Raw genomic sequence first — 70317 nt, forward strand, 5'->3', positions numbered from 1 at the left:
GTAAAGCTAGTAAAAAAACCCAGACGGGCCAGGCTCCATGGCTCCATACACTAAACAGGCCGCCTACATTACACATGGCATCTATTCCTCACACGCATTTACGGTCAACATTAGACCACACAGAACAGAACACACTTGGCCAATACCACCTATCATCGCATGATCTTCCCCTGGATAGAGAGGCATCTGTAAGGCTTAACCCCCAGTGACCTTGACACTGAAGAGTACACAAGGAGCACTTTCCTTAAATATCTCTCTCTGCCGAAGGTGTGGGGCCTCCGTCAACCCTGCCCAATCGGTTTTCCCCAGTCCTCTGTATCCGGGCAGATTTTCTCTGGGTTCATATGTGAGAAATAATAATAGCAGAGCCAAACAGATAGCTGGTGTGGAGGGACGAAGGGAAGCTGAGTCATAGAGGACATCCTTTTATGGAACACGGTGAGCGCTGCCACTTCCTGCTCAGAGTCAGCTGTGCGTGTGCGTGTGTGCGTGTGTGTTTGAAAGTGAGTATGTGTGCGTGTGTGTGTATGTGAGAGAGAGAGAGAGTGTTAAACCTGTCTCAACTACTTTGTCGAAAGTTTTTTTAAGAAGATCAGTTCAAATTAGCATAATCATCTAATCATTAGGTCCTAAAATAATGACTCCATTTGATTCATTGCACTGTGCATGGTCATTCATTGACATCCCAAGTATGTGACAGTATTTGAGGACAGTATTTGAGGACAGTATTTGAGGACAGTATTTGAGGACAGTGTTTGGCGATGGTCTGCTTGTAAAGCGCAGAAAAACGTTTGCGTGGACTTGTTCATGTATGCGTGTGAAGAGCCTGAGTGTGTGTGCGTGTGTGTGTGCCTAGCGAGTGTTTTGTTTGGCGTGCATAGACCTAGGATACTCTGCTGGGTAGAGGGGACTTGCTAACATCAGCAATTCTGGAAACGTGGAATCACACGCCAAAACACAAATATCTTCCGAGGGAAGATCTCCATCAAATGGCTGGTAAAGAGAGGTCGGACCTTACCCCAACTCTGCCCACACAGAACGTTCTGGGGCTAGAACTCTCTAAATCTAAAACTCTCTGGGCCTAGAGCACCAAAGGGTTCTCATGCAAAAGCGGGAGAACTTTAGAAACGACTGAAGTGCTTTGTAGCCTCCTGTATACGTTCCCAAACCTAATGTTTGTTTACGGACCCCTGGTCTCTTATAGTCCCCACCCACCACAGTCCTCAGCATTCCGGCATCATCCGGAACCATGGAGGCCAACTACGACCATCCTGGCACCAACGTCACGAGGGGGGGGGGGGGGGGGGGGGGTTAAGGACTCGTCGGTCTGGGTCTTCTCTGACTTCCAGAGACATCGCTTCTCCTTTCCCCTACTGAGGAAGACATCCTCTCCAGTCCTCTGTCAGCGGTGACAGCTGAATGTGCTGACCATATGGAGCCCCCCTGGTCCACGCCGAACATTAAAACCCCGATCCTACGGAGACTCGCTCGAGCCAGAACGGAGATGCAGTCGCAGAGAAAACACGCGGTCACGGTGACATCTGTCTCCCCCCTCCGTCGACCGGAGAACCCGTCGCTCTTTTGATTAAAGCTTCTCTCGGGGACTCGTCCGAGTCGAAGCAAGACGTGGGTTGTGGGGGTGGGTGGGGGATGAGGATGGAAAGGACCAGAAAGTAGAAGGACGCTGGACTTACTGGATTGTGGATGTGTGTGCGCGTGTGGGGAGGGGGGAGGCGGGAGGGGGGGGAAAGGTTCTTCATACACCTCTCGTCCTCCGCGTCCTCCTCACCTCCCCCCTTATGTCGGCCTGGATTCCTCGGCGTCCCATAAAAGACAATCTCTCTGTCTGCAAAATATGAATCATCCACATGGAACTTTTCACAGAAGTCAGTGAAATGGTGGTCGGCTGCCACAGAGAGACAAGGAGGGAGAAAGAGAGGGAAATCCGCACAGCAGTCCGCACTGCCCCCCAGTGGGCAGATCCAGAACTTCACCCAGGAGAAATCCCGACAGCACGCAGCCGAACCATCTGACGAGATGAAGGCTAATTTGCAGACTGTCGCTCAGTTTGATGTCCAAGCCCTAATCCACACAAGCTGTTAGATAAGCCGTCTTATCACATAAATACCAGCTTTTAGCTCCAATATGGAGCGAGTACAGAGAAAACTCCAAATATCCACCAAAGGTCCAGTCAATCTAACAAACATTTATTCTTAGAGATGAGTTATCAGAGATCGTCGTGACACTATGAAGGAACTGAGGTTGCGACACTAGAAAAGGGCGACAGTGCAGATGACCTTGTCCTGAGGTAAAGTTATCTCAGGGGACACACGCATACGTCCTGAAGGCCTTCACGTCACGCATTTACACAGGCTGGCATTTCTCGACTTTCCTCACACACATACACCAACACACACACACACACGCAAACACACACTCACGTGCGACGGGTCCCTTAAGAGAAGATACCAAGTTTCACTGTCAGCCGTGCTAGCTCTGACTGACGCAAAGCTCATCCTTCAGAGGAACTCGAAATAGATGCTTCTGTCAGAGTTCGGTTGACGACAGCTAGGCTAATCGAGCTTGTTGTCCATAATGTGACTACAACACGAGCACTAGCAGTCTCCCTCTTTCTCACATACACACACACACAAACCTTACAGTCTGCAGTGAATCATTGTCATTAAATTGTGCGGTCACCCGGCATCCAGCATCCAGATTATTACTCACTGTATCTATTTTAACATCCATTCCAACTGTTTCCACTATTTTCCCGTAGCATCACTTATGTGGAGTTGAAGGGGAAGTTCATATCTAACACTTGAAACAACACCCAATCGCAGTGAATCAGAAAGATCATCTACTTTGCTACACCGAGAGGAAATACACAAACGGAAGGGTTTTTCTTTCTACAAAATTCATTACAAATAAGCTAGGTGAGCAGACAGTTTCGCAGACACACACACACACACACACACACACACACACACAGGAACACCACTTAATGGGTTGGCCCAACCTTCAGTCTACTGCCCCTCTACAGCAAACAAGACCCAGAATCACTGCTTCTAGACAGAACAGAGACGGCTACCTTGAAAGTCCTAAAGTTCAAGCAGAGAGAGACAGAAAGAGAGAGAGAGAGGTGGGGGAGAACGTTCTTTCACAACAAAAAGTCCTGGAAGTGAGGAGAAACTGAAGTTAGTGGGACTCTTACCGGCTATTCTGTCTCGCTCCATAATGTGGACGTTGCTTCAAAGAGCCACATGTAACTTCTCCTCTCTCTTCACTCTCCTCTCCCTCTCTCAGCTTGGTTTCCCTCCCAAAGACTTCCCCTTTCTCTCCGTCTCTCCCTGACTTAGTCACCGGGTCCCCCTCCCACTGGCCTCCCCCTCTCCTTGCTCACGCTCTCCTCCTCTCCTCTCCCAGCTCTCGCAGTAATGTCTTCAGTCTGTCATGATGACGAGTGGACGCGGCGTTAACGGCCATGTGCTGGTCATGTGGAGGTCTCTCTCTTTCTCTCTCTCTCTGTTGTTTTACTGTCTCTCTCTCTCTATTGTTTTTCTTTCTTTCTCTCTTCCTGTTCTCCTCTGTTTCTCTCTGTCTCTCTCTCTCTCCAGACACTGAGGCTGCTTTGTGTCTTTGAAATGAAACCTACGACCATGTGACTCCAAGTTCTGGAAAATAACCCACTGGTCAGGTCTGGAGGGTCGAACAACACAACACACACCCACACACAACCGCACTCACACACACCAACACTGTCAGAGCAAAGACCTTAAATGACCATGACCTATAAGTGAGAAATTGAAGAGAACAGGAGAGAAGTTCAGTGACTTAAGGAGACTCATGTAGTGTGTTTTAATCAATGAAAACAAACACTGGAGTCACTTAACAGGTTTAGAACATTCCACACCCTCCCCTGGTCCTGCAGGGTAGGGGGACTTTGACCCTCCCACCTTACACTTCGACAGGGTCAAGGGCCACTTAGCAAGCCGCCGTCTGGGCGAGAAATGCCCAAACCAACACACAAGTGTTTGTGTGTGTAAGTGTGAGTGAGTGTGTGTGTGCATATGGAAAGATAGCATAGGGGTCCATGTTACAACACCCAACGTCTTCTCTTGTCTCATGAGGACCTCCCATTCCTCCGCACATCCTGCAGAGCTAGCTAACATCGCTGAGCTAACCGCTAGCTGACAAACGCTAGCAGGCTAACAGGCTAATATAGGCTAAACACTATGCAGTATAGAACTTTAGATAGGATGTGACCTGGGCTGGTTTGGTTTAGGGTGAGAGTGGGGGTGAGGACAGGGATGGGGACAACGCGATACGCCCTGGTGTTTGTCTTGGCTGGTCCGATGACAGACGCCTCTCACTATCTGGGCTGCTCTGATATTGCTTATGACAGGACCGGGTTGGGAGTGAGTGAATGCGTGTGTTTGTGTAAGTGATTGAGCTGGGAGCTTTTTTTTTCTACAACATCCTCCAACCAAAGCCACTTTCAGCTGTGTGGTGGTTCCGTTATTGCTGCACAATAACAGAATAATAATAAGCTCAACCTTACTTTTGCAATTTGGGTTTTTCCACCCTCTTGCCTTGGTATCTTCCTCTTTTGAAATGGCTGTGTTGCGACATGGGAGGAAAAGTGAGTCAACAGAAGGTGTTCATGTTTAGCACACCATTTGAAAGAAATGAAGCATTCGTCCCCCCCCCCCCCCCCACACACACACACAGTCCCACCACTCCCCCACATGCCCAGGGGCCCGCATGACGTCATTGGTGGAGGAATGAAGAGAAGCAGAGGCAGGGCACACACACACACACACGGCGTGTGCAGGAGGGGCACACAGATACCAGATAACAAGTTTATTTTCAAAGGGATCTGAGGGTGCAGATAACCCCTACTGCTCAGTCATGAGTGAGATTTCCACAAGGATGCAAAAGAGTGTGTGTGTGTGTGTGTGAGAGTGTGTGTAAATAATTGTGTATGCGACATGTGTATCAATAAAGAATAAAGGTATTAAAAGTCACTGACGTGGATGACCGTGCACCTGTTTGATGCAGAGTTCAGCGGTATGGAAGCGGGATGTTTGTTACCCAACGATGCTTTAAGAATAGAGGCCAGTGGTCTGCACCCCTGGCTAAAACAGCCTCGCACTCAGTCTCCAGACGTTTGTGACGTCGGTAACAGGGTCAAGTCAAACACAAACGCAAAACACATACTCACAAGCGACACACGCCAAAACATGCGCACGCACACACACACCAACATCATTTTAATGTCAAAAAGATGATTTAAAATCCAGTTCCTGCTCTTCTCAAGTTTTAATTAACTTTTTGGGAAGTGGGGACCAAATGTCAGGGAAAAACCCTGGAGGTCTACCCAGCAACTCAGTACAGCTCAGCTGCCCGGACCAGAAAAAACCCTTTGGCCTGAGTCCAAATTACTTACTCACACACACACACACACACACACACACACACACATGAGCGCACACACACAAAAAATAATATCACTGTGCTTGAACTGACTTCTTCCAATTCCACTTGATGACTAACAGGACAGCCATGTAAGATCCTAAATGGGAGCGTGCTGTTTTAGGCTAGTTCCTGTTTCCCTCTGTGCTTCAGGCAGCTCTTCCTCCACACACCATGACAGCATGTTAGTGGCAGCATGGATACAAGCATCGCAGCTCCGCCTGTCTCTCTCTCTCTCTGCTCACAGTGGAGCTGCCTCGCTCATACCTTTCACCACCTCCCCTCCATCATCCCTGCTGGATACACTCCGGTCCTCCCACCACACACACACACACACACACACACACATTCACACACACACACTTTTGTCTGCGTTACCCAGGCAGATTCTTATCGCATGACCGTACATCCTGTAAGCACACACACACTCAGCTGTGCACAAACACACACGCACGTGCGTACACACGTACACACGTACACACAACCATGCTGCTGTGCGGACGGCCAGATGGGCATTAGCGGCAGACATACACGTGTACATGTGTGCTCAAGCACAAGAATCAGACACACACAAACACACACAAACGCACACACACACAAACACACACAGCCTTAAAAAAGCAGTCTACATTCAGTGATGAACGTTGAGCCTTTCGAGGTAGGGAGGGGGGAGGGGGCATAATGTAAGCTGTCTCTTTCGGACATGACCTATGGCCGGACGTGTGACTCAAACATGCTACACTTGGTTGCATAACGGCCTCGAGGCTGTGCCACCACGCGTGCCCTCTCTAAAGACATGCCTAGGGCCCGGCCACGCACAAAGGAGGAGAGGGCGAACAGAGAGGAAAGATAAAAGCAGAGGGACGGGGAGAGGGGAGAAGGTAAGGGGAAGATGGGTGGGTGTGTGTGTGTGTGGGTGTGTGGAGGAGGAGGGGCAGAGATAACAGTCGAAGGGAGGAGGAGGAGGGGCAGAGATAACAGTCGAAGGGAGGAGGAGGAAAGGAGGGATCTGGCCTCTGCACATCTGGGGGAGGGGCCTCGGGGGACTGGGATGCACGCGCACGCACGCTCGTACATCATCACGGGTACACGCCGGCACGCTCCTGCGGAACACGTTGGCCCATCTACACGCAAGCATGTCTGCCTCTCCCAGGCACATACACAGACCTGTGATGCACATACACAGACCTGTGATGCACATACACAGACCTGTGATGCACATACACAGACCTGTGATGCACATACACAGACCTGTGATGCACATACACAGACCTGTGATGCACATACACAGACCTGTGATGCACATACACAGACCTGTGATGCACATACACAGACCTGTGATGCACATACACAGACCTGTGATGCACATACACACACTCTCTCTCTTCTCTGCCAAACACACCTCCTCCAACAGTAACACGGACGGTGCAGGAGGAACTCCATTGGTCTCTCCTAATCCTCGCCCTCTCAGTGGCCTCTGTCAGACCAGGGGGGGGGAGTACTCTGGACTACATTTCCCAAGTTCAAATATCAACTACAGGGAGGAAGGTTGACGTCTCGCTTTTTTTGTTGTTGCAAACCAACCTACTTTGGGCTCAAATCCACCTACAAAACACCACGGGAGGAACGTTAGCCTAATGGCAGGATAACGCGGCCTTGATTTGATCCAGTCGTCCTAGCTCCGGTTCTCCTGATGGCGGCCACATGGTCCGCAGGATCGACCCCACTGAGGGTGACCTACTCCAGGGGCGCAGAGGAGAGGGGATGGGGGGGAGGACTATATTGTGGAGCTCCAGCACTGTGAGCGGCACAGTTAACTGTGGAGATGCGTCCTGGTATCCAACTTTGACATTTATGAATGAACATTGATAGACTGGTAGAAAGGAAGCAGTGGGGTTGCAACTGACTCCAACCCTGTCTTTTAAGTCTAGTGAGGGATTACTTCAAGGAAGGGCGGAGGGAAGGATACGGTTTAAGGGTGTTGGAGCAGAGCCTCTGCTTGGTTCTCACTCATTCCCTTGGCATTTCCTGCCAAGGGTGAGGAAGGTAATTGACCTAGGGTGCAGACTTTGGAATTCAGGAATGCTTTGGTTCACGGACAGTCAAGTATGAGAGACTTGTTTTGATTCCCCACGTAAATATAGCAACACATTCAGAACGTCCAAAACATGCTACTCGTCTGATATTTTTCTGGCACCAGGAATTCTCTTTTACCTCAAATGATTGAGGAATTTAAACAGTGTATGAAAGTACTCCTCTGAGCTCATAAATTCGCTTGTCCAAATAAAGTTTGAAATTCACAGCCTCTTGTAGCTGAGTGAGCATTAGCACCAGTCTTCCCTCTGGCCTCGAACACTCCCTCAAACTGATTTAACAGACTCACACCATAAACACAAACAAACACAGCCCCACCTGAAACCACAATGCAGACCGGACAGCAACAACAAACAAGGTGACCTGGCTAACATCTCCAACCAAATCCAAAAACCCCATTCTCTCAGCTTCAACTGACAACCAATCCGCCCAAAATATCTGAAATAAAGAAAATATGTTTGGGGATTAAAGGTTTGATTTTTTGATCTTTCTTTCAGACGCCATCGTATGTGAAGCTGTAAAAGTGCTGTGTCTGTCCGAAGCCAGGCTGTGGTTGTTCAGCTGGATGTCTCCCTACCATAAGGTAGTCATTAGAGTGGGGGCAGGAAGCTGGCAGCCAGTGCGCTCCAATGGGATATCCTCACAGTCTCCAGGCTCCACTGCAGCTGAGGGAGACTTAGTCTCTCTGTCTCTCTCTCTCTCTCCATCTGAGTCTCTCCGTCTCTCTCTCTCCATCTTAGTCTTTCTGTCTCTCTCTCCGTCTTAGTCTCTCTGTCTCTCTCTCTCCAGCTTAGTCTCTCTGTCTCTCTCTCTTCAGCTTAGTCTCTCTGTCTCTCTCTCCATCTTAGTCTCTTTGTCTGTCTCACCATCTTATTATCTGCCTGTCTGTCTCTCTTGCTCTTTCTCTGTCTCTCCCTGTCTCACTCCCTTATTGTCTCAATGTGTCTCTCTTTTTCTTTATTCATATATTCGGTCCAGAAGGCCTGTCTGATTTCAAACACAGGCCCCAGGTCAGTGGTCCCTGGTCAGGGACACCTCCGTCCCGGCACGCTGGACTGCATCGAGTCACAATAAGAGATGGAAGGACGGCAAAATACTTTTTGTTTACTTTCAAAAATGTATATTTATTTGGGCAGAAACAGCCAGTTATCCCCCCAGTTACATCACAACAAACATTTTGGATCCTGCATACTCATGGGATGGTAAAAGAGGGAGAGAGAGAGAGATAGGCCGAGAATTAGACCAAGAAAATAAAAAGAGAGAAGCACAGAAAGGGAGAAAACGAGGGAGTGGAAGAGATACAGTTTACACAAAACTCAGAGGCAGAAACAGAGACAGGGCAGAGAGAGAGGAGGGGGGGGGGAGAGAGAGAGAGAGACAGAGAAAGAGAGGAGAGAGAGAGAGAGAGAGAGAGAGAGAGAGAGAGAGAGAGAGAGAGAGAGAGAGAGAGAGAGAGAGAGGGAAAAGAGAGTTCCTGTGGTTCTCTGTGGCTTTGAGCCCCTGTAATCAGCATGCCGGGCTCCTGATGTCTAAATCTGCACCGGTGACCCAGACAGTCCACACATACACACACAGAGAGAGAGAGAGAGACAGAGAGAAAAGGAGAGAGAAAGAGAGAGAGAGAGAGAGAGAGAGAGAGAGAGAGAGAGAGAGAGAGAGAGAGAGAGAGAGAGAGAGAGAGAGAGAGAGAGAGAGAGAGAGAGAGAAAAGAGAGAGAGATGGCCCTTGACACATGAGCTCTGTGACGATCTCTAGATGTAGTTCTCCCAGATCAACAAATGAGCAGGGAGAGTGAAGTGTTCTATCCGTGGCTCATGACCGGGATAACACGCAACTATTAATTGACAAGACTAATGATACGTTAGAACACATTCCGCCGTTTCGATGACTCAACAAAACTTAACACGAAACACGTGTGCGTTGATGTTCATAAGCTCATTTTCTGGACAACAACGACCCCGTTAAATAAGGCATGCCGTGGGTATCTGCTGGGAACATCAGGTGTTATTTTAACGAAGGCAGGGAATCATTATTGCTAGAAGGCTCCACATCACAGTAAGTCCATGTGACACGGCCCGCTCTCTTCTGTATGTTGGGGGGGGGGAAGGGGGGGATGGGGGGAGTGTTAGTTCAACAGTGACGTCATCCGCCCCAAAACGCATCGCGGCACACTATTTATATCTGAACTCTGACACACTACGATGATGTCATTCTAGCAAGCGGCGTTCAGGCAGTACGTTGTTCGTTTTTTTTATTCTGACGAAGTCGAATTCTTAGCCACGGGCGGCAAGCCTAATCTGATAGGATCTGGGACCGGGACGAGAGGCAAATTGAGCATAATAAATCAGAAGTCACTTCCTCTTTGTGGGAAGCTGAAAATGAGGCCAGTGAGAAAGCAGTCTCGCATACTTTCAGGGAAGTTTCAGAGCAAATTCAGAGAACCTGACTTAAGTCTCTTCACAAATCCGTCAAAACTAAGCAGGGAGCTTTTGTGCAGTGCTCTTAATATGCGGAAACCAAAAGGTGAGAGATACTCGCTTTCAGGGGAGGATAAATCTATTCGCTGGAACGATGAGTTTAAGAGCAGGGAACAGGGGTAAAAACTTAAGCTGATACTCATCTGGAGCAAATGCTAATTTGGTATCTGTAGAGGGAGGGTTAGCACCAGAGGGTTTTACTGAATGCGGGCCAAACGCTGTATGATTCACACCCGGAGAATCTGGACGAGCTGTGAGGAACCATTGTTGCAGAGAAATAAAGAGAAGTATTGACTCTCCTCATCTGTTGGCTGACTATGGGGACCTGTCTCTGTGGGAGAGAAGGAGGATGAATGATAGCCTGCACGCTGTTAATAACCTTGTGTGAGGCCGTCTAATCCAAAGTCTAGAGACCCCTAGTGACATGTTCATGCTAGGACAATTGTGTTGCATTTCCAAAAGGAATGGAACTTGACATCCCATGTGTCATCTATGGGATTATAGGGGCAGGTCAGATGTAGTCCGACAGTGTCCCCCCAGCCGAACCCAGTCAGGGGGGGGCTCTGGGCACTATGATGTCAAATTCAGTTACTTCTTCCTATTGGCTGTGCTGAGTGTGTTCCCTCTGGTGTCTACTAAACCCTCACGTTCACCAACAAGACTTGACAATACCCTTTAAGAAAACACACAGATACTATGATGAGTGGAACAAGTCGTTGATAACACACAATTTAGGTTGGGCGCCATTTTCAACCACAGTAGAAACTGAATATGAAACTAAAGGAAATCAATTGTTGCGATAAGAGTCAAATAGACCCTACAATCTCTTATTCGACCTCTTCAAAAGTACGAAATATCCGTTTCAACTGAATTTCGAGAAACTTGCATTCCAAAAGCACCACTGTCCGCTCCAGAGTGCGACGTCAACATTGAATTGAGGTCACTATCAAAGTTGGAAAGGGTAACAAATTCAGAACTGCCTCGAGAGCGACGTGATTGGCCACAAAAGAGCCTATTCAGCGTGAGGACAAGACGTGTTTTAAAGCGACCACAGCATTAAGAGGAGAGTGCAGTGCAGTGTTGACTGGGTTTCCTCATGCGTGGGGAAAAGAGAGACATAAATGGGAGGGGGGGGGGGAGTGCGGTTCAGAGAAAGGGAGAGAGAAAGAGAGAAGGGGAGAGAGAGAGCTGAAGAGGGAAAGAGAGAGGAACATAAAGATAGTGAGAGAGACAGAGAGAGAGAGAAGCACTCTGGGCTTCATCTCATGCAGGGTTGTTACTCGAAAATACCCAGCATGCACCCCTCTAGTCTATTAGAGACCATGGGAGCCACCAAAAAAACGGACGTCCTTCTGCTTTGTGGACATTCCTAAAGGACAGAATATCGCTGGAGATGGAGTACAAGACAGCCATAGATCTTTTGCAATAACCTAGGGGCCTAACTAGATCTCTGTCGGGAGAGGAGGTCAAAGGTGTCTTCCCACCCCTAGTGCAGCACGCACATCCATATCTAACACACCTTTTAGGCACAAGTGACACTTCCCATTCCATTTTAAGACCCATTGCACTCAAAGGAGATAGTGAGGTAAGGAGAGAGAGGGAAGGAGAGAGAGAGAGGCTGACAAACAGTGACAACTCCTGAGAAGGACGACCCTGTAGACAGACGCAGCCACAAGGAGGTGGGAAAGACCAAAAGGCCATCTCCCTAATGGGTCATGAGACATGACTGAACTTGCAAGAGGTATGTGGCTGGGTGTGTGTGTGTGTGTGTGTGTGTATGAGACTGTGTGTGTGATACTGTGTGTGTGTGTGTGTGTGGGGGGGGGGGGTTGTTGGTGTGTGTTTGTGGGATGGTGTGGCCGTGTCAGCGTATGCCTGTGAGTAGGCTAAAGTGATTATTGAGAAATGATTGGGCTTTTGGATGATTATCAAGCCTGTATCCCAAACACTAATGAGGAGTAAGAGGCCTCAGCTTGTGTCCAATTCAGAATGTCCTGTGATCCACCGTGCTCCCTCGCCCAGGGAGAGGGGGCTGGAGCAGGGAGAGCAGATGGGTTCTGGGCCATGCCAGGGGTGGTCATATGCACACACACACACACACACGTACATGCGTGCAAAACGCATCCGAGGGCGCATATGTACGGAAATATACACACACACACAAACACACTTTAGCACAAGCATACACACACCCACACAAACTGTGTGTACGGTGTGTATTAATAGATCTAGCCTGGGGGTGCCAGCACATCCACATAGAGGATAGAAGGGACAGACGATAATGCATAACGAGATTGCCCTTAATGGATACAAAAACTTGGGGCTTTCCCCAAGGACACTACACACTTGCACAATTAAGTTTAGATTTAAAAAAGGAAACTAATTTACAGAATAAACTGATTTTAAGAGACCTTTCTACGCCAGTACAAATTAATTATTGTATCTAGTTCTATAGGTATATTTAACGTAAGAGAAACATGTGGAGAAAGGTTGATAATAGTCATGGAGAGTAGCCTAATAGGAAGAAAGCACCAAATACGCCGATACATATCAAGTGAGGATATCAAAATTTAAAATAAAAAACTATAAAAAATAAAACCGTTAATGTTTTTTAATAATAATAATACGGACATACCTGAATTTGCCGTCTTCTTCATGCTCAGTCAGTGATGATTAGCTAGAGACCTGGACAAATTATTGAAGTTTGAAAAAGATCCCTTCTCCGATATGTCTGTTGAGATAATACTGGCTCCCGATGCGTCTCCTCAGTTGGTGAGTCCGTGCGCTTGTGCGTTGCCGCTCGATGGACCACACACTTACTACAAGTATTTTAGGTCGTGTCTCTTGATATATTGCTAGGAGCCTGATGTACACTTCGTGGGAACGCTTCAAAAGATACCACACGAGCGTGTACAGGGAATCTCGAGCGCACGAGTGAAAGGGGCGACGTTAGCGCCTTTTACGCACGTCCCATTAGATATTTAGCGTGCTGTATTCCTTGCATGAACTCCCCCCCCCCCCCCCCCCCCCCCTTCCCAATGCGTATTCACACGGTGACAGTTAAAGTGGGTTTTTATTTGAACATAAGGCATCATTGATGAGCACTGACATGTGAAGCACGCACGTTAAATGGGTTGCCAGTAGCCTGCATGCTCGTTCTTAACACCGAACTTGACAGCTTGAAGCTAATTGTTTTATGCATTATGAATTCCCTTTATTTCCAACAAAGAGATCGCTCTTAAATAGACATGCTCGCCAGCCAACATGCACTGTTCTGGACACTTATTCTGAGCACATTGATCTGTCCAGTAAGAGAATAAACATCCCATAAATGTATTGTTTGCAGTGGGACATTGCAATAGGCCACTTGTGAAGAGCTGAAGCCATCTCGGTACCAACAATGAAGCAAAGATCACATAGCTACAAAGTAACTTAATGTAACTTAAATGTCACAATGGGTTACAACAAACAAGACTTCGTTAATTGAGTCATGACCTACACATGCTACCTTCCTTTACGAACCTTCTCGCCGCTGGCCCATTACAGTAATGCAGCTGCACCTGCAACTGGCTTATTAAGGTCATGACTGAGTCTCTGCTGCGCCCTATTGGTCATAACGGTCATTATTATGAAGACCACTACAACCGCACTTATGTGTTGTGTGGCAGTGGCGCTTGTCTAACATCTAACACTTGGTTATGTAAAAAAACACAAAAACAGCAATGGCAGATTCTTCCAAAACATTGAGAACCATTGAAAAATGTATATTCTTCACAAATTGTCACTGTATAGAAAAATCCATGCTGCAGACTTACCAATGGGATACCAAATCTGAAATGCAATACCATCAAGATCCACAATGGTCTTTGCTTCAAGCCAAGGAGTGAAGGGTGGGGCCTTGGCCAGCCCACCTATTCCAGAAAGCCTTGCATCTTTGTGCGTCAGGGCGTGGCCTGTAGCACCACCTATGGGTAATGGTGGGCCATTTGTGGTGTGGTAGTTACTCATTGTCTATACCAGGGGTGGCATTCCTGTTTGGTTGCTTTGTTGGTAAATTATAATATATTATATTGTATATGGTATGATAAATATTGAATGCATATTTAGTAATACTCACAGTTCATTATTAGACAGACAGATAAGATAGAGAGATAGGGATTGACAGATTAGAGAGAGAGAGAGCAATAGACAGAGAGAGAGAGAGAGACAGAGAGAGAGAGAGAGAGAGAGAGAGAGAGAGAGAGAGAGAGACAGAGAGAGTGAGAGAGAGAGAGCTAGAGAGAGAGAGCGAGAGATTGAGAGAGATATGGTTTCCTTTGTCAAATTAGCATGTGGACCATTAGAATCAACCAAACATGGTCCACTAAACCAATCACCATGACGATGGTACCCATTTACGGCCACATGTATAAGAATTAGTACATGCATGCAATCATGACATCATACAAGGACTCCAGGATTTAATCATAAACAGCAAGTCAAGGTACTTAGAAAAAGGTATGACTCAAAATGTATGGCTACCATTATGTTGCTTTTCTTCTTACAGAAACCTGCATCTTGAATTTAGCACACCAAAAAATGATCAAACAAATCTTGACTGTTGTATAAACATTTTTTTAATCTTTAATTTGAAAGAGAGTGCCTTCTTGCAAGGCCGTAGCCATGGAGTCTACATTGGGGGGGACGAATATATATTTTTTATGATAGTTTCGGACAGTGTGCGTGGTTGCCTGTCGTAGCGTAGCACATTTATAATTTTATATCAACATATTGGAGGGAACATTTTGACCAGATTTGAATATTGGGGGGGGGGGATGTGTCCCCCCCAATATGTATTATGATTACGGCCTTGCCTTCTTGTACATTGCAGCTCACTAAAGAGAGCATGAACAATTTGTTTTGGAGATGTTTGTGTGTTTTTGGAAATAAATGATGCTGGCTTGTGTGCCACTTCCCCCTCACTGACCGAGCGGTAGAGCCTAACTGGTCTACATGTATATTTAATGCTGCTCATGTCATTAGCACCTTTATTTCAAGCTGTGCACATATGCCCACTTCCCCCTCCCAAATACGTACAGATATGGAAGTGTGCAAGCAAGCGGATCCTTTCTAAATCTGACACTGCTATGCCAGTTGAACAAGTTGTGTCTGAGATTCTTGCAAATACATTCTGCACCTACTAAATTGTTTTGCACTGTGGGTGTTTGTGTGCTGCACTATCCTTATAGAATTGTTTAAATTTAGTTGCGATGATATTCATGCACTGTGTCTGGTAAAATACAAACAGTTCCTTGGCTAAAATACTGTTAAATTGTGCACATCTGGGGATGTTAATTATCTGCTTTACTAAATGCACTGTTTGTGTGCTGCTTTGGATAAAACATTTGCTAAATTAATCAAATGGAAATGCATAGTAGAGTGCAACTTCCAAGTCTACTGAAATACAAATATTGTCAGAATTATTGGTGTTTATTTTGGTGAAGAATATTGGGGAAGAAAAAAATATTTGGACAATTCAGCTTTATGATGGAAACTTTATTGACCAGAGACAGTAACAAAAGACATCTAGCACTTGCTGCACAGCCAATCAACCAAGCTTATAAACAGTAGAACAAGGCACTCTTATCCAGAGCGACTTACAGTAAGTACAGGGACATTCCCCCCGAGGCAAGTAGGGTGAAGTGCCTTTCCCAAGGACACAACGTCATTTGTCACGGTGAAAATCGAACCGGCAACCTTCTGATTAATAGCCTGATTCCATAACCGCTCAACCATCTGACCCATCATATTCTATAGAATTTTTTTTAAAGAAAGCTTCATAGCCACAAGAGGATTTACTCTTTATGGTGGTAAAGCTTAAGGTGAAAGAGAGGGATTGTGCGGCGCAAAGTGGAAGACCGCAGTTTTACATTGATCATATCATTCATTTAGAAAATGACTCAGGGATAAATCCGCTTGGTGTCATACTGTGGGAATGATGTGCACTGCAGTCATTGTTCATCCTTTGGTTTCCAAGTTGGAGTTTTTAACATTGTCTGCTCCTCATGATTTTCTATTGTTTGACTTATATTCGCCAGATACATTATTGCTAGCAAAGGTTATAAACGTTTTATTAAATATTTGTTGGTATCACATATACTACTATGTTATACGATGATTTTATTATCATCACTATTATTATTATTATATGTACCATTGGATGAAGTAATTACACATTTTCCTAAATAGATTTTTCATGAACACATAATGCATTCCATCCATCTGAGCAAGCCAATACCATTCAATATTACTAAAAAGGCTTGACTATCCACACAACTTTGACCAATCGAGCAACCTGTAGTAGGTTCCAAAGACACAAATGAAAGACAGTTGGTAGAAAGATCATACTGACCCGTGCTGACAGAGACACAGAGCAACAGAAGACACCACTACAGTGACATGGCCATTTTACTACAGTCTGTGAGGCTGGGGTCTGACTGTGGCATTTAAAGGAAAGACAGACATGGTCACTGTAGCTGGGTGTGGCCATATGTATGAATATGCTTTAATAATGCAGATTCATCAAGTGTCAATTTAACGGAGCACCTACTTAATTTTACTTTATTGTAAATGAAGGAAAATTATGTAATTGTTCAATTGCGATAATCAGAGGGATTCTTTTTTTTTTTACCAAATGGTTTAAACTAATATTTACAAAAGGAAATGTAAGGTAAATATGAAATCAGATAACATGAACTAGGTAGACTATGAATTTTAAATGGGACATTTAGTTTCAATTAAAATAATCAAGTCCAAGTCAAAAAAAAAAAGAAAATAGTTGTTTAGTTCAACTGAGTTTTGAGTCTAGGACTGAAATTCCTATCCGAATGCTTTATATTCTTGTGGTAAAGGTTTAGTCTTTGAGAAATAAAGTCTAACAACTGTGCTCAGACTGAGTAATGCTGGGGACACACTATACGATTTTTTAAATCTTATAAGATTTTCAAACTGTGAGAGACCACAAACATGAGGACAAAAAATCCTCGATTTAGCCGTTTTGCTCCTACAGTGTGTGGTCACTCTTAACACACCTCACACCAAGGGAACATCTGATAAAATATGCGGAACCATCAAGATAATCGGGACATATGTTACCTAGGATTGTCGGAAGGGCCTAAATCGGCCCGATTATCCTGTGGTGTCCCCCCAGCATAAGGAGATCTGTCAAGTTCTGTGTTAAGATAGAAGATAAGAAAGCAATATAATGTAAAGTGGAAGAGGAGGGGAACCAGAAAGCAGGTCAAGTAACAATACTGTCAATTCTCATTCTTAATCTCTGACTAATTCACTTGACATGTGATGAGTGCCTTATGTGAGTTTATAATATTTACATACATTTTTATGTATACTCTTTGCTTACGGTTAAATAGTAAAAGGTGAAGCTCATCAAGAACAGAATGAAGTAGAAATAATCAAATAACGACTAATCAAGGGATATATTTATATTATTTTATTAATAATCATTCTTTGCAGCCACGCTTTGTAAAATAATTACATTTACAATGTGAAAAAAACATTAATTTATAAGCAATAAAATGCCATCTTGTCATCAGATTATTGTTTGCAAATATTAAACATGTTGTGTTCTTGGGCAAGGCACTTCACCCTACTTGCCTCGGGGGGAATGTCCCTGTACCTACTGTAAGTCGCTCTGGATAAGAGCGTCTGCTAAATGACTAAATGTAAATGTAAATAAAAACTGGAGTTACTCCTTGTCTTGACTCATGTTGATTAAAAAACATGGGGAGGACGCCACCTACTGGACAGTTTTGCTGTTTTTGGTATTTAGCCTCGGTATGCACCATTTTTCTTTTCACCTCACCGCCGAACTATGAAAGACTTCTACTTTACTTTTTTTTGTGCTTCACCTATTATGTCATGGTGATAGGGTTGTAGCTGGAAGGGCAAAACCTTCTTAAAACGCGAGCTGATAAGGTGTAATTATCCACTACACCTGATTTAGGCATACTGACAATGTGGTACAGACACATAATTCCTGTTATCAATGTAAAGTACAGAGGGAAGACTGGCCATCACGTTGTGAAAGTTATTCCAATCAATGTAAAGATTTAATTAATATACATGTTTGTAATTGACATTTAATGTATCCATGAGGGGAAATCCAATGCATCAATAATACAAAAATAAAAAATCATCACACATTAATGGTACAAAACATGGACACAACAGATTGATAACAATGTAGAATGAAGAGCTGAGTCTATTAGAAAAGTTGGTTGTTTGTGTTGCTGCAGTGGATATAAGCCACACAGTGAAGGAACAGAAACTGGCGTTCTGTGAACTATATTCCCAGCAGCAGTTTCCTCTTAAACTGACAGAAGTGAAAAACGATCATGCTCAGCCAGTGTAACATTCCTATATACAAATACATGATGTTTGCAGCTACATTAGATCACAGTGGGACAGCAGTTCTGATTACAATGACTGACTTTACATTTACAGTGCAACATAAAAGTAGATCTTTGTTCCGTTCCTCATTCTTCAGCCATTCACGAATAATTGAAATCCAAAGTGAGTGAGAGAGAGAGAGAGAGAGAGAGAGAGAGAGAGAGAGAGAGAGAGAGAGAGCGAGAGAGAGAGAGAGAATACCGTTATATCAAGCTCTATAAAATGCATCAAGAAACAGACTGACTTTAGTCTGATGAAAGATGAAATGATCAGTCTCTCTTCAGGGTAAATAGCACATGGTAAACATGACATCAATCGTCAGTACCTGGAGCCTAAGGGACCACATCTTCTTCTGTTGTCACTGTATGGTGTCCGTCACCTACAATGAGACAAAATATCAATTGACAATACTGATGAGTTTGTGAAACTGTCCCACACAGGATGCCAACACCTCTGAAGGATTGAACTGTGTTAGTGCAGACACTGACGAGATCAGCTGTTTGAGAAGAGGTCCCTGAGCCATTTATGCTCAGGTACCACAGTGAGTGTACCACAGTGAGTGTACCACAGTTAGTGTACCACAGTTAGTGTACCTCAGTGAGTGTACCTCAGTGAGTGTACCACAGTGAGTGTACCTCAGTGAGTGCAGACACTGACGAGATCAGCTGTTTGAGAAGAGGTCCCTGAGCCATTTATGCTTATGCCCACAGTATAGTTAGGAGCTGGATTGAATAAATAGGGATTTGAGAGCAGGTTTGAGGTTGAGGAGAGAACAGATGGGGAAGGTCAGTGGTCTTGGTTCCACTTTCACTATTTCAAGTGGCTATTTCAAATGATATAACTGAAAACAGGGGATAAAGGATGAGGGCTTTTCAAACAAGTCTTCCTGTGTGTGATTTTGAAGTGGTTTTAATTTTTCTAATGCAAATGTGTGTTGTCATTTGTGAAATGGTCTGTGGAACAAGAGCCTAAGAAAAACCAAAGAAGTAGAAGTGTAATAGTAAGAAAAGTCATAAATGTTTTTAACACTATTAGAATATTCAAAGAGCATACTCATTAAGGGTGCTGCGGAGGGCCGACGAGCCTCTGTCAGAAAAAACAACAGACCTATTATAATCCATTTTTTTAACTGAGACCAAAAAAATCTAAGTTTATAGAATCTATGTGAAAGTTTATGTGAAATCACATGACAGATACATGTGAGCTAAAGTTGTTATGAAACTAGTTGTGCTGGTAATTCCCCACTGCTCAGCCATATGGCAGACTACCAAAAATGAAGTGGCTGACTGCCAACATAGCGTTGGTCAACCAGTTTAACAACCTCCTGCTGTGCTGAACTTTGAACATAAGCTTTCAAGTAAATCATAACCAGTCAAGCTTAAATTGTGGTTTGTGTAAGAAGTAACCAACGTTAATTTACTGTCTCCTATCTGGATCTGCAGGGTTAAGTAGGACTACTGACTGTACTTACTCTGAGAGCGTCTTCTACATATCAGGAGTGCAAACAGCAGTCCGGCGATCAGTGATCCAATGATCACGAGCGGTGCTACGTATCTGGCATGAACGTCTCCCGAGTTCCGATTATCTCTGCCACCTGCAAAATCAGACGTAATCGGTTTAATTATTATATTCTTTTAAAGATGTTGTTCCTATCACATCAGTAAGTGAATTACATTCAGTTATCATCCGTGATTGTAGGTATCATGTCACTATCAGCTTAGCTGTGGTGCTGCATACAAAAGAACACAACATCATTACAGAACTCGGCAGCAAATTGCCCTTTGATTTACAACCCTTCATGTTTTGACCTTGTGAAAGTCCATCCTCGCTCAAGGAAACAGCGGAGTTAGTTAGGAGAATATGGTTATAATATCATTCATGACGTCATTCTAGTTTGGTAACCTTTCCTCCAAAGGTAAAACGTGAACCTGCTCTAGAAGCAGTAAGTCTATGTTGTACCTTAATAAGAGGAACAATAACAGCCCAGGCAATGAGACTAAAAGCAGAAGTGGCTGACAGGTTTTTGATAGTCAGACAACGTAGCAAATACCAAAGCAGGTAAACAGATTCCACATCCTGGTTTGATAAACCACAGACTGTATTCATCACTATCACCTGTCATGATAAGAAAATGTATTCACTTTTCTTTTTTTCTTTTTTTTTTTATCAGATGAGATGTTAAACTGAAACTAGGTTTGCTCAATACTTACAATGACACAAATATGCAATAACTCAACATGCAGTCGTGCAAATCTGCAGGAGTCAGACTGGTCTTGATGCACAGTTAACGACCATTTAAAGACTCAAAGAAGTTTCAGGTCAAGGAAAGGACATTTTGGAAAGGACATCTTAAAAGAGATTAGCCTACATTGCATTTGTTTTAGTCTGCTGATGCCTGGTGAGCACTGGCAGATTGCAGTCCTAAAGCCAGCTCAGCAGATAAAACAACTCAGATTGACTACCAAGAGGGAAACAACAAGATTCTCAATCAACATGCCTTTGGTTTAATCTGAACCTTCATACCAGAAAGCATGCCAAGACATGATGAAGGTTTTTAGCTAGTCCTATCTCAGTCAGATCTTAAGTCAGGATGTTGACGAAGATCTGCAGTCCGATACAATATGATTTTGTTGCCATAACTAAGACCAAGACAGAACTGGTTGTCTCTGTATTTCCTACTGCAACAGTGCTACGCTAACTTTTATTGGGTCGAGATTGTACTGTTATTTGCATGACCTGAAAGAAGACAACACAATGATTACATGTGATTATGCCAATCACACTGGCAGTAAAACTGAAATGTTGGTAGACGTTATTGACAGTAGCTGGGTAGAGGCTCAGCATAAGGACAGTCTGCAGAAACAGTAGTGCACTTAAAAGAACCAGCAACAGTACCCAGAAATAAATAGATAACTTACTCATACTCATTAACTGTAGATTGAGACTGGCTTTTCCTTCCTGAACACCTCTGGCGTTGAACACCAAACATGTGTAATTAGATGAAGGGGCCTTCAAAACCAAACGACTGGAGAGGTTGAACAGTCCATTTTCGTTCTTACTGCTGACCAGCTCTGAGTTTTGAGTCCAGTTTGTACCAAATTCATCAAACCACTGAATATAACCTTTTTGGTCTCCCCCCGTTGCGTTACAGAACAGGGTGACATCCGTGTTGTCCTTGATGTTCTGGCCCTGGATGGAGTTCATGGTCGGGGTTTGATATTTAGCTACAAAGAAACCAACAAATACAGACATAAAACATCTGTTCTATGAAGCACTCATCACAAACATGGGGTCACTTTACTATCTGCTTATGCCATATTGGAACATCAACAAATGATTGACCTCCATCTACAATCAAACACAGTAAACCATTTTGGAATAACACCTAATACTGAAACCAAAAGGTAACAAATTGAAAATAACCTTAATCTAAAAAACCCTGAACATGCAATAAGTAAACAATTCTGATTTCAGCAATACTTTACATGTCAAAGATCTCCAATGTTTAAGAATAGTGAAGGTTTTAGGATTCTCACCTGTGACACTGAGGTCGGTTTTGGCTGTTTGATGCCCAATGGTTGTGTACACCATGCATTCATACTCTCCTATGTCAGACATCTTGGTGTTTGTCAACAACAGGCTTGCGTTCAAATTTACTTTCCAGTCTGGATCAGCAAATTGAAAGCCATCTATATTGTGTGTTAAATCTCCGTCATGGACCATCAATAATTTTGTATCCCCTTTCTTCCATGTAACATGTTTGATAGTGACATTTTCCTTCCCATTTGTTTTGGCTATGCACTTCATCAGTGACCTCTGGCCATAAACTCCATGGTTTTCAATAGGGCAATCCAGAGAGAGGAATGCTGGAATCGTATTTCACAACACAATTAAGAGAGGTTCAACTGTATTAAGGGAACAAGATTACACCTATGAGGAATAGTGACAATCGACAGTTACCTTTGTCAGAATTGGAAGAAGAAATCAAGCAAGTCAACAGCAAGCAGTAGACAACTGAAGCCATGATCTCATTCCTGTGAGATTAAATAAAAATGACAAGTTTATTACAAGATAAAACAAAATCAGAATCAGAATCAGAATTGGTGTTTATTTGCCATGAAAGTTTTCACAGACAAGGAATTTGCTTTTGCAGGAGAGCCTACCTAGGCTGCCATTTTCGGCGCCAACAAGAAAAGTTACAGCATAACATGAGGAGAGAGGAGGAGAGAAAAAGGCAACCCCCAGACAATGCTCCTAGAGGAGTACAGTATGGGAACAGGCAAAAACCTCATCACATAAGCCCAACATTTACACAGACACTTGCAACGGGGAGTGGGGGGGGTAAACAAGCAGCATCTGGACCTGCAGCCATGGTAGGCGCTGGACACAGACCCACCAGCCACCCAGGGGAACAAGCAGTCGAAGGCGTTGGATGGGGGTGGGGGGGTGGTGGTATCTGTAGTAGGTGAAAGTTAGTGTGTGAGTAGGTCTGGGTTGGCGCCCTCGACCTCGAAATCATGAACAAATCTACAGAACACAGAAAGCTATGGCTTTAAATGATGGTGCATTAATTATGTCAATTCAACGCCGGCCCTGCATGAAGTCGAACACACATTTTAGCTGTGTTCGACTTCATGCAGCGCTGGCGGCACCGACAGCCGGCTGCACCGACAGCCGGCTGCCTTGAAGCTGAGAATGCCATTGGCTGCTTCAAGTCAGCCGGGCAGCAGGCGGCTGCAGGCGACGCCGGCGCTGCATGAAGTCAAACGCACCTTTTGTTTATTAGCACAAGCTCGGATCATGTGACTTCCCCATGACAGAGTGGTCACCATGAGTAAAGAACATGTCTTTGTTATACTGGCTAGACAGTTCAAATATAGTGACCACAAAACATGCCCTTAAACAGCACAAACTTCACTAATGACGCACCTTGGAAATGGCACACAGGTGATTCAGTGGTAACTCATTGTTTTGTACTATTCTCTGCATCTTGCTCTTTCCAGAGGTTAAACAGAGCACATTCCAATATCTATATTGTCAGAGGCCCACTGCGTGACCTCTTGACCACGGCAAGGGACAGTCTCGCATGTACAAAAACTCTGCACAGTACCGGTCCTAGCAAATTTGGTGCCCTAGGCAAGATTTATGACCAGCAACCCCCACCCCCGCAAATCGGGGTGCCGCCCCCCAACCACAACATGGACATATGACATGGCGCGGTTAACTCCCTCTGCTGGTTGTGCAGGAGGGTTAATTAATGGAGGCACTTGGGAAAATGCCGCCCCCCTCTTCATGCCGACCTGGGCGGCTATGTCGCCTATAGGAAGAACCGGCCCTGACCGCATATCAATAAATAAATCATAAATAAATAAACTAAAAATATTTATGAGAGAGACAGCTGCAACACTGTGTGGGTTCTGTAGCCAAACTCTAGGTCTGTTGTGAATAACCATTTCATATGAAACTGTCTGGTTCAGAAGTCATGGCAATGGCATTTAGAAAAGAGACTTTCCATTACTAAACTGATAAACAAATAACAAATTTGAATGCATCATCTGGTATGACTCTTTCATCAGATAGTCACTTTTTCATGTTGTTGATGAAGTTTTGCAAAGAAAAGCAATGCAATAACATTACAACATAGGCTACTACTCACTATAAATGCAACCGCAAAGTCAGAGAATTGAATGAAAGCATTTGAGATAGCATAAGGTCCAAGGGCATAACCATGGTTTAGACATTGGGGGGGTCCAAATGAATAGGCTACCCTTCCCCATATTTTGACATGACAACGCAGAACGACGCAAGGTGGATTCAAACGAAACCACACAAGCGTACAAATAGGAGGGGGGATTCAAACACTTATGTTTTTCTTAACAAACAGAAATAAATTGAAAATAAATAAGACATAACAAGAGACTGATCCATTTACAGGGTTCATAAAAGGAGAACATATATATAACATATTTTCTGCTGTATATTGGGGGGGGGGGGGGGGGGGGCAGATAGGTATTTTCTCAATATTGGGGGGGACACGACCCCTCCACAGAATGCGTGGTTATGCCCTTATTAAGGAAAGCATGCAGAAAATGTTTGCATTCATGCAATGTAGACTGTCAAGTAGAAAAGTAGACTCAAATCGTGTCCCCAAACAGAATATCTGCCTACGTGTTGATTCGTTTTATTAGTGACCAGTTTCGCACATCGGAGCTTGGGCAAATTGGTCACATTGCTGAAACGTATTTATTTTCGCTACCAATGGTATGAGTTGTGTATTAATCTCACTGCTTTTGATAAAACTTGACGACCCTGTGCTAACACCAAGAACATAATAATCAATACTACCCTAAATATAAAACATATACATTATTAGTTATATAAATGACAAAGGCCTATCGTATACGATTGCCACCTTCATCGGGAAGTAGGCTAATATCAGCAAGTCAGAAGTGGAAAGTTCACTGACAAAAGTGGGTTCAAGGAAAACAAACGGTGAGATTGAATACAAATAACTTACAAGCAGTAGACTTCAGCTCTTCGGGTGGATTGCTGTAACCACTCGGCGTCCTTGCTAATTAATTTATACGCCGTGGCACTTTCTGTTTCGTTTTGAGTAACTCCCAAGCGCATTGGCCCAGTTGTTTCAACATGCCACACATCCTTAGATTACGGCTCTCAGTGTGAACAAATGCTCCCTTTTGTTAGTTGAGTAAAGAAATACGCCTTCAAGAAATCCCTTTCTGCTTTAGACCGTGATCATTTACCAATTGTGGTAATTATGACAGCCTACTAAAATGCTACCACGTACCATATCATTTCAACTCTCAAAACACACCATAGTGGATGATAAAGTGACTTTAATGCCATTTCATTGGTGCCATTTCTTTTTAAATCCCCGTGATTTCCAGAACGCACGAATCCAATTGTACAGTGCGCAGTGACCTACCCTGCCTATTTAATACGATCTTCACTCTTACCCTGCACACCACTAAAACACCACCAGCAAGTAACTCCAGGTGTTTTCTTTGTGTACGTTGATGTTCATTAGAAATGTAGTTGACAGGCAATTGTGTAACTGACAATGATTGGTTTTTCATTTAGCCAGATATGACAAACAGGCATTCTCTAGTTTTTTTTTTTTTTTTTTTAACACTTTACTTTTACACACACACCCAGAACTCAAATACAACACGAATATGTAGGGACTGCTACATACAATACAAAATTAAATAAAATGCAATTTCATGACAATAGGCCACTTGTTGACAGTGTGATTTGTTTCAACAATTTAGCTCCTCCTGTGGACAAAATACTGTTTCATAGATATGTACGGACATCATGCAACACCACATCATGTACTCCATGTACCCACCAATGAACACAATGCGAATATTTAGTCCAGCATAACCATAAATCAAATCAAAGCGAGTCCTTTCACATCCCACCAGACGTGCATGCAGATCGGCTGACAATGAATACTGTGCGAAAGCGACAGCTTACATCATATCCATCTTTTATTTATCATGGTTAGACACCGGAACGTTCCGAGAGCTTGTGCCGTTACACCGGACCGGAAAGGGGTGGGTGATGTGAGACAAAACGTAAACCTCATGCCTTCTCCAACAGGCCCGACACACCGCAGGGTCTGGCTTGAATCGGATACATAAAGTGCTTCTGTCAAAAAACTTTAGAAAAATTAAAAAAGGGACTAGAAAAAGAATGGACTTGACAAAGGGAAGGAATGTGGACAATCTGACAGAATCCCACGACCCGGAGATGGAAGTCGAAGGAGCTCTTCACTTGAGGGGCAGGGGTGGTAGAGAAACCGTATGGCAGAGGAGTTCAGGGGGGGTGGATGGGTGGGTGGGGGTGGCTGGTGGCTGAGGGTTCAGCCCAGGATGAGGCTCGACTTGCCCCCGGGGGGGTTCCTGCGACCCGAGGGGAGCCCTGCTGCCCCGGGCTGTGCCCCTGAGGACGGGGGCGCTTCGTCCCTCTGCTCTGGAGCCGGCTCCGCCTCCACGCAGACGTCTAGAGGAGGAGGGCGAAGGAAGACAGGTCAACACACACACCCTAAACACGTACACAAACACACAGTAAACACACACACCCCAGTGTTTCCCCTATGTAGATTTTTCCGTGGCGGCCCGCCACGGTTAAATTTCTGCCGCCACGGTATCAGAATTAGAGCGGTACAAAATTTTGGGCCGTCTATCAGCCGTGATTGTTAGAGCGCATGTCGGAGAATAGCACAGACGTGCTTCACAGCGCAGTTGAGATTGCGCGTGTGCGTCCTTGAGAACTGTAAGTCGTATAACTTATGTTGTCAGTTCATTTAAGCCTGTTATTGTATTAGTCTATAGTTCTTGCAAATTTAAATTGGAGACCTGACCTGCCCCCACTGCTAAAAAAATCCCAGGGGAAACACTGCACCCTAAACACACACACAAGACCACACACACACACACCTAAACACACACAGACCCTAAACACACACCATAAACACAGACTTTAAACACAGACACCGTAAACACAGACACACGCCGTAAACACACACACCTGAGCGATAAGAAACGCTACACTCAATTGACAGTGTTTATTCTGACCTATTGTAACACACATGCATACTATCTATGGAAACCCTTGAGTGACGAAAGCAATACAAATTCGCTTTAAAACGAAACATATCGAAACAAAAACACCCCACCACATCACAAGCATTAGTTCACCCTTACCAGCACTGCCGACGTCATTGTCATCGTCCTAAAGAGAAGGGAATGGAGAAGACGGCAGTCGTCACAACCTGGCAACCAATCACAATTCCTTGGCCTACACACACCACCTATCACAGGGGCTGATGGCTTAGAGGTCAATCTTACCCCAGCAGGTGCCTCTCCAGAGCTGCTGTTGGAGGGTTGGCCTCCACCTCTCCTCAGGGGGGCCGAGGGTTCCCCGCAGAGCACTCCGGTAGGCTTCCCACCTGAGAGCAGATGGAACAGACTTTTAGGGTTGGGATTCCCATTCGCTCAGGAGCAGTGTTCCACCGCTGTGTGAAAATCGTCATTTGAGTTGGAAATACGCAATTGGTGTACACGGAACAAAGTCGTAAGCTGTGACGCGGTATATTAAAAGCAGAAGGAGTGCATCAAGGGCCATCGAGGGTGAGAAAGTGAAACGTGTTGTGAAAAAAAAAAAAAAGAACAAGAAAAAGGTTAATTACGCCACCGATGCAAAAATCACCTCAAGGCGTGAAGACACCAATTTGTGACATGTCATCTAGGACAGATGTATAAAGGCGTTACAAGGACCTCCTTTTTTTTTTTACGACAAGCCTGTTGACAACGACTAAAATCGTTAAGAATTCAAAAGCAGTGAAAAAAACCCCCATCTCAGAATGACAGTAATGTCCCCCATAACAAGTACCTGATGAAGTGCTCTAGAGATGGATCCAATCCAGTGCATGAGCACTACCAAAAGTGAAAGCACGATTAGGGGATTTTCAAATGCATTCCTGCAGCCACAGCTTCACTCCCCCAATATAAATAACATGGGCTTGTAAAACCCCCTTGCATGAGCATCATATGCCCTTCAGCCAGGATGTGAGATACATCAAGGGAAATGAATGTCCATTGATGAGAGGTTATGAGAAGAGACCAGGGACATGTTTTCCAATAAACTTTCAGTTTCAGTAGGCTACAATGCCATTATGTAATAGGGCTTTGTAAGTATTCAGCAAAACAAGTGTAGTGACGTAATGCTACTAACTCAGAGGGCATCGTGGAGCATTCCTATAAAGTACAAAGGGGCCTCGTAGGAAATGTCGCCCAACATCCTTGGCCTTTGGTGTGCAAACGGAAAATGCCAGCGTCAACATGTACTCTCGCATTAGAAGACCTCCCGTGTTGCATCTATGTTTTACTTCCACGGTATCAAAAATAGGGCTGTACAAAAGGCCGTCGATCAGCAGTGCTCGTTGGAGTGCATGTCGTAGAATAGCTCGGACACGCGCTTCAAACCCCGAGCGGGCACGCGCGCCACTGTGCGTCCTTGACAACTGTAAGTCGTATAACTTATGTTGTCAGTTCAGTGTTTCCCACAGATTAGAAAGCTGTGTGGTGGAGGGGGTTCATGCCAGACCGGGGGGGGGACAAGGACAAGTGATAAACTTGCCCGGGGCGCCCAATGTGCTAGGACCAGCACTGGGCGTAGGTATACATTGTTGCTAACGTGTGCTGACGTTGTGACTGTGTGCGTATGTGAGAAAGACGCGTGAGTGACAGAGACGGAGAGAGAGCAGGGAAAGGAAATGCTGCTGAACGAATACGCTGTGTGTTTTAACCTAAATAGTGTTAACATTTTTTTTACGAAATGCAATGTGTGGCGGCCGGTGTCGATTCTGTGGCGCATCGCCGTCTGTGTGGGAAACACTGCAGTTCATTGTTAGCCTGTTAATGTATTCGTCAAAAGTTCTTTCAAATTTAAATTAAGTTAACAGGTAATTTTCGTTGCTTGTATTCTTCACCTGCTAGCCAAATTGCACCAGGCTGTTGATTCGATAGCGATTGCCGAACGCCCTTGCTCACGTTTAGTAATTTAGGTGCATTATTATGAAGTAGTTACAATGCATTAAGATAATGTATTAATAGTGGTTACAGAATGCTTAGCCTATATGTCAAGATCAAATTAAGCAGACAGTGTACACATGCTTTATAGTGCCCTACCTTAAATCGACAGGCTAGGCCAGTGGTTCCCAACCCTGGTCCTCAGGGCACACCTGATTCAAATAAATGGGTCGTTATCCAGCTCTGCAGAAGCCTGCTTATGACCATTCATTTGAATCAGGAGTGTTGGAGCAGGGAAACTTGTAAAACAAGCAGGACAGGGTTGCCCTGAGGACCAGGGTTGGGAACCACTGGGCTAGGCTACTGTTATTAATTATTATAAATTGGCAGCATTTATGCCATTTAGAACATACTTTATGAGTGGAAGGGGTATCTTTAAGTAGCCTTACCTTATTGCTTCAGGGGAAATAAGTGCAATATTACATTAGCTATTAGACTATTACATTAACCTGCTCCGAAATATAGTGAACTTAGTTTAGGTGTGGGGGGGGTTGTTGTTGGGACAGACCTGCCCCCACTGCAACAAAAAAAAATCCAAAAGGAAACACTGACCTCTTAAAAAGCCCCACTCACACTGGGTGAGTAGCGTCCTTTCAATAACAATGACTGAAGGCGTCTGTGTAGGAGGACTGTTTCCATAAGGATGTGACGTTCATGGATTTATTATTGAGTGAGGGGAGCGATTTTTGAATGAGATAGATTGGAAAGTTTGGGAATATTTTACAGCCCTAACCAGCACTCATGGGTCTCAGTAAGATAACTGTCAATGCTGCAAAGCCAATAATGGAATATTTAATGAGTATGGATCCGAGATTTAATTGGCCATTTGGAAACCTGAGTGACTATGCAGAATTCTGATTGACTCAGCAAGGTGATTGCATTTACCAATTCCGAGGCAGAATTGGAGGCGATATACAAATACACTGACAACTGGAAGACATAGTTAATCAAATGCTACACAGCAACAGGAGTGCTAGTAGCCTTGAGGCTAATGAGGTCATGCTGGAGTACGAATTACCAGGTGGGTTGTTCCTTCGGTGAGCATGGGGGTCTTCTGGTTCATCAAAGATGCTGGAAGCCATCTTGTCTTTTCGAGCAGGGGGCTTCTCCTCTGCGCCAAAAGAGATGTTAGAAGCTCCACCTGGAGGACGCAAGACTCTGAACAAAGTGAGAAAAAAGAAACATTCTAAATGAATCTCCACATTTCATCTACCTGCTTGGGCAAATTAGTCACAGTTCATCCATAAAACTCAAACAGTTCAGTCAATCTTGTCAGATGAAGCATCTTCGGCCTGTAATGGTGTGTACTATGCCCCTTTTAAAACAGGATTTTACAGGGTTATACCAGGTAACAAATATTACTCGACTCAATTTCAACTCTGGCTCCACTCATTCTGCATGCAATGATGGGCACGTTCTTACATTAGGAGAGGCCACTACAACAAAGAATTGCCGTCACTTGACAGTTTTGTGTTTGAAACAGTTAACATTTAACAATTGGTTACTTTATAACAAACATCTGGGTGATCACAGATATTCGAATATTTGGTCTGTTAACTGATGCATGTCAGATTTATTGTAAGACTCATTATTTATTGCATCTACTCGGGATTGATCAAATTGGCCGATAGATAGGTTTGCTAAGTGATTTCATGCTCCCTTGTAAAGTACTTAAGTCTTTTTTTTTATACAAAAATAATGTATTTTATTTTGATACATGATGTGGCTGGTGTATTTTTTTGTTCATTTTGATGCACTTAAAATTAAGGTACTTGATAACTCTTTTTATTTTATTTTGGTGCATCTTTGCCCATCCCTGGTTGCTACAAAGGCTGTTTCTGTGGTCAGCGGGTCATAAAATAGGGATGTCATTGTAGCTCTCTGTCATAGGGCTGCCGTTTAGGAATCGCACCCTCAATCAGTCTACTGTTACATGAACGATATATACTCAATCAAGCGGCTTTTGCCAATCAGAGCACAATTGATTGGAACATTTGCATAAGTAATTTAGATATTTAAGCACGTCTACTGGCACAGTAGATGCCAAGGCAGTTGGCCATATGGAGATGGCTAGCACAAGCAAGCTTCACATCCGTAGGGGCCCCACCCAACCATAAAATTAGCTGATGATGCTGCATGGCAAACCTCTGAAGTTTCATTTAAAAAAAAGAATAGCTGGCAGGCGGGTGGTAACTAATGCCGTGTATAATGCTTCTAACATAGCACTCGAAAGACACCAGTGTTGGCAAGCACAGAAAACTATTAATGTCTGGGTGCAGACATACATGTCTAGCTAGCTAGCCAGCAGAGCAGCCAAGCTGTCAGCGACGTTCCACAAAGGGAGGCAGGGAGGGGGCAATCAATGGTAGCTTGCTAGCTAGGTAAGTTAGCACCCTGCGAATCCTGGCAACAGAAAACTAGCACGCTGTCGACAAAGTGTTTTAGCACAAGGGGGGACAACGTATTGTCTTGATTGTTATTAATGCGAACCCTTCATGTAGATTTCCTCAATGTTACACAAAGCTAACGTTGGACAACTAGCTAGCTAGCATGGCAAACAAGATTCAAAATCACATGCACACATGGAAAATTGCAGACACCGTTATACCTGGAACTGCTTTTAGAGCCAGGATCCATCCCTTGAAACGTGGTTGTCGTCGTCATTTTACTAAAAAATCTGGTTAGAGGTGTTTGACTAGAATTTGATAAATGTTTAGTTCTGTACCAATAGCTCACCACCTCATCTCGTTCACCCCTGCAGCCGGTGGAAGCAAAATTAATCAATCGACAGATGAACGTGGAGAGGGCGTTTCTGCCATTTAAGTCCCACCCCTCTTTGGTAGATCTGATATCCTGTGATCCTTCGAGAAATACAGTGCGTTTGAGGGGATAAGCAGCATCTTGAACAAACGTCATTTATGAAACGACTAGAAAAAGTAGTTCAGCATGCACAAAATGTGTAGGGATTGTAAAATAATGTAAAATGTAGCTAATGAGTTAGAAAGCATCAATGTATGACCTGCATGTAGCCGCATCTTACATAAAAAACACAAAAACAAATGTTCTAAAAAAGAATCTATTTATTCAATAACTTTCCATAGTCTTAACTAAGTAAATCAAAATACATATCTATTTGAAAAACGATTTCAAGCAAGCATTTCACAACAAAGTAGGCCTATAAAACGTTCAAGATTCCATTTCGGAAAACATGATGAAGATGCATGTGAACAGGAGGGAAACAGATGTTTGCTGACTAGCACATGTCAATCTTGTGGAATAAAATGCACAAAGATGTACACACCTTTCCAAAAGAATCAATTTTTCATTAACATAAAATGCTTTTAATCCATCTTCCATTCCTTAACTTAACTCCCCTTATAATAAAATTCAAAATGTTTTCAAATTAAAATGACTGGCAACATTGTAAGTCAGGGAGGAGTACGAAAATACATAATATTCGTTCCCAAGTGAACAAAGGATAAGGGAGGTAGCAGTTGTAGCCAGGAAATTGTCTTCAGTGAGGATATCCCCCTGTTTGTTGCTGGAACACATCGATTGTGTCTTCATCCTCCATTTCTAACTGCAATATAAAAAACAAAGTTTAGACAGTTGTAGCAAGACTTGCAACTGATATGGGTGACTGTATGCGGAGTAGACATGCTTCAAGGAACAAGAGCGGTAGATGAACATCTTCATTTGGGATTTTGAAAAAAAGGATTAAGACAGACATGTAGGTCTTCAATTATTTAAATGTAAAATCTACAATAAAAGATTATAACAGATATGACTGTGAGGAAGGGCATTATACAAACGTATCACTTACCTGTGATGGTGTGTCTGTTTCATTAATGGGTTGACCATCAAATCTAAACCGTATTTGTCTCATCGTCAATCCCTGCGGACGGACGTTCAATTCACATTTCTTCATTCAAAAGATTCACTGTATGACTACAACATGAAATCCACATCTAGGCTGATTACAAGGTTGAGAAGTAGCCGAGGCTACATGAGTTGATGCTATGTCTTACCTGTCTTTCACAATATGCCTTCATGAGTTTGTTGAGAGGTGTATGTCTTTTGATCTTAAACTGCACCACGGAACCGTCCTGTCCTGCCACCTTCAGGTTGATGTGCTCATTGTTCTCAGTCTTAACTACCTCCTGTACAGATAAACACCAAACGCAGAAGACCCATCCATCACGTTTCAGGATAATAGTATAGTACACGTACACTAAAATGTTCTCTAGCTGAACACATTTGAGTACGGAATATCCAACTGTAGAGCTATATTTGTCAGAAACTTAGGCTACCTTGGTTTTGTGATGTCACGGCTAGCTGGGTAGCATCTGCACAACTACAGTAGCGTATTTTATGCTAGTCGGGCTAGCTCGCTAGTTTAACGCTAATAGTAGTTGGCTAACGTTAATAATGTAAGCCCATCTGTGCACATAATTACAAAAAAAATTCTAACACGGTTTCGGATCTACTGTAACTGCCTCACTTACCAAGTAAAAGCGCTAGCTTGCTAGCCAAGTGAGCGCAAAATCTTTGAACCAAGCAAGTTAGGTCTGTGTTATTAAGCTTTTTCTCCATAACCAAGAGATTTATCGCCACAGCATAAGATGCGTTATATGTCGTAGAGAACGGACAGTCTTAATAATATTGTAAATAAACATGTCCCATCCCTCACCTTGGGTTTCTCGTCTGCCATGTCGGATATGGATGATGAGCGCTCAGCGGCTGTTTCTGTGCGCTCACAATGCCACCAGACAGCCAGGACAAGAGCGCCAGTTTGTGCACAATTGAGGTAGCTTGAATTCCACGCATTTTCTATTCCACCGGCCTCACACACATTTAGATTGTTAATCAAAAACACAATACAAACACAATTTTTTTATTTGTATAAATAGGCCTACTTTAATTATTCATGCAGAGAACGTCTAAAAATATGAACTTAACCAATAAAGAGCTCATCTGATCATATGGACAAACACAGCAATAATTTATGACAACCTGGTTTAAGGATGCTTGAAGAATTCTTAATTGTAACAAGCTCCGACAGAATGCATTCAACACAATCACATAGTAGCTTATAGACGTATAGCCTACTTAAAGAATGGTGGGGCAAGCAATTTAAACGTAATTGTATAAAACTGCCAAGAATACCATTTCAAAAATGAAACGAAATTGTGTGTCTTTCAGGCAGAAACATAACTTTTTCAAAACGGCATTCTTTTGAGTGAGCTCCGTTTTCACTGCTGTTAATTGAACAGCTATTCAGTTTGTTGCTCTAGCGGCTATAGTCTAGCCTCAATATAGCTTGACCTGCGGAGCAAAACCAATTTAATTGCAAAACTGTTATGATAATGTCAGCAGATGAGAGTGTGGGGGAGGAATTCAACGAGACACTGCGATGTCTAAACTGCGTGCAAAGCTGATTAACACTACTTCTCAAAAACAATTAGGCAATGCATCCATGACAATCACTCAAACTGAAATAAAAACGGAGGGATCTGCAGGCTATCAAGTTTCTTACGGAGTCGGGTGATACAACTAAAGATAGAAATAAAAGGAATCCCATCTGTAATCAAATAAGGCTATAGTAGAATGACATGAATAGGTCTCTGTAAATATAAGATAAATAACTTTCAAAGTAACATAAATAAGACTCCCAAGTAGTTTCACCAACTGATTGTGAAACCAACCATAAAAAAAAGACTGAATTGTAGTGAAGTTCGCAATGCTCTGTTTTCTATGAGCTAGTGACCCCCATTCATGTCACGTTTGTTCACCTCGGCTTGAACGTTGAATAGTTACCGTAAATACTTTTCAAGTGTACGTCATTCTGAAACCAAACATTGTAAGTCTGTATGGAATTCTAAAGTGCAATCATTCTGTAACAACTCAGACAATGGAGTTGATTGACTAGAGGGAGCAAGTTGCAACCAAATTGCACTGAACACAAATGATAAAATAATATGAATAGTAACAGTATTTTGTAACTCACTGGGATGAAACACTCACAAATACACTGACCTCCCCTACACCCCGCAAATATTGTCTCAGTAGAGCGTATGCTCAAAGCTGTCTGCACCATGTGTTGCTGGCTACACTGTCCTGGCACTGTTTTGGTGGTTGAGGCAGAGGGCTATAGAACCCCCCATCTCTCGGCCGGGGGGAACTGGTCCACCTCTCCTGTTTCCGTGCATTGCTGGTCTCCCAGAGTGAACGTCAGCTTGTATCTCATCCGGACCTTATCCTGAAACACACGCACGCACGCACGTCATTGCCTTGATAACTCAGCCTGGCGGTTAGCACTGCATACACTTTCACAAATCTTTGTTGAGAGGGGCGTACGCAACGAGTACGACTAATTCAATAGATGAAAATAATACAAAATAATAATATGTCGACCACTATATAAAAACAAAACCCTCCCCAAAAAACAGACGAATTATAAGCAGCACGAAACAGCTTCCTGTCCTCTCTTTGGACCGCGTCAGTGTGACACAACTGGCATACCTTCAGCGGATTGGCCAGCAGCATGACCTGAGTGATGGCGGCAGGGGGCAGGATGGGGCTGAATGCCGCTAGCTCCGTCCCCGACGGCGGCTGCAGCCTCACCTTCATTGACTGACCACAGTAGAGAGGGAGAAAAAACGGCGCTGACATCGATACGCCCAGTGCATCATTGTGGCGTTTCCACACGATTTTTGTGCAGCAGAAACTTTTCAAGACTGTGGAGGTTGAGTGCCAGGCCTTTTACCTTGGGCACGGCGGCCTGCAGGACTACGTTGCTGATGGGCAGGGGGGCTGTATTCAACATGGACACCACTATCACCAGAACATCGGGCCTGCCAGAGGGACAGTCGGTAGCAAAGTGGAGAAGAACCCGGATGCCGTCTTTATCGTACGCCGTCACAGGGCACACTTTGCCTTTGTTACCACAGGTAACCGAGAGAGAGAGACACAGAGAGTGACACAGAGAGAGAGAGAGAGAGAGAGAGAGAAAGAGAGAGAGAGAGAGAGAGAGAGAGAGAGCACAAACTGTCCATCAACCAAGCTTTACATCAAGAGTTCTGTAATATTAGTCATTAGCCATTCGCTGACGCTACCATTTCTGTAAACTACAATACCCCCAAATCCAGTATGGGATACTCAGTCAGCGCAACTCACTAGGCCTGATAGACTCCAGGGGAACGTGGACATTGGCTAGGGAGATCTCCGGGGCCACGCCTGGGCTGGCCAAGCCCAGAGGGATGACAGGAGACAGGGAGCGAAGCAGGGGGCTGTCGTCTGCCTGGGGCCTGGTGGTGGGCAGGCTGGAGGCTCCAGGTGCTGCTATGCCCAGGGGGAGAGGGCTGGATCTGGAAGGTGCAATGCCCATGCTGGAGGTCCCACCCATAGCATCCCCTATCCCAAACAAGCAATCAGGGTCCAACATACCAGGCATGCTGTAGAGATAAAGAGACAAAACACTGTATTGTGAAAAATAAATAATCATAAATCACAAATCATACCTCCTCAACCACTATAAATAAAGCAATATAACATTGTCAGTTCCAGGGAAACAGACAGATGAAGGGCACTAGGAAAGGACAAGACACCCTCACCTCTTGGGGTTTCCCAGGTCCAGCATAGCCAGGTCTTGCAGGCCGCTGTGGCTGAGGGAGGCGGAGGCCGACAGAGAACCAATGGGAAAGGACAAAAAGGTAGCACTGGAGGATTGTGGGTAGCTAATCGGGTCAGGGCAGTTTGACACCGGCGTCGCGGACGAGGGGGCTGCAGGGAACGCAGAGGTGGCGAAGGGGAAAGGGACAGTGCTGGAGGATTGTGGGTAGGGGACCGATGAAGAGGCTGTGGTCAAAGTGTTTGGGGATGCTGCTGAGGTTGGCGGTGCTGAGGAGAAGGCAGGAGCTGTGATGGTTGTACTGCCAAAGAGGTCCAAAGCCATGTGGGGTGCCTGGCAGAGAGAGTGGGAAACGGTGCCATCATACCTCCATGTAGACATAACTTGAAGAGACCATTCGGTCCCAGTTCATTCATTAAAAAAAAAAACCTTTGAAATGTAAACACACTGAAATATATGCCTACCTGTGATGACAATTGCTGACTGAAGACGTCATCTTTTGGCGTCTCTGTCACTGCTCCACTCAGAGCGGGAACGGGGTCATTAAGGCCTTAAAAACAAGCAGACAAAGCCCTTTCACACCCCTTGTCACCAGCTCCGAATCACTCCACTCGAGCAAGAGTCTCGAGGCGTTACCTAAAGAGATGAGCTCTTCATCTAGCAGGGAGAGGGCTGTGGAGGGTTTGCTGGGGCTAGGGGCATCGCTGGGAGCAGGACAAAAGGCCTGGGAGGAGGCAGAGCCGTAAAGCAGGTCGGCTGGGATGGAGAGACTGGGCTCTGGGTGCTGGACTGTGGGGGTCAGCCCTGGAGGGGAGGGGCTCTGGAGGTCCAGCCCCGCCAGGTCTATCAGAATCTCCGATTGGCTGGTATCTTTGGTGCCTGTCCAGGAGAAGGAGAGAATAGAGAATGTGTGGGAATATTTGAAGGCAAATTCATTTACGAAGTATGGTTTGATGAGACAAATTCATTACATAAAAATACATGTCTACACATGGTACACTAGTGGAAGATGAGGAAATATACAGAAGTAAAGTGGGGGGAAAAAGGTTGCGGATGTCGTACATTGGGAGTAGGAATGTTCCGCAGGCTCCATCTCTCCGTTGATCTTCTGCCCTTCCACGATCTTCCGATACGAGTTGATGACGCGGGAGAGGTCATCGCTGGCCTGCAGGATGTCTCCTAGTGGTTCGGACAAGGGGTCAGAGGTCAGACCAGGAGGGAAGCCATCGATTTGGCCAATGACGTCGAGGGAGAGTTAGGGTTCTCACCCAAGCTGCTGTCGTTGTCCTCGGTCTCCGTGGCCAGCTTAAACACGGTCTGCCTGAGTTTGTCACAGTCTCCGTATAGCTCCTTTAATGTCAAACAAATAACAATGGTCCAATAGAAAAATCCACTAAGAATCACCCTATGACAATGCATTACTTCCTGATTATGTCCTGCTTTAATTGTATTTTTAACTGCAGGATAAGTATTTTCTGTACACTGTTACATATCAACTGAGGTCATTAGTGCTATCGTAGAACTGTGAGACGTGTTCTCAGCCTCAGGAACGCTAAACATCAAGACATCCTTTGTAGCAGATCTTATGAGCTTTAAATGATCTAATTGTATTTTATATTGATGTTTTACCTTGTGTTATAATCTTAACTGTAGCACTTTGATATTGATTTCAAATGTAAAATGCATCAGAGATAAAAAAAACTATCATTATTATTAGGTCATTCCAGTCAAGTGATTAAGACTGAAAATTGGTGGACCGACCCTGATGACCAGTCAGGCGATTAAGACTGAACATTGGTGGACCGACCCTGATGACCAGTGAGGCGATTAAGACTGAACATTGGTAGACCGACCCTGATGAGCTCCTTGTCGCCGTCGGTGGACTCCTCTCTGCTGAAGTGGCTCAGCATCTCGTGGAGCAGCTTGACGCTGTTGCTGACCTCCTCCAGAGTGCCGCTGCGCCTGGAGGCCCTCTGGGCCCTCACCTCATCCTGTAACAATTACAATAACAATAATGACAGCTACGCTTTTGCCCGGCGGCGTAGAAACCCAGGTGCCGGGGCCAAGTCAGCATTTCCACGGCACGCTGTTCTGAACACAAAGAATAGCCGACGGCTGGTGGACGCATAAAGGGGGAATTCACACAGTTTTTTAATACACTTACTGTTGAAGTCATCCGTGATTTGGATTTGACATTTGTGTGCATTTGTGTGTTTGTGTGTGTGAAGGAAGGTGGGCTTATGCCTCTGCTATTACAGAACAACAAAACCAGGTTTTTTTTCTGAGTGTAAGCTGGCCCTCACCTCCTTGACCATGTTCTTGATCAGGCGGTTGGCTTCCTGCAAATCCTCTGGTTTCTTACTCTTCAGAAGCTCTGCCAATCGCTGCGGACGGAGCACAATCGCCAGTCAAGAGGAAGCCTCCCCCTCATGTTTCCCATGGCACGTAACCAATCACAACACTTCCCTCCCGTCTGGGATAACATGTCTTATGAAAACAACTAGGACCATGGATCACCCGGAGGGTACAGTAAAGGGAAACATGCTGTCCCTGTTCACCCCCTGATGATGGGATTACGAGTATCGGGGGGAGACACTGTGTTCCAGCCGCGGTTGACGGAAGAACAACGGCACGTCCGGCTGCGACGCAAAACCCTCTTTCCGCGAAACTCTTTCCATGACTTTGGGGGTTGGAAGACTCCCACGCCCGTGACCCTCCCTCTCACCTTACTCTTCTCCTCGTTCTCAAACACTGGGTTCTTAGGGTGAGCCGGGGGCGAAGCCATCAAGGTCTTCTCCGGCGGGACGGCTGGGTCCTCGCTGACGACACCTGAGAGTGTTGTCCTTCGTTAGAAGACAGCGACTACTGTGGCGATTTTGACCGTTGATGGAGAAGGAGAACGTTGGGTTTGGGATGGAATGTCTTACCCTGTCTCTTGAGCATCTGGTAAGCTTCACTGATCTTAGCTTCATCGGGTAGAGAGTGTGTCCAACTGAAGATGATCTCGATCACTTTCATTTTGACCCTTTCTGATACTCGATCTCCTAGGTACTAGGAGGAGAAAAAGGCTATTGATACACACACAATATAACAACTGACCCATAACTATCGAAATGATCTTTGGTGCAGAACATGAAGTGTAATGTTAACTTACTTTGGGTGACACCACTTTAATAAGTTCGTTCAAAAAACGAAATTTCCCCACTTCGTTGTGAAACCGTCGGCCACAGTTCTTCATGCAAGCTTCTAGTACCTGCAAGAGTTGAGATAGATAGGCTTCATGTGATGTTCACACAAACAAATTACTCCTTGAAGTGTTATGATTTCTGTGGGCGGTTACTCACCGTCAAAGCCTGTATTGCCTCCCATTCTTGCGGGGACTGAATCTTATGAGCCAACAATCTCACAGAGATCTGTGGCCTGGAATATTCATGAAACAAACATTTAACAAAGAGAAACTATTACTGGCCATAACAATTATGATCATCTTAAAAGACCCAAATTTAGAAAGCCCCATCGATTGGAATTAAGATGACACATGGATGATAAGAAGAGCTCTGAAATAGCATGCTGACTGACATTTGATACATGGAACATGCAGTGCAGATGGCACAACATGAACATCAAATATCCATGGTCTGTTCATACCCTTCCAACTCCTTATTCACTTGGTCGCAGAAGCCTATTATGAACTCCCAGTCTTCCTGTCTGTTAGAAGGGTTTGTGGCTTTGTCTGTAAAATGGATAGTTTTGCAGAGTTTGTTGTTATCGGTATTCCAATACTAACCTGTCTCACTGTCTAACGGTCTAGAAAGGGGTGTGTCTCTCAGATGGAACTATGTTGATATGCTTGATACTAAACTCAAAGGAAAAAGCTTGGAGTTGACCTTACTAAGCAATATTTGCTGTGTAAATGTATATTTAACTACCTTAAAAAAATATTATTTATTATGTTAATGTATTTGCAAATAAATATAATAACTATACAGCTGTTTCCCCATGTTCACGTCTAGCTAAACTAGCTAGCTCTAGCTAGAAAGCTAGTTGGTAAGGCTTAGTTAGCTAAACTGGCTATCAACATTGGAAAATGCAGGGACAATTAAACACGGTTATTGATGACAATCATAACATTATCATTAACAGATTAGCCGCAGTAAACTAGCATACTGACAAACTGTTGGACTATCTTAAATTATATCAATATTAAGTTTATTAGCATGTACTTACTGAGCCACGACTCCAACGACTCCCCTTCCGCATCCGCCATGTTCACACTGTTCAAGTACAGAAGCACCTCATGACTCTGATGAAAATGACGTGGTCGCATGGTATGAAAACAAATCTCACGCCCCCCTTACCTACATTTATGTTGTGACATCAATCAAGTTAACATTCAATCATGAAAATAATAAAGACAGTGTGTACTGTGACATTGAGAGGGAAGGCATGAGGCAACCTGTTTTTGTGTCTGTTGTGCCAACAAAAGTTAAAATGGTATGTAGTCTGTTATTTCTCGTGTCCACAATGTTTCTAATGTGAATATATCAGACCACAATTGTCTATATAAATATATAGTGAACTGTACAGAATGTAAACCTCCATGTTGAAATGTTACTAGTGGGAGCCTCGGCCAGCAGATGGCGCTATAATCTTAGAACAGTTTATGCTTTATAATAAATTATTGAGCGAAACATCAATCGGTTAGACCACACCTTTCAGTTAAACCCAACCTGTTATAGGCTAGTTGGGGTCATGAGTTAACACGAGATATTTAGGTATTCATAGTATATGAAGTAGCACGACCGGAGGCAGGCACAGATCAAACCTGCAGATTAGAAATTGGAGCAGTTTATCCACAAAGACCCCTCTGTTTCCTTGCAGTCGATGGGAGGCTAAATTTTGCATGCGTTGGAGCCGGAAAGTTCACGTGAGGGTCAAAAACCCAACACCAGAGATTCTAGATTAGGTACATAAAAACGAATATCTATTTGCATCCCTGATAGAGATAGGCAGAGAACAAGAAATCATTCAAACACACGCTAAGCTAAATATGATTGTGGTACTTTATTTCATTCATCTACATGCTGTGTCAACTTCAAAGCAAATCATAAATTGTGACAGACATGGAAAGCAGTTGCTCCCATGACCCTCTGAACACCAATGCACATAGGCTGTACATACACCATATCAGTAAAGACTCCAGCAAAATGTAAACAAGAATTACACTGTCTTGGGGTGTCGGTTGCCACACAGTAATGATATCATTACGTTAGATTAATATAATTATGAGAGGAAGGGGAAAAGGCAACAAACCAAAGTTAAAGTTAAACCCAGTTAAAAAAATCCCAAACTCTCCACTTTTCATCCGAGCAGAGTTTTGTGTCCAGTTAAAATTGTTCTTTGTGTCTAATAAAGTGAAGGCATCCTTACAAAAGGCATAGGCCTATTAGGTTCCTATGATTCATTTTAAGTCTTAATGTTGATCCAAAAATCAGTCATGGACATTGCACTCTATCACTCTCATTTTGAAGAACTTCCAACGTTCTTCAAAACGTTCTCAACCGTACGTTCCATGTATGGTTGAACAAAAATAGATGATGAAAGGCAAAGGATGGGGGCTTGTTTGAAACCCTCTGTCAACGTGTAAAATAATTTGTCGTTATTTTCTTATTTTAATATATAGTATATATTATTTTTGTTTTCACCTCTTCACACAACGAAACATTGAACAACAGTCCTTGGACCATGTCCTCGTGTCTTGAAAAGGAAGCCCTTAAGACTGATTCCATTGTTTTCACCTCTTCACACAACGAAACTTTGAACAACAGTCCTTGGACCATGTCCTCGTGTCTTGAAGCCCTTAAGACTGATTCCATATTCAACATACTGAAGTGCATCTGGGATGGTGAAACATTTTAAAGTTGACTTTACAACTTTTTTTTTTATCATTCATTTGACCCCATTTTGTAAACAGGACAGAAAAGGCTGTGGCGGTGAGATGATTTATCATCAATCCTTACTTAAGTCTCCAGAAAGCCTGGACATGAGATATGTCTTTTTCTGGTGATATTTAATGCCATCCTCCAGGTCAGAATATTTAAGGTACCATTTGTGGTTTCCAGTTTCGCACCCGAAAAGATTAAAGATTCCCTGTAAGCACATGACCAACAGTATTCCTCACTGTAGTAAAAAGTTGAAAGTGTAGTAAAACAAATTCTGAAAGAACCTTCTCACACCCAGCATGTGTTTCATTTTGCAGCAAGATCACTACTTTCATGATCCAAAATCATTTGAATAAATATGACATAATTAAGAAGATTTTGCCTCAAAGCTAAAATCAGCAATATGTACAGTTCACCAAAAGAGCTGGCCACCATTGATAATGTAAAAGATAGATTTCATGCAAACCAATAACTTTTCATATGCAGAACTGCATCTGTGAAATATGACATTCCACGAGAAAGATACAACTGTGAAAAGTTATAACAATATTGTAATTAAAACAAGTTTACAGTATCTTTTAAAGTAAATGAAAAAAACGATATTAGTAGATCTTGTTTTCTTAAATTTGGAAGACAATTAGTCCCCATGTAAAATGAATGTGCAATCAGTGTTCAGGAGCAGTATTGCAGACACAAGCTTAGAGATGCTATTCATTTAATCAGTGGTGCTCCTAAAATAGTACTGAAAAACAGCATTTCCCATGAAACAACTGGTCCCATAGCCAATAAAACAACATTAACACAAAGGACAAAAACAGGCAAAACCACTTCCAACAAAACAAGGCTGTCATCAACATATTAATAGAAAAACATGAAGCTCAATATAATGAATTCAGACATCCCAGAACAAGATCATTAATAACACCATGCCAATCTTTAGTCATTGACACTGAAGGACTGTTGGAACTCGGCCTTGTCAGAACGTCTTTTCAAATGCCTTTTTGATTTCGAAGCGACAGTAAAAAAAAAACTGCAACAGAGAAGAAGGGGGTCCAAGTAGCATCGTGAGAAAAAGGGCGCCAACGCCTGCAATCGCCAAGCCTTCATCCAGCCACCTCACTGACTTTAAACCAATCCACCCAGCTGTCAAGAGACCCCCCTCCAAAAAACTGTGCACGAAGTCCCCTCAGTTTCTGTGAGCATCCCTCTCCTCTTTTCATCCCGTCGTTCCAGTCTCTCGTTTCTTGCGGCGTCATCGCTAGGCGGATCAGCCATTAGGTGTTGTGGTTGTATGGCGTGACGTAGTTACGAGGGAAGGTGCCCACCTGGCCGTGGCACATGCCTGTCCACCAGTTGGCATCGGTGTTCTCCGTGACTTTGATGATGTCACCGCGCCGGAAACCCAGCTCCCCGGGCTCCTTGGGGTCGAAGTCAAACAGCGCTTGAACGTACACCTGGCGGGACGGACACGGAGAGCGGAGCGTTAGAGGAGGATGCCATTCTGCAGTATCAAAGTGTATGTTGAGACATTTTTCGTTTCGTCTTTTCATCTCAGTATGTCTTAAAAAGCATGTTTTACTTTACGTGTTTTCCATTTTCCTACATGGGCTTCAAACTTTAAGCACAGTACAGTCGATGTCTAGGAGTATGCATATTTTTGCTACGTCAGTTGTTCAGTTCAGAGAAGTGAATGTGTGTGTTTGGATACAGCACGTGTGGGAACCTTTCCCACCTCTGTCTCAGCGACGGCCTTCATGTCCTTGAGGTAAATGACTTGACTACGGGACACGGAGGAGGTGCGGTGATACTCCACCAGTTCGTTGAGAGAGTTAAACTTCACCACCCACAAGAAATACTTCCCGGCACCGTCACGGAGGACTTTAAAGTGCTGGACATCATTACCCGACCTGCAGAGAGTACATTTATATTTAGTCATTTAGCAGACGCTCTTATCCAGAGCGACTTACAGTAAGTACAGAGACTTTCTCCCCAAGGCAAGTAGGGTGAAGTGCCTTGCCCAAGGACACAACGTCATGTGCACCGGCCGGGAATTTAACTGGCAACCTTCAGATTACTAACCCTTCTTATCCTGACAAACAAAACGGCCCTTTAGTCTGCATTGGGTTTCCATTTTGTGGGACTTTCTCAGTGACCCGATGAGACCCATGCACATGAAAGGATTTCAAATCCGACTTCACTTAGGCCCCCAACTCAATTCAACGGGTTAATTTGGCCGTAGATGTCTAAACTGCGTGTTGGAGTGAAGGTGTGAAGAACCATATCTTTCATGAGCCATCTGTGTGTCGCCGTCCCCACCCCTCCCAGGCCCATGAATGATTTAGGCTTTGCTGTCCCAGTTCCACCCCCCCCCCCCCCCCATCCCCCCACCCCCCATCTCTCACTTGTGAAATATGAGTTGAGGATTCGGCCCAATCAAAATGCAAGAGAGGGCTGTATATTACATGAGATTCCATTACTAACGAGGATTTCCGACAGCCCTGAAGCTGTGAAATGGAGTGATGATAATATGCTGACAATGAAAACGTGTTATCTTTTCCTCCCAAGAGTTCGTATTAGCTCTACAGTTTTTGGTGTAAGTGTCAGACCGCAATGCTGTGTGTAGCACCCAGAGAAAAGCAGTTTGACGCAGACTAAAGTGTTTTCACTAGGAGATAAGGCTCGGTATAGCCCCAGGTGTGTCCAAAATGACACAGGCAATTTACCTGATAGCCATCGCCAGACAGACTTTGCATAAAGACTGGAACAGCAACAGGTTGGTCAACACGGACCAGGGATTAGAGGAGTAGTACTACACACCAGCTGTTATTCATATATGATATGAATGGTAAAATTAATATGATTCTTTTATACAGGATAGGGTACTTAAAACAATATATATAATGTAAGTTAAGAAATCTGTGTGTGTGCTGTGTTTGTGTGTGACGGGTGTGTGAAGTCTTTTTGACCTTGAGTTTGAGTTGGACCTTTTGCAGTAAGGACAACATGGACATACCTGACAGAAATGGAGAAATCTCCTGCAGTGCTCTCGCTGTCTCGGATGAGGAAGGCCCCGTCAAATCTTTGCTTGGAGAGTATCTCCTCCGCCTTGGCCCTCGTAATTCTCCCGTGGAACCAACTGTCAACGCCACAAATCGTCATTTCAAACCGGGTGCTACAAGCACCTGCAAAGCTTGTTCAATGCTCAGTTGACCCAGATTTTGTAACCCAATTACTGCTTAAAAACGGCTTTGGGACATTTGTAAATACTTGGAAAGTTTCAAATAACTTGCGTTTCTAGTTAATTACTGCAAAAGAGAAGGTAATGGTGTTACTGTGTCAGGTGTACGCTGAGGGATCAGTTTGAAAGAGAGGGTAGTAGACCAAACAGAGCAAGGTAGATATGGTAACTAATTTACAGTATGTCTCTGTATTTAGCGACACAGACTGATACTGTTCTGTAGTTCCTTACAGAAAGCCCTGTCAGAAACAAATGCTCTGTCTACCCAGGTATTGTTTTCTTTAGAGGCACAGAGACCCCAACAACATACCACCAACACAACATTTTAGCATTTAGCTAATGTCAGCATTTAACTAATGCTACTGATTGTAACTGACACTAACGTACAGTACCAGCGCTGCTATGAGAGGAACGCTGAGGTGAACACAGCCAAGCCTGCTATGATTTCTCTGAGGGTAGCTCTGCATAAAGATAAAGTGGATATCCTCCTATTGTCCACAATCTTTCCTGCTCTGGAAAAGGACGCTCTTTGATGTGGTCCCAGTGACATGTACAATGGGTTAAAAATGTTGGTAGGGCAGCCTTTCAACCAGCAGAGCTGGTTGGATGATATCACAGACTATGCAGTGTTTCGTGAGGTGAAAACTTAGGAACTAGAACTTAGGAACTGAAAAGACAAGTTTTTAAAAGGCTGACCGACCAAGGCTGATTAATTAGTCATTAACTCACTGAGGCTGACCCAACTCTCACAGATAAGCACTTTGAAGCTAATGGATGTCTCCAGAGTTGTTATGGGGGTCTGTCTGACTGGCTCAGGGGGCTGGGGTTTCCTGTGGGGGAGCCTCTAGGAGCAGGTGGCAGTGTCATGAGGGGTACTTCCTCCCTTCTCGTCCAGCTGGACCCAAAAGGACAAACAGCCTCTTAGCCTCTGGGGAAACCGCTAATTTGTTAAAGCTAGGGTTCTTTGGTTTTCCTGAACAAGGGGATTTATTGATCGGAGAGGGGTATGAATGCAGACGTTTTGACTTTGTAGGGTGGAACGGGTGGCAAGTTGGCTCACCTGTGTGGTTTCAGCTCGATGTAATTTTTGGGAACAAGGCCTTCTTTTCCATTTAGTTCAGCCACGTACCAGTTGTTGTCACAATTGACATTTAAAACCTGCAGGAGAAATCAGAGAAAAATGCAAAAGACAAAAACGTTATTAAAGTAAAAACATTCATTTAAATGAGACAAGAAAATTATAAAATAATCTAACAGACATACAGAAAGTAGACATTTCCCTCACCCTTATTTAGAAGTCTTTCAAATACATAAACAACAGAGGCCCAGATCAGAAGACCAGGCGAGGGTTCAAACTCCTTTCACAGACAGACCCCACGTGAGGAGGTCAAACAAGTCAGTCAACCTGAACGCTGTCATCTGGAGTCTCCACGGTGGCGGCCAGACGGTGACCGCAACCACAACGCCTCCACTGAGTCGCCATCTGTCAGCGTCAACACGGCCCACGATGCACCGGGCGAACTGGCACCCTCTCAATGGCATTTAAAATGCTGCATGCGGTGCTTATTTGTCTCTATATATTCTATAACAAGCAACGTATAAAAAGTATTTTTATATATGTCTAAAACCACGTCAGCCACCTACACTTGACAAAAAAAAAAAAACACCTTCCGGCTCAACCCACTCCTTAAACAAGAAGATCTCTGGTTTACCACACTGAAGAGCCTGCTGAAAATCCTGCCCCTCACAACGGAAGACAGGAGAGCCACTCATCTCCATGGACATAATGTCTGCCTGTGTTCTTTGGCGTTTGGCGAGTCTCAGTAAACACACATTAGTCCTGCCGCACTCTAGCGATGGCGCCTCTCTTCCCAAGCCACAAGTGAAATTAACCGCCACTCTACACAGCTGTGGTAAGACAACAATGCACACGAATTGGGAGGGGAAACAAACCGCACGGCATGCAGTTTCTTTTGGTTGAGCCAAACGTATTGACAAATGGGAAATGGTGATATGGGTGAGCAGTAATGAAAAACAGTAATTCTCTTCCAGTGGTTGTTGTTCTGCTTTCCACACCAATGTACAACCTCCAACACCCCCCCCCCCCCAGCCCCCTACCCCCCGAACCAGAAATAATCTCAAGCTGTGTCTGAGCTTACCTCATTTTTTCAACAAAAAGAAATCTGCATATGCTAAATCTGCCCTCGATTTCTGTTCTCTCCCTCAAGAAATCCCCCACGGCTAAGATGAAGGGTTCAGGAGAGATAAGCAGACAGACAAACAATGGAGAACATAAACACACATTATTTTTGTGCATTTCAGAGTGCACACTTCCCCTACAGTATACCTATTTGTGTGTGTGTGTAGACAACCTGCCCTCAATACGCTCTGACTGGCTGATCTCGTGGTGGTAATTGGTGTAACAGAGAAGGAGGTCTCTGTGTTCCCCCTCCTCCACAGCTGTCTACAGTCTGGAGCTAGACTCCTCCTTCTCTCCCCACTGCCATGACATGTCATCAAGACTGAGAGAAATGACTATGACAGCACACAGTATTCAAATATGTCTTCCGAATTACAGGATCCGGTATAAAAAAATATAAAACGACTAAGTGCATTTGTATAAATAGTCATCCTTGCCATGACATCAAAGACATGCCTGTGCAAAACGCTGACTTCCGTAAAGTGTCTGTAGAATACATTGTATATCCATCAGCTGTCCCTGTGTGTGTGTGTGTGTGTGTGTGTGTGTGTGTGTGTGTGTGTGTGTGTGTGCGAGAAGGACATGCTGTTGCAGATCTGGGTGATGGGAGGGGAGGACTGACCCTGGAACCAGTGAGGTCGCTGAGTCACATGACTGAGACACATGCATGACTCACATCAATCGCAAGTGTTGGATATGACCACAATCCCGTCTGTCTGTATCTATGACTGTAGCTTAGTGAGGTTGAGAATGACTGACTAGTGTGCAGTGTTTCCCACAGATTAGAAACCTAATTGTGGCGGGGAGGTGTGGGGGTTGTCAGACGGGGGGGGGGGGGGGGGGGGGGGGGGGGGGTCGTAATAATTCCTTCGTTAATAATTCTTTACAGTTAATTTGTTAGTAATTTGTTACATTAAATATTAATCCAAAATGATTCACACCTTCACAAAATTAACAACAACTAACATATTATTTCTGCATTATGCATGTAGCAACCCTAGTGCTAAACAACTATTTAACTGGTTGGCTCCATGACGCCGGGTAAGCTAGCTCTTGAGACTTCTCACCAAAAGAACGAAGGGGAAACTTCGAGTACTGTAATTAGCTCTGGATAAGAGCGTCTGCTAAATGACTAAATGTAAATCTGAGTAAGGTACCTCGCGAAAAGTAGCCTCAACTTTTCTCGACTTTTAGCTACGGCACTAATGCTGAAGGCTCGCTGATATAGCTGTCGGTCTTACTAGAACGGCATATGTATGCGTTGTTGTTGCTAACGTGTGCTGACGTTGTGACTGTGCATATGTGAGAAAGACGCATGAGTGACAGAGAGACGGAGGGAGAGCAGGGGAAAGGAAATGCAGCTGAACGAATACGCTGCGTGTTTTAACCTAAATAGCGATAAAAACAAATATTTTACGAAACGCAATGTGTGGCGGCCGGTGTTGATTCTGTGGCGCACCGCCACAAATTAGTCTATGTGTGGGAAACACTGGTGTGTGTGTGTGTGTGACAGGTGGGGAGGAAATGAGGGGTATAACGAGCCTATGTGAGCAGGGAGATCCAGCTGATGGAAGTCATTACACTAATGTTAGGAGACAAGAAGCAAATCGAGTGAACCGAGTGAAGAAAGAACGAGAGATCATGACGGGGGACAAAAGGGAACACAGAGGAAACAGAGGAACGGGAAGGGATTGAGAAAGAGGGAGGATGGCGGTTACAATGCTGTTGCTAAAATGGTGGCGTTGCATTTGAAAGCTGGACCCCACCTTGTGTACTGGCCATGCCCATCAGTAAGGAGCAAGCTTTCTTCCATCACGTCGTGGACCCCCACTAATCAAGTCCAGACTTCAGTTTATTTGAAATCAAATACAATCAACAAAAATGATCCGTTAACTCGACTATATAATGGGAGAAAGATGCAGTTTTCCTCTTTCGTTTGATTTATGAATTCCCCCTACTTCCTTTCTCTTACTCTACCTGAAGCAGGAGGAAAACCGGAGGATGGTGTGGGGCGGTAAGGAGGAGGAGAGATTTACCATTGAGGAGTAGCCTAGTTCTCAGAAGGGGGCGGACTGGGTGAATATCAAAACGTTGGATTATAGCGCGGGTGTGAATTCAAAGCGGCAGACAACAAGCTTCTTAAATCCAAGCATGGCCACAGGGGGCTCCACGGCAGAATGGCTTCCTTCTGGCTGCTAATGGCCCACCAGCAAACACTGTTTCTGGTTCCTGCTATTTATTTGGACTTGTAGCACAGAACAAGGTTTTCCAGCAATACGAGCGAGACATTAATATACATGAGAGGGGAGCAGAATAATGAGATTGGGGCAGAGGAAGAGAAAGATAGAAATAAAGAGTGAGTGTGAGAGAGAAACAGAGAGAGAGACAGAGGGAGAGAGAGAGAGACAGAGGGAGAGAGAGAGAGAGAGAGAGAGAGAGGAGGGTTTGGTGGAGGTTTATCTTGTTTCCAGGGAGATACACTGCGAGCAAAGGTGTCCGCGGAGGCATGTTAAAAGACAGGCGATGCCTGATAACAATTAATGAACTATGTGAGGTGAATGCGAGAGGGGAAGTTGTGTGCAGACTATCCGGAGACAAGCAACCACAGGGGGAACGATCATCAAACCGCACAGAAACACGGGTAGCTCAGGTCTGCCTCCCTGTACAAAAGTACAAAGCCTTGTGCGAGTTGCTGAGCCAGTTCAGTAGTCGACTCTCTCCAGTCATGAAATAAAGAACAGAAGTATTCAACGTCTGGAGACTTCATTGCTTGAGATGAGTGCGCTGGTGTAGGATGTCTGTCCGGCCCCGGTCCTGTCCGGCCCGGTCCTTAAGACATCAACAATGCCACCGCTAATCCAGCTACACCCAGGACATTTATAACGAGCATGGGGATTGGACTGGTGGGATTTAAGAGGAGAGAGAGTGAGGGAGGGATGGACAGACAGAGAGACCAGAGGAAAAGGCAGTACACTGCCGGTAAGCGAAAGCACATCGCGAGACCGGTCTGGGGTAACACACCAGAGGCCTGTTCCATAAAGCGAATTTACCGAATAAGACAGGTTTATGTCAGTTAGTCTGACTCATTTCTAGTTCATTCGATGAAGCCAGCTAAAGGTAGTTCGAACTCAGTTACTATGGCAAATTATGCTTCAAAACTAGCCTGGTACGGGGCAGGCTTAGTCCGTGCTGTTGCTTAAACAGACGTTCTTGTAACACTAACCCAACAGGAAAACGATGATTTACCACAGACATTCTCATTTCCTCATTCTCATCAGTTCAATATGTAGGTTGAATTTATAGAAAATCTACTTAAATACTTAAATACTTAGGCTACAACATTTAGCCTAATGCATTAAACAATGATGAACAATGATCTCAGAATGATACAAACCTACATAGCCTACATTAAATGTATGGCTATATGGTAGTTTGTTGTTTCAAATGTTTAGGCATCAGGCATATAGGCCTAGCCTGGTCCTAACCAGACTCTCGTACATTTAATTTGTACAGAGTCTGGCCTCGCTCCATTGACAAGCGTTGACTCCCTTGTAGGCGGGTGCTCTGATGAAGTTTAAAACTATTGGATCTGCCCAGAGCCAGTCTGATCTGCCATAACCAATCACTAGCGTTCACCTTAGCCAATTCCTTCACCACTACTGTAACAGAGCTAGCTGCCGTATCAGGAAAATCTAACTGTTCCCGAACCCCGTGGGGAGGAGGGCCACAACATCATGGCCACCAACAAAACTCAGCAAAACTTGTTCTTGCTCCGGCTTTAACTTACGGATATTCGGCAGTGTTGCTACAACGGACCGAATGGCTTCGCTCGCATCTTTCTCCGCCGCCATTATGGAACTACAACACAAACTAGCGCACAACATCAACGTCATCGTTCTCAGCCACTACATCTGTTCGCTGATTGGCCGGTAGAAAATTAACCGGATACATCTGACTTACTTACCTCATGGCCAGACCTAGTACTGAAGCAAAATCAAAATTGAGCGGAAGTACGTAGGAGGCCAGAGCCAGGCTAATATAGGCCATTTCTCAATCTAAATGATCCCTGTATGATCATCATCGCTACATACTTTTTTAACAGTACAAAACAAACCTAAATCCGTACATTTTTCCTTTATTTTCCTGACACAAAAACCATGTTAAAAAGTTAGGCTACTGGATAATGTATTGAATAATAGTAGGCTGCTTATAATACAATGTCAAAAAAATCTATTTAATTTAATGTGTTTAGAGGGTGTCAGTTTTTTTAATCAATGGTCTATAAAAAAAGGACCTCGACCTACGTAGCCTATCTTTCACGTCAATGATGGCGTGTCATTTAATTTTGATGAAGTGGTGGATGAGCTGCTGAAAGGGAACGTTCTTTTTGGAAGAAGTCACGTGGCAGTGTGCATTAATTTTTGCCATGGTGGATCGATATAATCTTCTACCTCTGGGGCTGCTTAAGAATAGGGTGCACTCGCAATAATCTTGACTACTTAAATCTGACTTGAATTAGTAGGATTGCTTGAGCTGAAATTGGCTTTTATGGAACCGCTTTGGCCTCGCTTGACTTGTTAAGCTAATTCAAGTCAGGTTTGGGACTTTAAGACCAGCTTTTTTGAGCGGCCTTTATGAAACAGGTCTCAGGATGAGATAAGGATGAGTCACTCTAGTCGGTTGGTGCTGAGCGCCTGTCATCCATCCCCCTATCTTTACTACCTAAAACTCTCACCTTCAAGCGACTCAGCAGACAGCCTGCGCCACTTGCTAGCACCCAACTGCTAACTGAGTCACCTGCCACCGTGAAGGAGCGCTTGAGTGTGGAGAAGGCGCATGAGTCAGGACGTGCAAATCACCATCGCCCTCCCACTCAAGGCTCCTGGCACTTGGGGTTGTGGTACTGAACTCTCCTCGTCAGAGGAACCACCCGTACTGTTGCTTCTTATCTTCGAGTGGTCAACAGAGATGACAAGAGTACATGACAAGAAAAAGGAAGGAGGACAGGGGAAAGCAACTTCCCCGTCTCAATATATAAGAGAGACAAAAAAGGGAACTCATTTACCGGATTCTTGTGTCTCTTCTCGAACAACGTCAATGAAAGGCAGAACAATCAATATCCGGCTATGTGATCATTAACCGGCTGTGTCGACATGAGAGAGTTACGCGGAAGGAACATCAGATTCGCAAAGCAAACACAGCTACAGAGTGATAGAGCCTGTTTGTGCCTATCCTTGAAAGCTAGATATGTGTTGCGGTGTACTTGGAAGAAGGTGGTTTAGTAAATTGGGTTACAGCTTGACTGGGCTTTGAAAGCTCTTTGAAATGAGAGCTCCCTGGATAGAAGACTGTTTACACAGGTAGAGAAGAACACGTTTAAGAGCCTTGTACCACGGTAGATAAAAGCCCACGTCTTTGACAGAGACGGACGTAGAAAAAGATCCTAATGAATTGTGTGTGCTGGTGTGAAAAGTGAGAGAGTACGCATTAGGGTAAGCCTCGTCTCAGCTTCCTGTTTGTCATGGCTTCTGCTCATGGCAGAAGAGTTGTGCAATGCAAGACGCTGTCAGGAAGAAGGCAGAATGTGTGCCGTGGTGAGATTCCATTACTGTAGCCCTGAGGCTAAGTGAACGCGATTGCGACGTCGAGCCCATAGCCTCTGGAAGTGAAGCTTTTTTTAACAGGTCGCAAACACAACTAAACACTTATTTTCGCTTAGTTTCTCAGCTTTGCTCAAATCCCAGGAGGTTCATTGGGAAAATAGAGCAGTTGGTGTCAAAACAGACAGGAGGCGAGGTCAGGAACACAGCGGCGCTCTGGGGTGGGTTCAAAGGGACCTGTCTACACCAATCAACTCAACACAATTGTGTAAAACACCAATACTCAACATGCCAGCATTAAGCCCATGTGTCAGTGCTACTCCTTCTAATAAGTATTCTTAATTAGGTCAATTTTATATCCAAGGCTAATAAGCATCATATAAAGGCCTAAAGGCTGTGGGGGTTTGGGGCTACATAAACATCGGAATAACATGTTTTTGTTAGCGAGACTCATAGCCATAACCTGTTCACTTGTACGTATTGTTATGTACAGCAAAGGTATCTGGAAATCTTTCCACCAGTCTCTCAGTGAATGTTTCCTCACTAACCTTTTAGCAACTAACAGCACTTCTTTAACGTAAACGCTAGTCAATGTCCTGTCACTTTTACAATTAAAAAGTCATTGAGCCAATCAAGTGCCAGAACACAAGACTTTAATGGCCTCCGCGAGGCCATTTATGGTATCTCAAAAGAACACCAACACAAAGTAAGATCACATCAAATTCTAAAACAATTTTTGACCCCTTGTCACCATAGTGAAGACCTTTTCAAACCACACTGCCATGTTAACTGCTGTACAATGTCATGGCAGTGACAGGAGATATCCTGGCACATGTACATGTGTTTACTTTTCTCCTTCCTGACTTGTCAAGAGACAGAGAGAGAGAGAGAGACAGAGTGAGAGACAGAGAGAGAGAGAAATAAAGAATTCAAATGGCCAGCCTGGGACCTTCTGGTTGATTTCCGTCTTTCTCTCCCTCTTCCTTATCCTTTCCCATCTGTCAGGCAGCAGAGAGGAAAGATAAACAAACCGGGTCATGTCTCCAGGGATTTACATTTCCTGCCTTCCCCTCTGCATTTCCCCCACTTTCTTGTCCTCCCTCTCCATTTCTCTCTAAGGGGACCCTGAAGGTGAAAAGAGGTGAACAGAGAATGAAGGGTGTGGTGGCATAGCTATTTCACTCACCTCCACACTTCCAGCCGGAAGACACTGGAGGTCTGACTGAGAGGATGGATGGTTCTGCTCAGTCGTTTAGTCTATAAATGGCCACAATCAATTCAGCGTTTATTTCCTTCCCCACTTCCTTCCGCCTCTGTCAGCTCAAGTGTCCCCAACAGCATGTTTCACCCCGTAATGGAGGACACCATCAATCTGACTGGTAACCAGGTCACATCATTAACACTGATTAGTGTTACAGTTAGTGACAGTTTGTTTATGTTTATGTCTGAGGCAGAAAATGGACCAAAGGACCAAATGGACTGTAATTGTACTGTAGTTCAACCGTAAGTTCAAGACAGGTTCTGGTTGTTCAGTCCAGTGCCAGCATGCTAAGCTAAGAGCAGTTAGATCTGCCCTGACAGCTCCTCTCAAGGGACATTAACAGTTGTCCATTTGCAGGTAAGTGGCTGCCCAGGGAATCACAGTTCACTAGCTGAGGCAGAAGCTACAGTGCATCTGGTTAACAGGAGAGCAGCTAGGGCTACATTCAGCTCCAGCCTTGAGCATTCTGGAGAAGTGATGTGCTCAGGAGTCAGGAGGGACTGCTTCCCTTCTTTCCGTCATCGCTGTCAAGAAGGGGGGAGGGGGCTTTCTGGTACAGTTTCTCTGGGTTTGGTCATAATTCACCCAACATCCTTGCTAGAATGTTCCATCCACACAGACGAGGTGAGCCCTGAGGTGGTTCATTGTTCGACCGGAGAGGATGCTTTTCATTTGGTTTGAGTGTCGCCGACACAGCGCCCAGCCAGGTTCCTGTCAGGTCCTTTTTCTTTCCACTTCTCTGGCGCTATATTTAGACTTGAGGTTGACTGACAACCACTGACATCTACTGCTACCTCAGACTCCTCATGATCCTTTCACAGGCAAGGCTGGGTTGGACCTAGCCTTCAAAAAATCGTTTTATAAAAATAAAAATTATAAGCCTGATTTTACGTCCACCTTAAACGTTTCTGTGAAATTATGTCTTTGTGCTTGTGTAATAACAATTTTACAACACAGCTGACAGTTACAATTATTTGACAAGACATGTTGCTCGTCATCTTACATCTTTTTCCAGGAAAGGTTTACAACGGAGGACTTACTGTGATTCGACGTCAACACTGAATTCAACAAAAGCTAAGGAATTGCATTTGCCTTCTGATAGATATAGAGTGTACTGAACACCGGAGTGCTAATCTAATCATGGACAAAAAGCCCATGTGATAGGGCATACTCTGAAGCATCATGTCACCAGGGGAGAATTTTGATTGGCCATCTGAATTGCATCCAACAACATGAGGAGTTCCAGCTGAGGCTGGGGAGTGATTCAGAGAAGGAATGGAAAAGCTCCCATGGCCGACGGCTGTGAGCCATGCGGTTGGAGACAGGACGAGACTCCCATCATCTGTAGTGGAAATTCCATTAGGAAGGAACAAGGGATGGCTCATGTTTCGGAGAGCACAGCAGACAGTTTCTGTTCTGTACCTCCCTCTAACACTCTTTCAGGTCTCTCTCTTGTACTTCCCTCTATCCTTTTTTCAGGTCTCTGTTTATTGCTCTCACATTGACCCTACATAAGTTCAGAAACTGTCGTTTGCACCAGGGTTGAGGTACATGATGCAACTTTCTTTTTTTTTGCAAACACTTCCAGTTTTACTAACTGGGGATTTTACTTCCAGGCCTTAGGCTGCATGTGGCTCGACGCGATGCAGAAAAGCTGGCATCCACTTCCGACCCAACAGAGATGAAGATAAAGTGTGGTTAACCACGAAGAGGTTCTGTTGCAGGAACAGAGTGTTGTCACATTCTCCAAGTTCCTAGCGGTGAAGTCGTGTGCGGTCTAACGGGTTCAATTCCGGACTCTAGCTTTACTCCAACCGTACAGTGAGAAGCATGTCTCCTTGCTTTGTGTGTCATCAGCAGGCACTTACATGCCTGCTCTTACGCACTGCATCAGAGAGCGCTCAGTAACTCCCCGGGACAATGGCAGACTTGTTTTACACAGGAGGTACCACTAACATACACTGGTCTCTTTGAGTCAAGAATGAGGCACACATGGATGAATGTCCTAAGCATGGACAGACTGTCAATCTTGGTTGTTCACTGTATGTTGTGTTGTGCTCAAGGAGCAGAATACATTCAAGACACCTGACTGGGTCATTTCCCAAAGGCAACGTGACACACAGAACAGTTTCCGAGAATATAACACCCAGAGCATTAACTGCAACAATTTAAAGGCATGGGTATGAGAGAAAGGTTGTGCAAGCATGCCTGGATAAAAAAAAGGGGCAATAAAAGCCATGAGTCACAGTGAAAGTCCAGGAGTCCCAGCATCAGTCACATCATCATGGCGTCGTCAGAGGATCCGGGGTGATCACTGTGTTCTTACTGAGGGTCTAATGTGAGCATGAGCACGTTTACAGTGCCTTCACAGTGTCAGTAACAACTTAGAACACCGGGTTGCCCTTTCTCTGGCACAAGTCTGTGGCAATAGTGTCTATGGATCCAGGGAGAAGCTGGTTGCACCTGAGCGTGTGCTGGGTTGGTTCTGGGGGTTGTGTTGACATGGAAGTTTGAGTCAACTAGAAAACTTGCCAAGTGTTGGCCTTGTGTTCTGACCCTCCTGTGGCCTGGTTGGATCTGTTTGTAACCTGTGATGCCGTAATAGCATTCCACACATCTGTCACACTGTTTTACAGCTGCCTTTACTCCATCCTGTCCAATTGCTTGGGGGGCTCCAACTCCTCCTCTCTTTTACTAGTTTCAGCGTACTGTGCTACCTCTCTCAGGTCTGGTATGAAAACAAGGACCTTTTTAAATAAAATGTTCTCATCGACTTTCATGACTAGACAGGGCTTGACCCGGGTTTGAAAACTAAGTGAAACTAAAACCAATGAAAAATTACTTCACAGTGGAGAGAAGAAATTACTTCTCCTTAACGGTTAAAAAATAACATGACAAACACCTACATGCTATGTCGGATATACAGTTGCCTATGTCTAATATAACAGAAACAATGGACTGGATCTATTGCTTTACTTACCTTCAGTACGTTTCCACGTTTAAAACTGAGTTCATCTTGCGCTGTGGCTTCGAAATCGAATTTAGCGATAGCCTCCATGGATTTCTTCTAAAGCCTTTAGGTTGTTAAAATAACGAGAACCCGTTTGAACTTTGTCACGGGAGTTTCCTCAAGGAAAGGCTGTAGGAAAAAATGAAACTAAGTGAAAAACGATACCAAACCTGAATGTTGTTACCCTGGAAAAAATACTTAGCGTTAAGCCGCCATGAACAAGCACGTATCACATAGCCTACACGTGAGCACCAGGCGAGATATGACCATGCAGCAGTCACAGAACAGTGTGCAACACTTACAACACAATACCGTAGAACCTTTTGAAGTGTTGCCGCGCCCATGCAAAACATAAGACTCATACAACTGCGAGAGAAAATGGAAAAAAATAAGAAATGTGATTGGCGTCTCCTCAAGCCAATTGTAGCCCAGTGATTGTTATAATTGACCAATGGGATAAGAAGAAAGCACCCAATAGGTGTACTGTAAATGAGAACTAACAGTTTTTTTCAATTATTCGATAGATGTAATATTTTAGGCTACTAGACTGAAGTCTTGGAGTAGAATCGTCTGAATTTCAGCTAGTCACTGAAATTGACTAAACATTGGTCGTTGTTTTACGAGTTAAATGTAAAATACAATTCTATTCGCATTATACATTCCAGTGTTTGTTGAAACCAATGATGCAACTAAGTATAATTTTTTTAAATGTTGTATTCGGCCGTACAACCACAGCTCCAGAATAACTGTCAATGACAAGTCACGAAGTTTCCGCTTCTGTAGCTTTTACATTTTTGTATAAAGGAGTTCTCCACCTGTCTCTCTCTCCATTTCTCTCTCGGCCAGGCTTGCAGTAGGCCCTTCGCCCAGAGATATCCTTGATTTCTCATTTATGTAAAGTTCTGTGTAGTTTTCAATTAACTGGTTAAATTTTTCCAGATATTGATATCTTATGCTTTCATACTTGTAACATTTAATTAGGAAATGTTTTTATGTTACAATTTCCCCTGATGTACAGTGCCCACAGATTCTGTATTCTTTTTTTTTTATGTCTTCCTTTTTCGATTGCAAGGGTGTGGTCACTCATTCTGTATTTTGTGAGCAGCTGTCTTTGCTTTATGTTCTTGACAATATATAGATATTCAGCCATTTCATATTTTCCATTTAGGCCCCGATAGCAATCTAATTTGTTTCTTTTTCCCAGTGTTCTAGGTTCTAGTTTTATTCTGTTTGGTGTTAATAAAGGGGAAGGAGGTGTGCCGGGCAGTAGCTGGTTTGTTAGTCTCATAACCAGCTAGCACAGGGGGCTCTTCTCAGGGTTACCTTCATGGACTCTCTCCCTCTCTCTCTCTCTCTTTCCCTCTCTCTCTCTCTCTCTCTCTCTCTCTCTCTCTCTCTCTCTCTCTCTCTCTCTCTCTCTCTCTATCTCTCCTCCCTCCCTCTTTCTCTCTCTCTCTATCTCTCTCTCTCTCTCTCTCACATGCACACACTTTTTATGCATCATTTCAAGTGTACACTGGGAATAATATAATGAAAGGCAACACGTTTTAGGTCAGTGATGGACAAGCTAATACAGCCATCTAGTGGTTAAATCAGTGAACTGTAATATAAAAATCGGGTTGGTGTTCTTAATCATGGTTTACGAAATACAGAAACAGTTGTGGTAATAGCCTACAGGTCGGTGCATATTTCCTTCAAGTTCTCTAGACTTATTTTCCAAAGTAGGTTATTTCAAGCACATATAAAAGCTCAACGAGGCAAATGTACAAGTCTGTGACGAATTTATACTGATACATTATTTCAGATTGCACACACAGGAGATGAGAGACAGCGCAGTCGCAAATACTTCACTATTAATCGTTCCGCAGCTGGAGTAACTCAGACCATTGCCAACACCAAATACTGTAGTAGCCAGGGACGCGAGGATGCTTTTCATCCGTCAAGACTACAAAGGGAGTGATGTGTACTCATTAATAGGTCTTTAAGTGAGCTCATGAATAAGCTTTATCGTAAATTGTATTTAAAACTTTATTAAGTAAGGTCGGTTTATTTGGGATGGTGGGTGGAAAAAATATTACAGTTATATTTACGAGCTCGGATGTTCTTGGGGCAATATCTGTTTGGTCAACAAACCATTTGGAATATTTTTCCTTATTTCAACAAATTGAGATAAATTGAGACAATGGATTTTCTTAGCAAGTCTAACAACACATCTCTGATTGAAATTAACTCTACTTCAACAGGTAAGTTTCAGAAGTTATAATTACGAACAAAAAGTAAATGGTAAATTGCTTTCTCACTTTTTACTTGCCGTTTTACTAAATATGATGAAAGAAGAATATTGATTAATTTGTCCAGAATCACATTGTAACGTTTATGATAAGGTTACATAAATACAAACACAAAACACCTAACACAAAAAAATACATAAATCAGTAGATAGATAGATAAATAGATAACAGCTCCTTTTTTCTACAATTTAGTTCTGTAAGTCATGGATTAAGTCGATTATAAAAGTATCATCAAATATGCTACGAGAAACAAGATAGGAAAACAATCTCACTTAAGTCTACTTTACAAAAAGTGTTTTGTTATGGTTAGTTTATGGAGCTGCTGTGAAAAAAACACGCTACTACAGATAAAACAGGAGTGGATTGTGGAAATAATTGTGTGTGTGTTTTAGGCAAGGAAGAGGTCCCGTACAACCACGCTATCCTCCCCATCATCTTTGGCATCATCTGCCTCCTGGGCATCCTTGGCAACTGCATCGTCATCTACACCATTGTCAAGAAGACCAAGTGCCGTGCCAAGCAGACGGTACCTGATATCTTCATCTTCAACCTATCGATTGTTGACCTCCTCTTCCTCCTCGGCATGCCCTTTCTCATCCACCAGTTGCTGGGCAACGGCTCTTGGTGCTTTGGCGCCACCATGTGCACCGTCGTCACGGCGCTCGACTCCAACAGTCAGATCGTGAGCACCTACATCCTCACCGCCATGACCTTGGACCGCTACCTCGCCACCGTCCACCCCATCCGCTTCAACTACGTCCGCAGGCCGTGCGTCGCCACCGCCGTCATCGTCCTCGTGTGGGGGCTGTCCCTGCTCACCAATGTCCCTGTGTGGATGTACGCCGGCCTCATGCCCCTACAGGACGGCTTGGTGGGCTGTGCCCTCCTGCTCCCCAACCCAGCTATCGACATCTACTGGTTCACCCTCTACCAGTTTGTCCTGGCCTTTGCCTTGCCCCTGTGCATCATCTGTGTGGTGTTCTTCAAGATCCGCCAGCACATGTCCACCAGCGTGGCCCCGCTGCCCCCACGCAGCCTGAGGGTGCGGACCCAGAAAGTGACCCGCATGGCAGTGGCTATCTGCCTGGCTTTCTTCCTCTGCTGGGCCCCCTATTACACCATTCAGCTGGTCCACCTGGGGGTGCAGAGCCCCAGCCGGGCCTTCATCTACGCCTACAACATCGCTATTAGCCTGGGCTATGCCAACAGCTGCATTAACCCCTTCCTCTACATCATCCTGAGTGAAACATTCAAGAGGCAGTTCATCATGGCCATCCGGCCAATAAACAGGAAGTTCCGTGTCAACCCCAGCACCACTGATGGCAGCGTTAGCTTGAGGCTAGCTCCAGAGGGACCTCAGCAGGAACAGGGCTTGGGAGATCTGGTGCCGGTCCATGTGGCCACCCACTAATGCCGACTGGGTGCTCTTAATTTTTTTTTTTACATTTTCTATTTAGATTCAATTAAATGTATTAGACTGACTAAGTGCCAAGTGTTCTTGGCTATGTTGTTTAAAATTGTCTATGCCATGTTGGTTACTGTTTTTTATTAGTCCTTAATAGTGCTTTGAGGTCGTATTTTTGTAGTGTTTTGCAGGCTGTATTAAGCTTTTGTGTAAGTCATTGTTGCAATTACATCATTCTAATTGTTTGCAAATGAATTGTAAAATTGTGAGCATTCTTTTAAATTGTAACACTAGAACACAGGTGCAGAAAAATAATATTATAAATATAAATTGTTTTATAAACTGATGTTTACCTGTTCTTATCTCAAGCCAGAAATCTAACTTGCTTACATTTTTGGATCATGTAGTTTGTTGTCAAATGTTACTTCTACAATTTCTGGACAAAGAATTTAGAAAAAAAATACATAGGCCTCCAGTACTGTTGACCATTAGTCCTCTTTACATCAATACCCCTTCCTAGAGACCTGGATATAGTCCTATACCTCACACCAAGCATTTCATTTCTCCATGGCAACCAGCTGTCTCATGGCAACTAAAATTCACATTCACCACAAACAGATTTTAAATTAGATGGTCGATAGATATTCTATCATCCCTCCCATTTGTCAGTTTACAATGACAAAACTGAGCTTTATTTGGTCCCAGGGTACAATGAGTGGAATGACACCTTGGTTGATTGTCCTATTCATGGTACATCCCTCAATCACAGCGATTCTGTAGATGCTACACAAAAACTGTCTTCACTTTCAGCACATGGTTTGACTCCCTCATATCCTCGAGAGGGCAAAAAGGGCAGTATTATAAAAGTTTGGTGCAAAAAGAAGCTACTATGAACATAAAATATTGACTGGAGATGAAGAAACACTTTAGTAGAACCTTGTCTTCCATCTCTGGGATGCGTGTGCTAGATTTTTACACTGCTTTTGAATGAATACTGAATAAAGTGATAATGCATTTAAGTACCGCCATCAAAAATAAAATGTCAATCAGAACGTATTGCGAAGTATAGCTCTCATCCAAAAGCGATGGTTGAAGTGCTTTCTGGGGAATTACAATAACATAATTAGTTGGTTCAGCACCACCGTCAAAACCCAGCCACTGACAGACGGGGACTCACACCAGAGGCTGACCAATAAGAACAAGCTTTCTAAAGCCTTGAGGCGTATGGGAGATTTATTGAGTGAGATAGTTGTGTCAGAGTTAAAACTCAAAAGTGTATGCTATGTGTTAGTAACTCCAGTATTAGGCTATTCTCATTACCTACACATGCTTTGCTGAGAGATGTACTTTTTAACACTCTGGAGTGTTGAAAAACCACTTTTGTGTTTCCTACAATTTAACAAATGGGCTTGGTTCTAGGATCACACTTGAATCTCTTGAAAATCTTCCCATTTACATACACTTGACCCAAAAGCTATCAGGAAGGATAAAACACAATAAAACCAAGAGGCTTGTAAAATCCAACCTTCTACAGTTCAAAATATTAGCATATTCAAAATGCATTACGATAAGCAGAATCTTGTCTTGTTTTTCATTCCCCCCCAGATTCCTTGGGTGAATGAATGAAAATGTCAAGATCATTTTGAAATATCGTGAAAATCATATTTTGAGTCACTGGGAAAAAAGGTGTGGGGGGGGGGGCTTTCAACAGCATAAGAAGTGGATAAAATGGAAGGAATCAAGTGCAGACAGGTGATACATGCATCCTGTTGAGACACAGAAGACGCCCTCTTGCAACATAATGGTTCATTGACGTAGATGAGAAGCTTCATTGTGTGATGCTACATTAGCAGTAGCATGTTATCTAGTCACACTAGAGGAACAAGAAACACAAGTCTTACTGACTTGGAAAATGTATTGACGTGGTCTTGCTTAGTGCACATCAAAGATCTAAGATTTGCTCACACACACACACACACAAACCAAAAGACCCCCGCTTCCCAACCTTGTTATTCCTGTTGCTTGCAGAAACACCTCCAAACCTATTGTTTAAAATAATATCCAACATCTAAGCATTTGGAGAATTTTCATGCATGCACTTCAACTGATATTTATGTATATTTTAAATAAGTGTGCATACTTATTAGTTATTAATATTACATACATTAAAAAGCATACAACAAACATTTGTTGCTGCTAATTTACACCACAGCATAATAAGAGCAAAAGTATAGAATGAACAGGGTTCTCTTCTCATTTCTCTTAGTACCAGAGCAATGCCTAATGATGATATGGGGAGTCAGTGGGGAGTCAGATGGCTGAGCGGTTAGGGAATCGGGCTATTAATCAGAAGGTTGCTGGATCGATTCCCGGCCGTGCCAAATGACGTTGTGTCCTTGGGCAAGACACTTCACCCTACTTGCCTCTGGGGGAATGTGCCTGTACTTACTGTAAGTTGCTCTGGATAAGAGCGTCTGCTAAATGACTAAATGTAAATGTAAATGATATGTGGCAGCATCACATAGTTTAAACACCAAAACGAAGAAATTGGGCAATCCTGTGTAAAAATGATCCTAACCCACAGTATATCATGACATAAACTTTCCTCTACGTTTTTCCTTTCCACTGATATTTTTAAGCATTTACTAATTTTGCATAATAAATAAACCCCTCAAACACCACCATCTACTAACTGAAAATATGCCCCAAAGCATGTGTTGATATGACAGGAAAAACCCAACATAGTTTTTCAATCACACAATTTACAAAAATGGAAGCTGAAAGGACCACCATCAACAGAAGAAGGAAGCCAAAATCTGTCCAATGCATCTTCAGTTAGTAACCTATTTGGTATTCAAATCATGTTTATTAGCAAATCAGGAGTTGTTCCCTAATGTTTTAACCTTTATCTTCTACTTCCCTCAGAGCTCAACTTGTTGACCTGTAAGAGGGGAAGTGAATGGGAAGTGGGCAGTGGATCATCATAAAATAAAACCTCAATATAAACCACTGCATACATTTTCTAAATGTAATTTTTCTAAAAGTCATTGCCCAGGTGACTGGACTACAAATGTTCAGATACAATTGATAGCTTCTTGTCAAATGAAATGACAGTCATTATTTCAGTCATTTTCTAACACATAATATCAGCCTGCCTGACCATTGCCTGACCATTTGAAAAAATGATAAAATTGTATGAGATACATTTAATCGACAGTACTTTGCATTTTCTTTCCTTAGATTTGATGCAGTCTTTGGTACATTTGTTTCCTGAGCCAAAATGTTATATCACAACAAAAATGAGGGACTGGTAATGCAAAAATATGGTTGAAAGCGTTGGACAACCTTATCCTTGAAGAAACATAATAAGTCCTGGTACTTTTGTTATGTTTGTTATCAAAAACCAACCATGAAGAAATACAACAATGGTTCCCAGTTGCCCCTGCCCGGAAGCGGGTCACCGGGGCCCCCCCCTGGAGCCAGGCCCGGGGGTGGGGCTCGATGGCGAGCGCCTGGTGGCCGGGCCTTTTCCCATGGGGCCCGGTCGGGCACAGCCCGAAGAGACAACGTGGGACCCTCTTCCAGTGGGCTCACCATCCGCAGGAGGGGTCATGGGGGTCGGGTGCAGTGTGAGACGGGCGGCGGCCGAAGGCGGGGGCCTTGGCGGTCCGATCCTCGGCTGCAAAAGTTAGCTTTAGGGACGTGGAACGTCACCTCGCTGGCGGGAAAGGAGCCTGAGCTGGTGCGCGAGGTAGAGAGTTTCCGGCTAGATATAGTCGGCCTCGCCTCGACGCACAGCGTGGGCTCCGGAACCAGTCTCCTTGAGAGGGGCTGGACTCTCTTCCACTCTGGAGTTGCCCTTGGTGAGAGGCGTCGAGCTGGGGTGGGAATACTGGTTTCCCCTCGGTGCGGCGCCTGTACATTGGGGTTCACCCCGGTGGACGAGAGGGTAGCCTCCCTCCGCCTTCGGGTGGGGGGACGGGTCCTCACTGTCGTCTGTGCTTATGCACCAAACGGCAGCTCAGAGTACCCACCCTTTTTGGAGTCTCTGGGGGGGGTGCTGGAAAGCGCTCCTCCTGGGGATTCCCTCGTCCTCCTGGGGGACTTCAATGCTCATGTGGGCAATGACAGTGAGACCTGGAGGGGCGTGATTGGGAGGAACGGCCCCCCCGATCTGAACCCGAGTGGTGTTTTGTTGTTGGACTTCTGTGCTAGACACGGTTTGTCCATAACGAACACCATGTTCAAGCATAAGGGTGTCCATATGTGCACCTGGCACCAGGACACCCGAGGTCTCAGTTCGATGATCGACTTTGTAGTCGTGTCATCGGACTTGGGGCCGCATGTCTTGGACACTCGGGTGAGGAGAGGGGCGGAGCTGTCAACTGATCACCACCTGGTGGTGAGTTGGCTTCGATGGTGGGGGAGGACGCCGGTCAGGCCTGGCAGGCCCAAACGTAATGTGAGGGTCTGCTGGGAACGTCTGGCGGAACCCTCTGTCAGAAGGAGCTTCAACTCCCACCTCCGGGAGAGCTTCGATCATGTCTCGGGGGGGGCCGGGGACATTGAGTCCGAATGGGCCATGTTCCGGGCCTCCATTGTTGAAGCGGCTGACCGGAGCTGCGGCCGCAGGGCGGTCGGTGCATGTCGCGGCGGTAACCCTCGGACCCGGTGGTGGACTCCGGAGGTGAGGGATGCCGTCAAGCTGAAGAAGGAGGCCTATCGGACTTTATTGGCTGGTAGGACTCCAGAGGCAGCTGATGTGTACCGGCAGGCCAAGCGGAACGCGGCTTTGGCGGTCGCGGAGGCAAAAACCCGGGCATGGGAGGAGTTCGGCGAGGCCATGGAGAATGACTTCCGAACGGCTTCAAAAAGGTTCTGGACCACCATCCGGCGGCTCAGGAGGGGGAAGCAGTGCTCTGTCAACACTGTATACGGTGGGGATGGTGCGCTGCTGACCTCGACGGGGGACGTCCTGGATCGGTGGAAGGAATACTTCGAAGACCTCCTTAATTCCACCAACACGCTTTCCGACGTGGAGGCAGAGTCTGGGGACATCGGGGGGGGCCCTTCTATCTCTGGGGCTGAGGTCGCCGAGGTGGTTGAAAAGCTCCGCGGTGGCGGGGCCCCTGGGGTGGATGAGGTCCGCCCGGAGTTCCTTAAGGCTCTGGATGTTGTAGGGCTGTCTTGGTTGACACGACTCTGCAACATCGCGTGGACATCGGGGTCAGTGCCTCTGGACTGGCAGACCGGGGTGGTGGTTCCCCTCTTTAAAAAGGGGGACCGGAGGGTGTGCTCCAACTTTAGGGGGATCACACTCCTCAGCCTCCCTGGGAAAGTCTATTCAGGGGTCCTGGAGAGGAGGGTCCGTCGGATTGTCGAACCTCGGATTCAGGAGGAGCAATGTGGTTTTCGTCCTGGCCGTGGAACAGTGGACCAGCTTTATACCCTCCGCGGAGTCCTGGAGGGTACGTGGGAGTTCGCCCAACCAGTCTACACATGTTTTGTGGATTTGGAAAAGGCGTTCGACCGTGTCCCTCGGGGGCTCATGTGGGGGGTGCTCCGAGAGTACGGGGTACCGGATTTCCTGATCGGGGCTGTCCGGTCCCTGTACGACCGGTGCCAGAGTTTGGTCCGCATCGCCGGTAGTAAGTCGAACTTGTTTCCGGTGAGGGTTGGACTCCGCCAGGGCTGCCCTATGTCACCGATTCTGTTCATTACCTATATGGACAGAATTTCTAGGCGCAGCCAGGGTGTTGAGGGGGTCCGGTTTGGTGACCTCAGGATCGGGTCGCTGCTTTTTGCGGATGATGTGGTCCTGTTGGCTTCATCGGGCCGTGACCTTCAGCTCTCACTGGAGCGGTTCGCAACCGAATGTGAAGCGGCTGGGATGCGAATCAGCACCTCCAAATCTGAGGCCATGGTAATCGACCGGAAAAGGGTGGAGTGCCATCTCCGGGTCGGGGAGGAGATCCTGAACCAAGCGGAGGAGTTCAAGTATCTCGGGGTCTTGTTCACGAGTGAGGGAAGAATGGAGCGCGAGGTCGACAGGCGGATCGGTGCGGCGTCCGCAGTGATGCGGGCCCTGCATCGGTCCGTCGTGGTGAAGAAGGAGCTGAGTCGAAAGGCGAAGCTCTCTATTTACCAGTCGATCTACGTTCCTACCCTCACCTATGGTCACGAACTATGGGTAGTGACCGAAAGAACGAGATCGCGAATACAAGCGGCCGAAATGAGCTTTCTCCGTAGGGTGTCCGGGCTCTCCCTTAGAGATAGGGTGAGAAGCTCGGTCATCCGGGAGGGGCTCAGAGTAGAACCGCTGCTCCTCCGCGTCGAGAGGAGCCAGCTGAGGTGGCTCGGGCATCTGATTAGGATGCCTCCTGGACGCCTCCCTGGTGAGGTGTTCCGGGCACGTCCCACTGGGAAGAGGCCCCGGGGAAGACCCAGGACACGCTGGAGGGACTATGTCTCTCGGCTGGCCTGGGAACGCCTTGGGGTCCCCCAGGAAGAGCTGGCGGAAGTGGCCGGGGGGAGGGAAGTCTGGGCCTCCCTGCTTAGGTCGCTGCCCCCGCGACCCGATCCCCGGACAAGCGGCAGATGACGACGACGACGACGACTTTTGTTATGGTGGAGTGAAGAACATTAGCATTTTCTCCATAAGTGGTACAGAAGGTTACGGATGCTCTACATAGTAGCCTCCTGGACCATATACAAAGAAACTGAGAAGAGAGGATGAAGGCCACTTGTGTATGACAACACGCTATTCCCCATGTTCATAACAGACCGTCCTTGGGTCTTCTAGAACTTATCAAAAGAGTTATTAAGTGGGGGAAATAAATGGAAAAGGAGAGACGGCTGTGTAGAAGAGGTACGCAACGAAAAAACGAAATCGATTGGACACAAGGATTGCATCGGGTAACGGTGTTTGAGAGAAATAATCATACGTGTCTATTAGAGTTAGTTTCAAGAATGAAGAACGAATCTGGAGTGGAAGACAAACCTATCCAGACTCCTCCTGTTATTCTTAGGGTACAGGTATTAACATGGAAGATGTCGGTTTACGTAACCGACGTCTCAAGGGACAATCGGAACGTGTGTCCTGTAAACACAGTTCAGCTCTTCTTATCCTCAGGAACAAATATTCTTTGAAGATGAATTTGAACGTTTCTTCTTTTGCTTAAAATGAGAAGTCATTGCAGTGGAGTGCAACGGAGGCCTGTGGTAGGACAGAATTAGTAGAACTTCTTTCATTAACTCAGGCTGTGTGGACAGAACAAGCGTCTGTATAACAATCCACGAACTACGTGCCAACACTAGGTGTTGTATAAATGAAGTGATGGGGAGCAATCATTTTTGAATAATGCAGCAAGGGCTCAAGGGGCATGTTTTGCTTTGAATGAAAATCATGACATTCTGGTAAAAGATATGTGAAGTTCACCATGCCTCAAGCTGTACTGGTCCACTGCTGCTTCTGGCTCGGTGATGAGACAAAGTAATCAGACGTCTTGTGATTTTCAATGTTTATTAATGCTAGATTTGGAATATACGGTCTCTGAGTGGAACCATACTGAGACCTGACTGGCCAATGTTGATAGTTCCTACTATATGAGCTCTTGCCTTCAGGAAGAAGGTATAGAGTTTCCACCCACAGAACAACAAGACTTGGGGACTCTTTTGTTTGTTTGGCTATTGGGAGGTACATTTGCATAAATGAATGGCACTGAGTATTCATTGACGGAACTTATTTCTAGGTTTCACACTGAAGTGATTCTTGTACTGTACTGTGTTGTGTTGTTGTCTCTGTGTGGTGTCAGGTGTGCTGTTTATGTAGTATTTATGATGGATTGAATGTGCTTTAATACCTGTCTTCAAACACATTTCCCCCAGTGGGATAAATAAAATTGTCTTGACTTGACTATATCATACTTTTGATTTCTTGTTGTTTTCAACCAATCAATTCTGGCATGGCACATTCATATTCACATACAGTATATTATTCCCATCCCATCCTGTCAGTGTTGCATTACTTATAATGGATGCCTGTGCATATATATATATATATATATATAATTCCATATTGCAGTTATATTTGAATGTAAAAAAGTCTCATTCTAACTCACACTTCCAGCATAGTTTAGAATACTCTGCTTGGTGACCAATAAAAGTGGTCTTAAACTGCACAAGGAGAACTTTACATTCCCTTGACATTGACTGTCCTCCCATTCAACCTCAACAAAGAATACAAATGACATATTTTCATATGCAATTTTCAACAGTAGTGTTGGCACCTTTGTCAAGAGGATGCACCAGGATGCAGTCGTACTTGAAGCCTCGTGACCTCTACCATACGCAATGTCCGGAACCTCTCAAAGGTTTGGTTCCCTCAACATATACCCTTTATACCCGCTCTCCATCAATACAAGATGCAGCTGTCCTTCCTTTGAACTGGCAGCCCACAGGGATGAGCCCTATGAAACATGTCAGACACATTGTGAACGTCAGAGACCTTCAGGCTTACTGGGACAAGGAGGCACCACATGTGTCCTCAGATCCAGCCCAGATTACTACTTTCTATGCAGTAGCCTTTCCATTAAGGCTATAAGGAAATATGGGGACATGTTGGAGAC

General features: G+C 44.6%; 6 protein-coding genes across 7 annotated transcripts; 1 reads left to right on the forward strand and 5 right to left on the reverse strand.

Moving 5' to 3' along the window:
- Positions 1-17520: 17520 nt before the first annotated feature.
- On the reverse strand, positions 17521-25119 carry zgc:174863 (uncharacterized protein LOC100136852 homolog). 2 transcript variants are annotated; one of them, XM_047043587.1, is made up of 8 exons: positions 25012-25118; positions 22455-22528; positions 22031-22360; positions 21413-21718; positions 19966-20088; positions 19548-19580; positions 18820-18873; positions 17521-18585 (listed from the first exon to the last, which is right to left on the reverse strand). In XM_047043587.1, exons 2-7 carry the CDS (start codon positions 22516-22518, stop codon positions 18827-18829), a joined length of 903 nt encoding a protein of 300 aa, XP_046899543.1. In that variant the 5' UTR covers positions 22519-22528; positions 25012-25118; the 3' UTR covers positions 17521-18585; positions 18820-18826. The 2 variants fall into 2 exon arrangements, with proteins under 2 accessions (XP_046899543.1, XP_046899544.1); XM_047043588.1 differs by lacking the exon at positions 19548-19580 and having other exon boundaries at positions 25012-25119.
- A 504-nt stretch (positions 25120-25623) lies between these two features.
- On the reverse strand, positions 25624-31915 carry jpt1a (Jupiter microtubule associated homolog 1a). The gene is made up of 5 exons (XM_047043606.1): positions 31722-31915; positions 30132-30271; positions 27371-27471; positions 27227-27254; positions 25624-26522 (listed from the first exon to the last, which is right to left on the reverse strand). The coding sequence occupies exons 1-5, from the start codon at positions 31775-31777 to the stop codon at positions 26383-26385; spliced, it is 465 nt and encodes a 154-aa protein (XP_046899562.1). The 5' UTR covers positions 31778-31915; the 3' UTR covers positions 25624-26382.
- Positions 31916-32160: 245 nt separating this feature from the next.
- Positions 32161-33928, reverse strand: sumo2a (small ubiquitin like modifier 2a). Its single transcript, XM_047043607.1, has 4 exons — positions 33804-33928; positions 33142-33273; positions 32937-33008; positions 32161-32693 (listed from the first exon to the last, which is right to left on the reverse strand). Exons 1-4 carry the CDS (start codon positions 33822-33824, stop codon positions 32628-32630), a joined length of 291 nt encoding a protein of 96 aa, XP_046899563.1. The 5' UTR covers positions 33825-33928; the 3' UTR covers positions 32161-32627.
- A 107-nt stretch (positions 33929-34035) lies between these two features.
- Positions 34036-41042, reverse strand: gga3a (golgi associated, gamma adaptin ear containing, ARF binding protein 3a). Its single transcript, XM_047043557.1, has 17 exons — positions 40971-41042; positions 40392-40476; positions 40088-40163; positions 39898-39996; positions 39671-39794; positions 39469-39572; positions 39047-39127; positions 38597-38734; positions 38012-38093; positions 37806-37922; positions 37380-37622; positions 37208-37293; positions 36727-37076; positions 36290-36567; positions 35880-36049; positions 35636-35746; positions 34036-35372 (listed from the first exon to the last, which is right to left on the reverse strand). Exons 1-17 carry the CDS (start codon positions 41008-41010, stop codon positions 35262-35264), a joined length of 2295 nt encoding a protein of 764 aa, XP_046899513.1. The 5' UTR covers positions 41011-41042; the 3' UTR covers positions 34036-35261.
- A 745-nt stretch (positions 41043-41787) lies between these two features.
- Positions 41788-58375, reverse strand: grb2a (growth factor receptor-bound protein 2a). The gene is made up of 6 exons (XM_047043601.1): positions 58297-58375; positions 57965-58123; positions 46984-47081; positions 45699-45821; positions 44418-44592; positions 41788-44139 (listed from the first exon to the last, which is right to left on the reverse strand). The coding sequence occupies exons 2-6, from the start codon at positions 58040-58042 to the stop codon at positions 43960-43962; spliced, it is 654 nt and encodes a 217-aa protein (XP_046899557.1). The 5' UTR covers positions 58043-58123; positions 58297-58375; the 3' UTR covers positions 41788-43959.
- A 1801-nt stretch (positions 58376-60176) lies between these two features.
- On the forward strand, positions 60177-61696 carry mchr1a (melanin-concentrating hormone receptor 1a). Its single transcript, XM_047044249.1, has 2 exons — positions 60177-60237; positions 60678-61696. Exons 1-2 carry the CDS (start codon positions 60177-60179, stop codon positions 61694-61696), a joined length of 1080 nt encoding a protein of 359 aa, XP_046900205.1.
- Positions 61697-70317: the final 8621 nt, after the last annotated feature.

This window comes from Hypomesus transpacificus, chromosome 21 (genome assembly GCF_021917145.1).
Source record: "Hypomesus transpacificus isolate Combined female chromosome 21, fHypTra1, whole genome shotgun sequence".
NCBI classification, from domain to species: Eukaryota; Metazoa; Chordata; class Actinopteri; order Osmeriformes; family Osmeridae; genus Hypomesus; species Hypomesus transpacificus.

Bases quoted from the DNA above. Each gene is read 5' to 3' on its own strand.
- zgc:174863 (XM_047043587.1), bottom strand. From the start codon at position 22,518: ATGGCTTCAGTTGTCTACTGCTTGCTGTTGACTTGCTTGATTTCTTCT. The intron at 21,719-22,030 runs GTGAGAATCCTA...GTTTCTTTGTAG, and splicing joins AACCGACCTCAGTGTCACAG to CTAAATATCAAACCCCGACC. The intron at 20,089-21,412 runs GTAAGTTATCTA...CTGATTTTGCAG, and splicing joins TCTACAGTTAATGAGTATGA to GTGGCAGAGATAATCGGAAC.
- jpt1a (XM_047043606.1), bottom strand. From the start codon at position 31,777: ATGACGACGACAACCACGTTTCAAGGGATGGATCCTGGCTCTAAAAGC. The intron at 30,272-31,721 runs GTATAACGGTGT...CACTTTGTTCAG, and splicing joins GGCTCTAAAAGCAGTTCCAG to AGTCTTGCGTCCTCCAGGTG. The intron at 27,472-30,131 runs GTAATTCGTACT...ATCTGCTCTCAG, and splicing joins CCGAAGGAACAACCCACCTG to GTGGGAAGCCTACCGGAGTG.
- sumo2a (XM_047043607.1), bottom strand. From the start codon at position 33,824: ATGGCAGACGAGAAACCCAAG. The intron at 33,009-33,141 runs GTAAGACATAGC...GTCCGTCCGCAG, and splicing joins AGGCATATTGTGAAAGACAG to GGATTGACGATGAGACAAAT. The intron at 32,694-32,936 runs GTAAGTGATACG...TTTATATTGCAG, and splicing joins AAACAGACACACCATCACAG to TTAGAAATGGAGGATGAAGA.
- mchr1a (XM_047044249.1), top strand. From the start codon at position 60,177: ATGGATTTTCTTAGCAAGTCTAACAACACATCTCTGATTGAAATTAAC. The intron at 60,238-60,677 runs GTAAGTTTCAGA...TGTGTGTTTTAG, and splicing joins AATTAACTCTACTTCAACAG to GCAAGGAAGAGGTCCCGTAC.
- gga3a (XM_047043557.1), bottom strand. From the start codon at position 41,010: ATGGCGGATGCGGAAGGGGAGTCGTTGGAGTCGTGGCTCA. The intron at 38,735-39,046 runs GTGAGGGCCAGC...TAATTGTTACAG, and splicing joins TCAAGAACATGGTCAAGGAG to GATGAGGTGAGGGCCCAGAG. The intron at 36,568-36,726 runs GTGAGGGTGTCT...TTATCTCTACAG, and splicing joins GACCTGGGAAACCCCAAGAG to CATGCCTGGTATGTTGGACC.
- grb2a (XM_047043601.1), bottom strand. From the start codon at position 58,042: ATGGAGGCTATCGCTAAATTCGATTTCGAAGCCACAGCGCAAGATGAA. The intron at 45,822-46,983 runs GTGAGCCAACTT...TGGCGTTGACAG, and splicing joins ATCGAGCTGAAACCACACAG to TTGGTTCCACGGGAGAATTA. The intron at 44,593-45,698 runs GTATGTCCATGT...TACTCTCTGCAG, and splicing joins GATTTCTCCATTTCTGTCAG to GTCGGGTAATGATGTCCAGC.